The sequence below is a fragment of the Ruditapes philippinarum genome, unplaced genomic scaffold (genome assembly GCF_026571515.1).
Source record: "Ruditapes philippinarum isolate M1 unplaced genomic scaffold, ASM2657151v2 ctg11964_1_1_1_1, whole genome shotgun sequence".
NCBI lineage: Eukaryota > Metazoa > Mollusca > Bivalvia > Venerida > Veneridae > Ruditapes > Ruditapes philippinarum.
In genome coordinates this window covers 1-63,080 of record NW_026866799.1, presented here as the reverse complement: position 1 = coordinate 63,080, position 63,080 = coordinate 1, and the positions used below count along the sequence as shown (strand labels likewise).

General features: G+C 32.4%; 3 protein-coding genes across 3 annotated transcripts; 2 read left to right on the top strand and 1 right to left on the bottom strand.

Annotated features, from left to right (window-relative positions):
- Positions 1 to 6,542: 6,542 nt before the first annotated feature.
- LOC132733759 (transmembrane protein 106B-like) lies at positions 6,543 to 16,309 on the top strand. The gene is made up of 6 exons (XM_060720438.1): positions 6,543 to 6,797; positions 7,065 to 7,128; positions 12,766 to 12,934; positions 14,603 to 14,799; positions 15,078 to 15,131; positions 15,829 to 16,309. The coding sequence occupies exons 1-6, from the start codon at positions 6,605 to 6,607 to the stop codon at positions 15,998 to 16,000; spliced, it is 849 nt and encodes a 282-aa protein (XP_060576421.1). The 5' UTR covers positions 6,543 to 6,604; the 3' UTR covers positions 16,001 to 16,309.
- Positions 16,310 to 25,685: 9,376 nt separating this feature from the next.
- Positions 25,686 to 55,385, bottom strand: LOC132733758 (cilia- and flagella-associated protein 221-like). Its single transcript, XM_060720437.1, has 15 exons — positions 55,126 to 55,385; positions 53,989 to 54,176; positions 53,560 to 53,655; positions 52,791 to 52,891; positions 52,221 to 52,324; positions 51,506 to 51,662; positions 48,929 to 49,070; positions 45,686 to 45,797; positions 44,592 to 44,641; positions 29,551 to 29,694; positions 28,804 to 28,907; positions 27,328 to 27,420; positions 26,782 to 26,898; positions 26,164 to 26,235; positions 25,686 to 25,850 (listed from the first exon to the last, which is right to left on the bottom strand). Exons 1-15 carry the CDS (start codon positions 55,262 to 55,264, stop codon positions 25,724 to 25,726), a joined length of 1,746 nt encoding a protein of 581 aa, XP_060576420.1. The 5' UTR covers positions 55,265 to 55,385; the 3' UTR covers positions 25,686 to 25,723.
- A 239-nt stretch (positions 55,386 to 55,624) lies between these two features.
- LOC132733761 (DNA mismatch repair protein Mlh1-like) lies at positions 55,625 to 62,614 on the top strand (the record flags this gene model as incomplete). The annotated part of the gene is made up of 5 exons (XM_060720439.1): positions 55,625 to 55,702; positions 57,382 to 57,516; positions 58,444 to 58,534; positions 61,566 to 61,738; positions 62,542 to 62,614. Coding segments are annotated over exons 2-5 (447 nt in total), but the record flags the coding sequence as incomplete, so codon positions are not given.
- Positions 62,615 to 63,080: the final 466 nt, after the last annotated feature.

Sequence of the window (63,080 nt, the reverse complement as noted above, 5' to 3'; positions counted from 1 at the left end):
AAAAATGTCAATCTATATATATTAACTAAGAAGTTTCTAGAATAGTCTTCCATTTACTACAGTAATCATAATCTAGCAACTTCACCAATAAAGATCATTCCAGAAGTTTCTATCTAAATATAATGCATGAGTTTTCTACAATAGTTAAGAACCTTCTAGTACATACATGTAGTTTATGTTCTAAAAATAGAACAATGATAATATTGGAAAAACCAACTGGTCAGATACAAACTATATACATGTAATATGTTGCATACATAACATTACTTACTTACTTACTTAGTTTCAAAGTACATGTAATAAGACACTCATAGGAAGTTTGTATCCGTCACTTATTGTCACCAGTATTTTTTTAAAATAAATCCATAACATATAAACAAGAAATTTGGTTGATTCTGACCAAATCGAAGATTATGTAAATTGTTTGTTTCATCATACACAATAAGAAGGCTCAGCTAATGAAAGAATAATTATAAAAATAGATATAAAGATGAAGATAAAGAATGGATAAAATCTTAAATTTATAATAGTTATAAATCGGTTTGTCTGAAATCATAAGATACCCTCTGATAATTGTGTGTACTGTTCACTTTTCAATCAGTATTTATTTTGAGAATTTCCAAAAAAATAATAAATGGTTTCGTCTAGATTGAAAGATGGATTATCCCATTTCAAATATTTTGCGTGGTAAATGGTAATGAGTATTTTCAGTACTATTTCAGTATTAATTATTTTCAATATTAACATTGGAGGTGTAGTTTCTATATAATATGTAGCCTAAGTTGCAAATAAATATCATGTTATTGCATTAACACAACAGGAATGTAAAAACAACAAAAGAATATTATTTCGAATTGAAGAATAAATTTCTGACCAAATGAAATATAACGATATTTTTGCGTGAAAATGTGTTTTTCTGTACTCATGGGTGGTTTAATGTCAAAAATATAGATACAGTGAAAACAGTATTTGTTTTCGTCAGTCTAAATAAGTTAACTTCGAAGTTAAAATCAGTGAAATGAATCTTTGCAAATCAACGAAAACTTTTATACATCGAAAACAACAACAACAAACATACCTAAACAGGCTGATGCGAAAATTGTTATTAAAAGTCCAGCACAAATTTTGACGTCCATTTTAAAATATTAAAAAATATGTCCCACTTTGTTTTTAATGTTAAATTTTTGTGAGCTTGTGTCTGTAAATAAAATTTCTCTCCTTTTTTAAAACCATATAATTGATCGTTTAAATGGAATGTTTATAAATGCCCAAATGATTAATCTGTCTTTTATTAATCGGTTTTAGGGATTATAGTATTATCAGAGGGGGTGGACCTATAAATCTACAGTCGGAATTATTTCCGATTAATCGTAATCCGAAATTTGCCGAAAAAGTCCGGAGATGCGGTTGAAATAAACGCTTGCAACATACAAGTGAGCCGTGTCACGACAAAACCAACATAATGGGTTTGCGACCAGCATTGATCCAGACCAGCCTGCGCGTCCGCGCAGTCTGATCAGGATACATGCTGTTCGCTATCAGTTTCTTTACTTGTTATATGGTTTATAAGCGAACAGCATGGATCCTGATCAGACTGCGCGGATGCGCAGGCTGGTCTGGATCCATGATTGTCGCAAACCCACTATGTTGGTTTTGTCGTGACGCGGCTCAAATGCAATGTATACGATTACCAAGTGGTTGAAAAAAACCCTGAAATAAGACCAACGCGGGCGTCATTGATAAATTTTACCACGGAAATGTCCGAATGATTATAAAGGCCTGTTATACCGACTCATTAATCGTCTTATTTTTTTATAATAATATTAAACGACGAGATTTATAGAACCATGTACATGTTTTATTGCACCTATTGATCGCTAACAAATAACAGTTTACCTGTACTTAGACCACGGTTTTAATTAAAGCAACTGAAATTGCTTCATTCAATGGGTGTACATATAGATATATTCAATGGTGCAGTATAAAAGATGATCATTATCACTGATTTAATTAAAACATACATGTACATGAAAATAAGATATTTACTAAAAGATAAATACAAAATGTATATTAAAATAAATTAAATGCACTTAATCAGGTAACATGTTCTCAAGATATGATTGAAATATTATTTTGTGACTCCATTCAATCACTGAACACTACATTAACAATGTGAGCATTATTCACTTATCACTTTTATAAGTAGCCTTGGTTCCATGAGTCTGTCGTTATTTTTATGTGCCTCTGTCTTGCAAATCGATTCTATCAAAAATAAGCGAATACGAATCAGCGAGTATGATGAATAAGCAAAATCTGTGTTATGAACAAGCAAAATCATCGCCAGAATCCAAGGCTATCTATGTTGTAAGTACTGTGAACTTTATTCACTCATCACTATTGTACATTTGACATCTATGTACTTAAATCATATATTACCCAGTTTCTCAATGAATACTACAAAAGGACATCGCTCATTATATAACCATGGCATATAATCTGTTGAAATACAGCATTATTTTATATCTCTCTACTTTTGAACGATTATTGTACGCAAAAATAATGTACAATTCAAAATTGTCTACTGAACTGGGAGTTTTTATTTGTCCAACAACTATCAGAATAGGTCCACCTAATAAAAGAATAGTAAAAAGATTTTCAAAATGTTTAATTAAATTGTTTTAGAAAAGAACATAACTTATTTGTTGAAGAATTGAGTGTGACGTGTCACACAATTATATCCCATGACAGTTTATATGTTTTACAGCCATAACTCTCTTGTCTGTCTTTTCTTCACTATCATTCGTTTAAAGAAATAACAAAAACATAAATGCAATACCAGACGTGCGATTTATTTTGCAGAGAGGAACAAATTCAACTGCAGTTAATGAAGCTAAGCAGCTTTGATATTGCAAAAAATAATATAACCAAATATCCACGAGATCTCAAGTGAATGTATACGTTTCTTTTCTTAAAAGAGAAAAACACAAAGACTAGTCTGTGTATTACTGTTTTGAAAATTAATTACGCCGGAAAGGAAAGACAAAAATATTAAGTATGCGAACCGACTCGCCCAGGAAAACAACAGAGATCAAAAACATTTAAAATAAATGAAATTTCTCTGAAAAACCTGTGCCCGTTTGTCAAATGTCAGATCGCTTGAATGTCGGGCCTCATTCCTTGTGGATATAAAGTTATGGACATCGCTTATTCAATATTCATTATGACAAATCTTGCCATTGAAAACCATAAATAGATTTATCTAATTATTATTGTAAACATCTTTACGTATGAATAATATAAAACAGTTAAATTCAACAACCTTATAGCATCATATAAGCGCTTATAGCCAATACACATATAAAAGAAAAATTATACTCATATTTATTTCGTCTTCAAAAAACCTCATAATTTTCTAATATATTATCAAAACCCTATTACCAATTTTCAAAAAAGAAAAAAAGATGTTTCTTAATGATTATATAATAACAATTGATACATGCATAAAATCTGATTTTAACTTATACAATAACGATTGATGTACATGTATGTATAAAGTCTGATTTTTACTTTTACATTTTCAGCTAATGTTTTACGACAATTAAAAAACATTATGTGCATATGCATATATTTCCACCCTATCATCTTTACTATAAAATGTTGCTTGTACTGAATCGTCTGGTAGAATGAATATTTCATGCACATAAACCTTTAAATACTTCACTATCAAGCACGTAAAACCCGTGCACAAGTACTGACCAATACTTTACATTATAAACTATACACGTTACGAATAGACAAATATTTCACGCTTTACTAACGAAACGCGTGAAATAGATAATATTGAGGGGAGTGGTGAACTATTGACTATGAACCCTGGGCTCGAGCCCTCTGCCTATTTTAGGCCACAAACATAATTCGATATATTTATGGTACAAAATAGCTGCATCTACAAACAATGTACAAGAATGATCTGGTCTACATGTACACTAAACATGTTATACTTATATCATATAACTCATAAGAGCTTTCCACGCCAAAGGTAGCACCTAATTTCATATTATATAAGTTACAAGACCTTATTTCATTATCGAGCTTCATATGTTAAATGTTAGATATTCTAAAGGTGATCGAATTGCATTACTATTTTAAATTTACATTATTGTCAATGATTTCCAATGGTGGGAAGTTTGAAACTCACTTTACGTGTGACAATCAGGGGCCTATTCACTATATAAAAATCGTTAAGTTAACACATCTATCAGTTTAATACTATAAGAACGATTTATACTGCCCTCACACATACCTCGCGACCTTACTGCGTCTTTACTGCGACCTTGCTACGACCTAGGACGCAGCACAGTCGCCATGGACGCAGCAGGGACGCAGCGATGTCGTAGCGAGGAACCCAAGGACGCACAAGGTCGCAGACCGTCGGCGACTATTTTGAACATGCACAAAACAGTCGCAGAAACTCTGCGTTCTTGGCTGAGTCCTGGTTAGGTCGCAAGAACGTAGTAGGGTAGTCGTACAGTCGCAGGACAGTCGCCGGACAAACGCAATAGTCGTCGTAGAGTCGCCGTAAGGACGCAGAGAACATAGCACAGTCGCAGCTGGGTCGCCGATGATCGCCGTGGGGTCGCCTTGGGGACGCAATACAGTCGCAGTGGAAACGCCATGGACGTAGAAGGGTCGTATTGAGGACATAGAGAAAACGTACTGAACACAAGACTGCAGAGCCCCGGACCGTCTGCGAGAGAAATTTTCTGCGAGAGAAATTTGGAAATTTGAAAGAAAACCAACGATTTTCGAAAGAAAAATGCTATTTTACTAGTTTTCAGGTCGCAGTAAGGTCGTGGTTTATGTGTGAGGGCAGCATTTAAATTGCAACTTCTACTGGCAAAGTATTATCTAACCCATGACACTTGGGTGTGGAGCTCAAAACGCCTTTAAAATCCAAATAAAATGTATATTTGTCAATCCCAGCACATGAACTAATCATATGTATATAAAACTTACTTTAACCCATTACTTCATGAGCATTTTGTGAAAAATGGCTGTTTTCATTGAAAAGTCTCCCGTTACAAGTTCAAATTGCTATAATACTATAAAAACTGCTTCAACACTAATCAAACTTGGCACAAATGTTGACTGGACCATTGCACTTGCAACAACATGCTCAGGCTTAAATTTTCTGTTACCATGGCAACGAGGGGACATCTCAAAATTGCCAAAAATCACTATTTTGCGTTGATTTTTTCCATCAAAATTGATTTCAAAGTGCTGCACTTTCTCAATGGATTGAGATAGAGTCAAATGCTTTTCAGCGTTGGTTACACGTTACCTTATGATCAATCTGGGGTCATTTACAGCCTCTCACAAGTCCAAAATTTTTCTTGGCGATGAGGGGGACTCCGCCCCCCTTCAAACCCCCCAAACAGAAGGGGGCACATCCCCCTTCTGGCAACCCCCTGATGTATCTTTTGGTTGGGGGGCCGCGCCGAAAAAGAGGTCACTTTTTTTAACAACATTTCTCAAACAAAAACAAGTGTTTGGGGCCTAAATAAGGCATTTTTTCATCATTTGAGACAACAAAAAAGGGGGGGGGGTGAAAAAGGCGTTAAAAGGCGTGTATATGAAGTAATGGGTTAACTGAAAATGATGAAAATACTTGAAATTACCCTAAATCGCGTTTTTTCATGTTTAAACATGGCCTGTCATATAAATTTGAAGAAAAATTGTTGTTTTGTAGATTTTTTGATTTTTTTTCATTAACCCATTACTTCATGAGCATTTTGTGAAAAATGGCTGTTTTCATTGAAAAGTCTCCCGTTACAAGTTCAAATTGCTATAATACTATAAAAACTGCTTCAACACTAATCAAACTTGGCACAAATGTTGACTGGACCATTGCACTTGCAACAACATGCTCAGGCTTAAATTTTCTGTTACCATGGCAACGAGGGGACATCTCAAAATTGCCAAAAATCACTATTTTGCGTTGATTTTTTCCATCAAAATTGATTTCAAAGTGCTGCACTTTCTCAATGGATTGAGATAGAGTCAAATGCTTTTCAGCGTTGGTTACACGTTACCTTATGATCAATCTGGGGTCATTTACAGCCTCTCACAAGTCCAAAATTTTTCTTGGCGATGAGGGGGACTCCGCCCCCCTTCAAACCCCCCAAACAGAAGGGGGCACATCCCCTTTCTGGCAACCCCCTGATGTATCTTTTGGTTGGGGGGCCGCGCCGAAAAAGAGGTCACTTTTTTTAACAACATTTCTCAAACAAAAACAAGTGTTTGGGGCCTAAATAAGGCATTTTTTCATCATTTGAGACAACAAAAAGGGGGGGTGAAAAAGGCGTTAAAAGGCGTGTATATGAAGTAATGGGTTAAGCCGTTTTGAAAAAAAATCATATTTCAATGTGAATTTTAAATGCGTTTTTTGGCCACGTAAAAACTTTGCGATTCGGGCCGTTTCATTCCGAATATACCGACTTCTTGATTTTAGGAAGGACGACTTAATCTCGGTTAATCACAGGTCTGAAACTCAAAGCGTTTTTGAGAGCGAAAAATTGATGAACTTAAAAAGATGAAATAAATTATGAGGACCACTGTATCAACCGGGCAAAATGGTATGTTAAGAGGACAGCAAAGTAGTGAGGGTTATGGTTCATTTGAATCTGTTGTGGTGAATCATGAAGACTCGGACGATGATGCTGGGTCTGTTTACACGGAGTTACTACAAGGAAGCGTTCCCTGCCCATCGTGTAAGGGTATGGGAAAAATTCCAAAGGGTAAGGAATAGCTCAATATGTAGTTCAAAACTAGTATAATCCATTCATACATAGATTGGTTCCTCTCCCCGCCCCTACTCAATTTACAACCCTCGTACGTCTCCAAATCCTCGTAAACTGCAGTATTTTTCTTTTGAAATAAGTTTCAGTATTTGATGTAATTTAGAAGTGTAATTTAGGATAGAAGAGTCGATTGATTGATTTTCAGACTATGCTGGATAATGAGAATTAGCTGTCTTAATATAGTTGAATGTTTTATTATTGCAGAGCAAGAGGGTCAGCTTGTGGCATTAATTCCTATGAAGGATAAAAGATTACGGCCAAGAAGAACGTAAGAATTTTAAGATTATTTGGATAATTTCCACTGCGGTCCCAGCCTTTGACTTCCCCCAATTAAAGATTATGTACATGTAACGATGTAGAGGTAATCTGTTTATGTAAGGAGGAAATGAAGTTGCGGCACAGGCTAAAACGCAGACGCTTATGCAGACAATATAGAATATATAGTAAAACGCAGACAATATAGGTATATAGTGTTTTCACAAAACGCAGACAATATAGATATATAATAGAAATGGTTGTAATGGGAATTAAAGGTAAAGGAGGATGCTAGCCCTATATAATGAAATAAATATATGTATATTTATTAAAATAGATAAATTTATTAGAATAAAACAAAATATATATTAATTAGAATTATTTTTTTAAATGCATTTATGGATGGAAGGTATTTAAATAATTTAACAATGATCAAAGGGTATCAGCGTTTTTTTCTCTACTTTGGGAATGGTGCCGGAACCAGACTGATTGGGAAAAAATGCGTTATTTTGACTAAAATTGGGAATTTTTTTAATGCATTTTTTCAGCTACAAATGAGATAAGAAATCATGAATAAAGATAGCTAACAGCTACTACTGTCTAGATAGAACTATTGAGTGGTGATTTATATGAATATGTTGGATTTAAATGATTTTAGAAAAATCTCTTTGCCTTGTGGGCATTTTGAACAGTCATTTTGAGAATTTAACATTGGAAATTGGGAATTTTAATGTCTATTTTCTATTGGGAATGGTACCGTTTTAGGGTAGTAGTTATATAAAGAAAAAAAACACTGGGTATATATTATTAAGAATTACATACAGGCATTTTATTTTCAATTTTAATTGTATTTTGATAATCTACCCCTTTTATGTATAATTTGCACTTAAAAAAGATATTTTATTAGATGCTATTCTGATATTATTCTAAAGTAAATTGAATAATTGCAACCAATTAAAGGATGAAAGATCAAAGATAAAATTAGTTTCCTATATATGTATATCATATACAAATCGAAATGATATGGTTTGTTTGATATTGATAATAATTGTTTGAATAAAAAGAGAAAACAAGAAATGTTACATGGGAGATGAACATTTATATGTTTTTGCCGAATAAAATATTGAAATTTTTAACATTTATAAATGACAATATTATAGTTCAAAAGAATAATAATGAAAGTGATGAACGAAAGAATTAGTCCAATAATATAATGTCCTTATAAAATTTGGACAAATAATTATATAATTTTAATCCTAATATCCAATCATATCATTATCTAGACATGTGTTAATGATAATTATTATTGAGCTACTATTTTTATAGTATAAAAATACATTGCTTGAATATCCCTTTCTCATACATCTTATAGTATTAATAATAAAAGAGTGATACATATTGTGGATAATTTCTGTTGCTGGATTTATCATTTGGAGATAATAAAATTATTACTGATATGTTTTATATTTGTTTAAGATTAAATTCATTTTGTAAAATGCAGACACTATAGATATATAGTACAACTTTTGATAAATGCAGACAATATGAAACATATTGTAAAACACAGACAATATAGGTATATAGTAAAATGCAGACACTATAGATATATAGTACAACTTTTGATAAATGCAGACAATATGTAGCATATAGTAAAACGCAGACAATATAGATATATAGTAAATGCAGACAATATGAAACATATAGTAAAATGCAGACACTATAGATATAATAGAAAACATATTTGTTTAAGATTAAATTCATTTTGTAAAATGCAGACACTATAGATATATAGTACAACTTTTCATAAATGCAGACAATATGAAACATATAGTAAAACGCAGACAATATAGATGTATAGTAAAATGCAGACACTATAGATATATAGTACAACTTTTGATAAATGCAGACAATATGTAGCATATAGTAAAACACAGACAATATAGATATATAGTAAATGCAGACAAAATGAAACATATAGTAAAATGCAGACACTATAGATATAATAGAGAACATATTTGTTTAAGATTAAATTCATTTTTAGCTCGACTATTCGATAAGAATAAGTAGAGCTATTGCAGTCACCCAAGCGTCGGCGTCGGCGTAACCACTTATGTTAAAGTTTTTGTAATAGTTCAAATATTTTCAAAGTCCATTGACATATGGCTTTGAAACTTTGCACACTTGTTCACCATCATGACCCCAACCTGTAGACAGGAGAAGGTAACTCTATCAAGCATTTTGACAGAATTATGCCCCTTTTTCGACTTAGAATTTACGTTAAAGTTTTTGTAATAGTTCAAATATTTTCAAAGTCCATTGACATATGGCTTTGAAACTTTGCACACTTGTTCACCATCATGACCCCAACCTGTAGACAGGAGGAGGTAACTCTATCAAGCATTTTGACAGAATTATGCCCCTTTTTCGAGTTAGAATTTATGTTAAAGTTTTTGTAATAGTTCAAATATTTTCAAAGTCCATTGACATATGGCTTTGAAACTTTGCACACTTGTTCACCATCATAACCCCAACCTGTAGACAGGAGGAGGTAACTCTATCAAGCATTTTGACAGAATTATGCCCCTTTTTCGACTTAGAATTTACGTTAAAGTTTTTGTAATAGTTCAAATATTTTCAAAGTCCATTGACATATGGCTTTGAAACTTTGCACACTTGTTCACCATCATGACCCCAACCTTTAGACAGGAGGAGGTAACTCTATCAAGCATTTTGACAGAATTATGCCCCTTTTTCGAGTTAGAATTTACGTTAAAGTTTTTGTAATAGTTCAAATATTTTCAAAGTCCATTGACATATGGCTTTGAAACTTTGCACACTTGTTCACCATCATGACCCCAACCTGTAGACAGGAGAAGGTAACTCTATCAAGCATTTTGACAGAATTATGCCCCTTTTTCGACTTAGAATTTACGTTAAAGTTTTTGTAATAGTTCAAATATTTTCAAAGTCCATTGACATATGGCTTTGAAACTTTGCACACTTGTTCACCATCATGACGCCAACCTGTAGACAGGAGGAGGTAACTCTATCAAGCATTTTGACAGAATTATGCCCCTTTTTCGAGTTAGAATTTACGTTAAAGTTTTTGTAATAGTTCAAATATTTTCAAAGTCCATTGACATATGGCTTTGAAACTTTGCACACTTGTTCACCATCATAACCCCAACCTGTAGACAGGAGGAGGTAACTCTATCAAGCATTTTGACAGAATTATGCCCCTTTTTCGACTTAGAATTTACGTTAAAGTTTTTGTAATAGTTCAAATATTTTCAAAGTCCATTGACATATGGCTTTGAAACTTTGCACACTTGTTCACCATCATGACCCCAACCTTTAGACAGGAGGAGGTAACTCTATCAAGCATTTTGACAGAATTATGCCCCTTTTTCGAGTTAGAATTTACCTTAAAGTTTTTGTAATAGTTCAAATATTTTCAAAGTCCATTGACATATGGCTTTGAAACTTTGCACACTTGTTCACCATCATGACCCCAACCTGTAGACAGGAGGAGGTAACTCTATCAAGCATTTTGACAGAATTATGCCCCTTTTTCGACTTAGAATTTACGTTAAAGTTTTTGTAATAGTTCAAATATTTTCAAAGTCCATAGACATATGGCTTTGAAACTTTGCACACTTGTTCACCACCATGACCCCAACCTGTAAACAGGAGGAGGTAACTGTATCAAGCATTTTTTTTACTATCAAGCACTAAGAATAGTCGAGCGTTGCTGTCCTACCGACAGCTCTTGTGTAAAATACAGACACTATAGATATATAGTACAACTTTTGATAAATGCAGACAATATGAAACATATAGTAAAACGCAGACAATATAGGTATATAGTAAAATGCAGACAATATAGATATATAGTACAACTTTTGATAAATGCAGACAATATGAAACATATAGTAAAACGCAGACAATATAGATATATAGTAAAATGCAGACACTATAGATATATAGTACAACTTTTGATAAATGCAGACAATATGTAGCATATAGTAAAACGCAGACAATATAGATATATAGTAAATGCAGACAATATGAAACATATAGTAAAATGCAGACACTATAGATATAATAGAAAACATATTTGTTTAAGATTAAATTCATTTTGTAAAATGCAGACACTATAGATATGTAGTACAACTTTTGATAAATGCAGACAATATGAAACATATAGTAAAACGCAGACAATATAGATGTATAGTAAAATGCAGACACTATAGATATATAGTACAACTTTTGATAAATGCAGACAATATGTAGCATATAGTAAAACGCAGACAATATAGATATATAGTAAATGAAGACAATATGAAACATATAGTAAAATGCAGACACTATAGATATAATAGAGAACATATTTGTTTAAGATTAAATTTGTTTTGTAAAATGCAGACACTATAGATATACAGTACAACTTTTGATAAATGCAGACAATATGAAACATATAGTAAAACGCAGACAATATAGATATATAGTAAAATGCAGACACTATAGATATATAGTACAACTTTTGATAAATGCAGACAATATGTAGCATATAGTAAAACGCAGACAATATAGATATATAGTAAATGCAGACAATATGAAACATATAGTAAAATGCAGACACTATAGATATAATAGAGAACATATTTGTTTAAGATTAAATTCATTTTGTAAAATGCAGACACTATAGATATATAGTACAACTTTTGATAAATGCAGACAATATGAAACATATAGTAAAACGCAGACAATATAGATATATAGTAAAATGCAGACACTATAGATATATAGTACAACTTTTGATAAATGCAGACAATATGTAGCATATAGTAAAACGCAGACAATATAGATATATAGTAAATGCAGACAATATGAAACATATAGTAAAATGCAGACACTATAGATATAATAGAGAACATATTTGTTTAAGATTTAATTCATTTTGTAAAATGCAGACACTATAGATATATAGTACAACTTTTTATAAATGCAGACAATATGAAACATATTGTAAAACACAGACAATATAGATATATAGTAAAATGCACACACTATAGATATATAGTACAACTTTTGATAAATGCAGACAATATGTAGCATATAGTAAAACGCAGACAATATAGGTATATAGTAAAGCAGCAACAGCATGTAGATTCATTAATGATACATATATTATGTTTTTGCTGGATTTGGATATGTTAAATACCATTCATTCATTAAGTCTATCTTATCCTTAACCATGGTTGATATCTTAAATGGACTTGTCCATCTTTGAATATGGACTAAAATGATTTAGTCACTAAATCATTCCTTATATTTAGGGAAAGTTTCACAATAACTAATGATTGAATAACAATTAGAACAGACCATCTGCATGGGTATATTCAGTTGCTGCCAGCTGGCAGAGGATTCATTGATGTATATAATTGATGTATATAACAGTAGTTAACTTCTAAAGTATAGGTATTAGTACAGAATACATAGATATTGATAAAGTAACAATATGTTTGGTATAAAACATGTACATGACATAATTTATAAATGCTCTAGATCCAAGTTAACAAAGATTTCATATACAGTATACGGTATACCTGTGGATGTTTATATATATTCCTATTTACGTTTATTTCAGTTACCTGTGGGTATGTTTAGCTGTTGTTGTATGTCTTACTGCAGCTGGTCTTCTGATGTTCTTCATGTTTCCTCGAGGTGTAGATATGACAAGTAAAAAACCGTACCTCAGTCCAGTTGGTGCTGTGTATATTAATGTTACTCAGCAATATGTTAATTTTACTATACAGGTAAGAGTTCTATGATAATAATGTTATTCCAAAACAAACTGCCAGGATGAAGTTGGGGGGGCAATAGATTTTGCTATAACAGTGGAGTTTTTAATTTTGATTTATCCGACAATGTACAGTGTATATTTGCCACGTTATGTGATATATCGTCACCTTAGTGCAATATATGGCTAACTCCTATTAAATTTAGATGGACTAACTCATTACTGCACTAAGGTGACAATATGTCTGATACAGTTATCTTAATAAATGATAAGGTACTTTCATTGTCGAATGTTTAAGGTAGATTTGCCCCCTGTAACTGTGGGTTGGAATTCTGACAAGTTCTTTGATTTCTTTTATGTGACTTAGCAAACTATCGCATAAAAAACTGGTATGCAAGCTCGTGCCCTGAAATATGTATAAACCAGTTCAGCTGGAAAAATATCATATGACTTTTGTATTTTCAGTATGACTTAAATCTAACAAAAAGATATGATAAATAATTGAAATATTTAGTTCTTCCCTTTATAGATGTTTCAAAATTGACAGGCTGCTGGTAGGTTTTAAAATGGTTTAGTATAGTGAATATTAAATATGCAAACTTTATATTCATGATTTTGATGCAATGAGATAATGAAATGTAACTATTCATTTTAATGTCATTTTTACTCAATTCACTCAAAAATGCCAGATACTCCACATAACAAACAAGAGAAAACCAATCAGACAACCATATAACATCCATGGACACATCTTAGAAGAAGTAGATACAGCAAAATATTTAGGCCTCAAATTCCAAAAGTCACTAAACTGGAACCATCACATTGATCTAACTACAAAGAAAGCCAACAATGCCACATCCTTTCTACAGAGAAACATCCATCAATGCCCAAGAAGGACCAAAGAGCTCTGCTATATGACCCTCGTGAGACCTCTGGTGGAATACTCCTCTATCATCTGGGACCCTTTCACTGAGGCAAATATCTGGAAACTGGAGATGGTGCAGCGCCGAGCAGCAAGAGTGGTCTTCTCAGACTACAGAAGAACCAGCAGTGTGACATCGATGCTGCAACACCTACAGTGGCCTACCCTCCGAGAACGCAGAGCCCATGCCAAGGTGACCATGATGTACCGCATAGTAAATGGCCTAGTTGAAGTCCCTACATCCAACCTCACCCCAGTCATCTCTGTTCGAGGACATGGACTTCACTACCTGGTACCATTTGCAAGGACCCAGTGCTACCAGCGATCCTTCTTCCCAGACACCATCCGCCTCTGGAACAGTCTTCCCCAGACAGTTGTAAGCTGTACAACCATAGACAGCTTCAAGAGCGAAGTACTACCACTCACTCTCCGATAGACAGTCCGGTGTTTTTACCTTTTTACCAGCACTATACATAGTACTTTTTTAAATCACTCTTGTACATACATAGACACTTCTCACACCGCGCTGCGCTAGTACGAGTATACGCCGGAAAGTGTCTGTACATATTGGAAGAAGAAGAAGAAGAAGAAGATTTGAAAGATTTCTTTGTAAAGGTTTTCAACATTTCAGCTTGCTATATATTTGTTACAAGTATATTACCAACTTACTGATGTAAACAATATTTATCTTGTGTGAGTACATACATATGATTAATGTGAAAGGTAAAAAACTCTGCAAATACTGTATTCTTTTTTTTTCAGAACCGATTTAACATCAGCAATCAGAATTTTCTGCCTATAAAGATAACAAGTGTGGCAATGACAGTGTTGTATGATACTCAGGTGCTTGCAGAAAGTAAAAACATGTCCAAACTTGATGTGCCTATGAGATCCAGTGGCCAGTATTATGTCACAGCTAATGTCACATTGGATCAAGAAAATCAAATGGGATACATGGCGTGAGTTTAGTATTATTTGTGCTTATTTGTTTTTGTAGTTTTTTATAACCTGTAAATCATGTCTCATTGTGTTCAAAAATAAGCATCCCAGTGACTAAATGAGAGTAAATGAACATTTTGTTCCTCTTTTTATGCCACTGCAGCATCTGTATCTACTATTAAGTAATGTATTAATGTGGTGGCATAGCTTTTTTTCACAAATACAATCTTGTTTCAATTTTTTCAAGAAAATGGAATAAATTGTAAATTTTATAACTTGTGAATTTTGTTTGTTTCAGTCAGAGCTGTGACAGTCCAATAAGATGGGCTCATGAGTTAGTCATGTTGTTTGAGTAAGTTCCTTTTTCATTGTTGTAACTACATGTTTATTATACTAGCTACATGTTTATTATACTATGTTTTGCTTTGTTTTAGTTATTATAAAAATGTCAAGGGATATTAAAAACTTTCGAGTTGTCAACTTGTAACTCCATGTAAATTATCTTTCTCATGTGTGAAAAGGGTCACATGTTATACAGAGAAAACCCCTTTCATCAATAGCCTCCATAATATGAAATCGAACCGGATGATTATAGTTCCTATTTGGCCTGTTTTTTCTTGAATGAACATACATGGGTTCCATTTTTGGGACTGTCTATTTTCAAATATCCGGATATCAGGAATGTTAGTCTGCCATCAGCATAGAGCCTGGTTAGACTGTACATTCTGGCTCTATTACTGGTGGCAAATACTTGATACTTAAAGTTTCAGTGGGTCAAAGCTTAAAGGTTGTGAAATGAATAGCAATTCAGACTACATTACGTTAGATATCATACAGTTTTTTGAGAACCAGCAGTTGATAAAACACTGAAAAGGATATACCAATACGGGGTATTTACTTCACAGATTTTCTACAGCACCAATATAGGAAAAAGAAGGAAAAAACCAACAACAAATGCCTGTAAAGTTGAATAATTGCAATCTCAAATTTACAGAAATTATTTATTCTTCAAATTATTAAATTATTTCTATGGTTATGATATATTTCAGATTTAACTGTAACTATGAGGTACTGGGACGAACAGAGCAGACAACATTACAGACATTTCAGTTTGTTAGTTGTTACAGTCCGATCAGACCATCACCTATCGGCCCCACTGTGAAACCATCCACTACAACAACTACAAAAACAACAACAACAAATGCAACAACAACTTCATAGAAGAAATGTCTTACAGGAAAGGAGAGTCATTTGTTATCTGTTTTGAGCTTAAAAATAACAGATATTTGTTTTCTATGTCTGGAAATGCTGTGTTGTATTTCCCCTTTTATAGGCTTGTTGGTTAAATGGACCTGTGCAGATTGGTAAAAATACTTTTTTTTTTGTTCGAAAATTCCTAGTTACCAAGCTGATTCATTATGTTGTAACAAATCTATTTTTTTCAAATTCCTTATTTCACATTAGTTTTGATGGGCACTGATATTTCAGGAATCAGAGTTGTAAAAATCCTTGTTTTTTTAAAAAAAAGATATAAAGACAGTTTTTGAAAGATGCCTACTGGGCAGGAACCAGTTTCCGGACAATACCAGATTCCGGACAAGTATTATAACGGCTTAAGTTTGGCTTTATTGATGACGATCGGTATTATATATCATGAAGAAGCTTGGTTTGATTGTTTGTGAAAATGAACTTCCTTCTAAGTTGATACATCATTAAAATTTCGTGAGGATATCTTACCTGTGTTTTAAAAACAGCCTTATATCCCTTTGGGGCATGTAATTTGTACTGCGCATGCGCAATATTTTGTTTCTTTCGGGGTTTAATTTGGGGTAGCAATTAATGCACAATGTACTTCAATCGAAGTTCATTGGGTGTAACCCAGAGCTAAATCTGTAACGTATCGGAAAACGGTGTTTGGCTAGGTTTACTCCACGTTCGCACTTCTTTGCTGTCGTACACACAAAAATATCCATTTCACTTTTCCGTCATTCCGAGACCCATCACATGATCATTATTTTTTACTATCATAGACATTTTTCAGTAAATCAGCTTAATTATATAAGAAAGCTAATATGTGAGAAGAAATTTTTTGTTATATTAGAATAATTATCAGTTAAAAAAAGAAATGAATAGCAGCTCAATATATGTCCGGAAACTGGTTCTGCAAGAGTGAACAATTTACACTTTTAATGACCTAATTTAACCGTTCAGTTTGTACATTGCTTACGTCACCAGGCAGTATTAATTGTGCTATCGGATGTAGTTAGAGCTCTGGTTTTTGGTATGTTAGTTTTATTAATGCATGTTTATTATAAAAAAAATATACAATTAAAAAAACTCGAATTCTGTCCGGAAACTGGTTCCTGTCCAGTACAGCTTTTAACCCTGTTCAATTTTTAGCTCGACTTTTCTGAAGGAAAATTTTGAACTATTGCTACAGTCATGTTGTCATTACTTACTTATTTCTCTATGGATTTGATTCATTCTTGGACAAAAGAGCACTTATTAAAAAATTGACATGATGATTAATTCAAATGTGACCTGGACTTTTGAATGACCTTGACTGTCAAGGTCAAATATGAAATTTTTTTGAATTGCATTTGTCATAAGAAAAATATGTTTTGTTGACTATAGAAGTCTTTACAATAATATTCTTCCACTGATGTGTTTGACTTTAGAAATAAGGAAAAGTTGAGTGTCCCCCCCCCCCTTACACACACACTAGGTGGTGGTTCTTGTTCTATATGCAAGTATTTTTTTCATCATATTAACATTTACTTTTTTTTGTGTGTTATTTAATGATCATAAAAAAACACTTTTCACATTGAGTGATGTAACAGGAATATAAAGGAATATGAATTTTATTCCATTGTCAAAATTTAAACAAGTCAAACAAGGAATGAATGCATTCATTTAAAGTTAAATAATGGTTTATTTGTTTTCATTAATATCAACACACATTGCACAAAAGATTTAAAATGTTTTTTTTTTAGCTCACCAGAGCCGAAGGCTCAGGATGAGCTATAAGTATCAAAGGGGGATGCTCCGTCGTCATGCGTCGACAATCGTCTTCTTCTCTGAAACTACTGGGCAGATTTACTTCAAATTTGGTCTGTAGCATCCTTGTGACAGTCACAATTGAATTTGCTCATGTCATTCCAATTGGCCCCTTTTAGGGTTCAGCAGAGCAAAAAATAGAAAAACCTTTAAACATCTTCTTCTACAGAACTAATTGATGGATGATCACCAAACTTTGTCTGTAGCATTCTTAGATAGTCTTTTATCAAGTTTGCTAATGTTATTTTGATTGGCCCCTTTTAGGGGTCTCTAGGGCTAAAATAGAAAAACCTTTAAACATCTTCTCCTACAGAACTAATTGATGGATGATCACCAAACTTTGTCTGTAGCATTCTTGGGTAGTGTTTTATCAAGTTTGCTCATATTAATTCGATTGGCCCCTTTTAGGGGCCTCTAAAGCTAAAAATAGAAATACTGTTAAATGTCTATTTCTAGAGAACTAATTGATGGATGATCACCAAACTTTGTCTGTATCATTCTTAGGTAGTCTTTTATCAAGTTTGCTACTATTATTTTGATTGGCCCATTTTAGGGGTCTCTAGGGCTAAAAATAGAAAAACCTTTAAACATCTTCTCCTACAGAACTAATTGATGGATGATCTCCAAACTTTGTCAGTAGCATTCTCGGGTAGTGTTTTATCAAGTTTGCTCATATTAATTTGATTGGCCCCTTTTAGGGGCCGCAAAAGCTAAAAATAGAAATACTTCTAAATGTCTATTTCTAGAGAACTAATTAATGGATGATCACCAAACTTTGTCTGTAGCATTCTTAGGTAGTCTTATCAAGTTTGCTACTATTATTTTGATTGGCCCCTTTTAGGGGCCGCAAAAGCTAAAAATAGAAAAACCTTTAAATGTCTATTTCTAGAAAACTAATTGATGGATGATCACCAATCTTTGTCTGTAGCATTCTTGGGTAGTCTTTTATCAAGTTTGCTCATATTATTTTGATTGGCCCCTTTTAGGGGCCGCTAAAATAAAAAATTGATATACATTTAAACGTCTATTGCTACAGAACTAATTGATTGATGATCTGTATCATTATTGGGTAGTCTTTTATTAAGTTTGCTCATATTAATTTGATAAGCCCCTTTTAGGGGCTGCTAAAATTAAAAATAGAAATACGTTTAAACATCTTTTCCTACAGAACTAATTAAAAGATGATCACCAAACTTTTTCTGTAGCATTTTTGGGTAATTTTTTATCAAGTTTGCTCATATTAATTTGATTCGCCCCTTTTAGAGGCCGCTAAAGCTAAAAAATGAAAAACCTTTAAACATCTTCTACTTCAGAACCAATTGATGGATGATCACCAAACTTTGTCTGTAGCATTCTTGGGTACTCTTTTATCAAGTTTGCTCATATTAATTTGATTTGCCCCTTTCAGAGGCCGCTAAAGCTAAAAAAAGAAAAACCTTAAAACATCTTCTACTTCAGAACCAATTGATGGATGATCACCAAACTTTGTCTGTAGCATTCTTGGGTAATCTTTTATCAAGTTTGCTCATATTAATTTGATTAGCCCTCTTTAGGGGCCAATAAAGCTAAAAATAGAAAAAACCTTAGAACATCATTTCCTACTGAAATAATTGATAGATGATCACCAAACTTTGTAGCATTCTTAAGTAGTCTTTTATCAAGTTTGCTCATATTAATTTGATTAGCCCCGTTTAAGCTAAAGCTTAAATACCCCAGATCATGGCATTTCTTCAAATTATTGTTTAAACATATTCTATGCTCAAATTTAATATTAGAATATATTGACATTCCAACACTGAAAAGCAGTTGTGTCTGGTGAGCGACTCAGGGCCATCATGGCCCTCCTGTTTTTCTTAGTTTTTCAGACTGCCATTGGCAATTGTCAGCCAAAAAAGTCTGATCTCTAAAAATATATACTGGAATCTGTTTGTCAGCATTAAAGACACATATGTTTAGAGTGCAGGTCATGATGTCCATGTAAAAATTGTTTGAAAAATTGTTTTTCTTGGACAAAAAAATAGAAAAAAGTTGTGTAAAATACTCATATTATGATATAATTGATTGTGAAGTTAATTGTATAATATAATGTCTAAATTTTTTTTTTTTTTTTTTGTTGTAAAATATTTTCTCATGAAGTTATGTATTGATCATTTGTTATTAATTTTATGTATTGTTGTAAATTGTTTTTGAGATATTACATTTTGATGTAGTGACCTCAGCTTGAAACTTCAATTTATTACTTATACAGTAATGATAAAGTTCATCTAAATATGAGCCGCGTCATGACAAAACCAACATAATGGGTTTGCGACCAGCATGGATCCAGACCAGCCTGCGCATCTGCGCAGTCTTGTCTGGATCCATGCTGTTCGCTTACCAATTCTATTACAAGTAGAGAAACTGATAGCGAACAGCATGGATCCTGATCAGACTGCGCGGATGCGCAGGCTGGTCTGGATCCATGCTGGTCGCAAACGCATTATGTTGGTTTGTCATGACACGGCTCATATATAAAAGGATCTCTACTGAGGTCTTAAGCCTACCAGGGTACGAACATAAAATTTAAAATTCTTATATAGAACAACTGGGGCATTTAAAATGGAAAAAAAAAATGTAAAAGATATAAATAAAAGATATCTTAAAGATAAAAAAAATACTCTCAGAATTCAATTGAAAGTCAGTAAATCAGTTTTAGCGTGTCTCTTATCCTGAATTGAGTTAAAAACATTTAAACATTATTTGTGTTTAAGTAATTTTGTACAATAAAAATGATTATTCTGGAGTGAATGATTTAATAGTTTGGTCTAGACCCATATCAAATGGTACACAAATGTCAAAAAAATTATTTCCAGTCAAATCACCTTAGTGAAATTTTCTTTGTGTGCATGCTTTTTCTTTTTAAAAACAAAAAATGAGAGTTGTTACTTACCCTAAGTTAAATTTAAAGTTGCCATAATCCAAAGCTGAGAAGTGAAAATATGGTATATTCATAGATATATCCTTGTTAGAACTGTTTATGTATGCTTGTACAATAAATCCTTTTTTTTTGTATTTTTTAACGCAATGTTTGCAGTTAAATAAGAGCTGTAATAACACACGGGATAACAAATACTAGTCCTTATACATGGTGACCAATTTGAATAGTAATTTTATTTATGAAAAAAAACAAAACAACATTATCTGCTCTCAGAAAATAATCAAATACTTCATTTTCAAATATTATACATGTTTTGCTTATTTACAAATCACAAATTCTTGAATGTAATTAATCACTGAAATTAAGAAATGGTCATTTCTTGAAATGCAAGTCTGCGGGGAAATTCAATGATTTCTGCTGGTCATTGGGTAAATGTCAACTGCTGCAGTTAATGATTTTAGCTTATATGCTTGATATGCAGATTGTGATATTTTTTATTTACAGCTTATGTTTTACCTTATATTCTTTAAAAACAAAAATATTTTCATTCATATGACATGTATTTTGCTGATTCATCGATTGACATTTGGTAGCGGGAATTTTTTTGCAGGACTATTTTGAGAAAAGCTGCCAAAACGAAAATCTAATGTTTAAAACTGATCTCACATCAAAGTTTCTTTAGAATAACCACAGTGGCAACCAATCGGCATTAAATATTTGTTGTTTTTTTAATTTTTTACATTTCTCTTCTGTTGTTTACCTTTGTATTATACTGCATAGAATAGACTGTAAATTGGGATGGGGAAAAATATTGAATGGACCAATGGAAATTAAGTGGAAATAAAAGTTTAAAATGTTTTTCTTGCTATGGAAATTTAAATGTAATCAAATTACTATATTTAAATACCTATATTCATAAATATATGGTTCTTTACATCGTTCACTGAATACAGGAGTGTATTGTAACTATCCTAATTTATATGCTTTTTTTGTTTCAATTTGAAGATTTTTTTTTTAGTTTTATCTTTCAAGTTCTTGCAAATTTGCTGGTTCCAAACAAAAGTAATGGCATTGCACAATTTTTGCAGGGTTAAGTTGGAATTTTTATGTTTTTCTGCTATGTTGATAATTTATTATCTAAAACCTCAAATGATGAGATTAATTATTATCATTTTGAGTAAAGGGTTAAATGCTGTTAAGAAAGTTGTATGCTTCGGAGTTCCAGATAGGAAAATTATGCCTTATTTTGGTCTATTTTAAAAACTAGTCTTTTTATAAATCATAATTTCAATGTTATTTACTGGGAACGATTTATTGTTTATGAAGTCTATATTTTTCCTGCCTTTGAAAATATTTATGATTGCAAAATTCATACTGATACTAACAAAAAGCGGTTTGTCTCTGTGTCATAATTGTTGTGCATAGTGCTAAACTTTAATGATTTTACTGCTTTATTTTGTTATACAGGGTCACCTTAGTGCAGTAACAGGTTAACTCCTTGTATAATTCATTAGGAGCTAACCCATTACTACACTTAGGTGTTAACATGTTCTTTTTCACATGGTTTACATGAAGTACCCTCCAGAAAGAAATACTCCACAGTTTATTTATAGATATGCATTTATTCAGGATTAGAGTAGTGTTAAAGTGTTTATTGTGAATTTTATTTGTTACAATCGTCATGAATATTAAATATATGATATACTTCAATGATTCATTTACATATTTTGTATAGCACAGATTTGTAAATATGTTATAAAATGCTATATATACATGTATATTGATGTAGTCAAAGTGAAGTGCTAGCAAATAACTGTGATATATTGAATTGAACACTTTATGCTGTAACTTTCAAACAAGAGAAATTGATGCTTGATTTGATTGTGTTTGTTGATCATTTGTAAGTTAGCCAGTAGAACTTTCATCTCTCTTATTAATTGTAAATCACTAAAACTGAGGTTATGTTTTTTTCATTAGTCAGATAGTCTCCCCAATGTCGAATATATAAATCCTGCACTTCAACAATATCATTCAAACTTAATTCAAATGTTCACTGTGCAAAAGCCACACTGCCTCCTTGCCGGTTCAAGATCACCTTTTAAAGTTAAAATTCAGACAATTATTTGAGAATTATTTCATTAGCATTATCAGCACTGTTATCCGCCTCCGTGGTCGAGGGGTTAGAGTAGATGACTTCTAATCCAGTTACCTCTCTGGTGTGGGTTCGATCCCCGGGAGATGCTTTGGTAGTTTAGTGCGGAGGAAGGTAGTCAAGTACTGGTGTAACTCTCCATGGACTATGGTTAGGAAACTACCCGCCTATATGACTGAAATACTGTTGGAAAAGGCGTAAAATGAAACAAACAAACAAACAAACAAACAATTAGCACTGTTCTCTTTTAAAGACTTTCTTAACTCTCAGCTCAAATAAAAAATGATTAATGAAAGTCTTACAGAAGAAAATAGTAGAATCCAATAAAAATGCTCAAAAGGGCAAAATTGTAAATGCTGCAGGCTCAGTTTGATTGAGCCTTTTCATAGATGGAAGTGTTAAGTGTAAGCTACCATCCATGGCCCATAGCACTGGCTTTAGCAGAATTCAACATGATTAAATTTTAAAACGTCCACAAATGTGTACAAATGGCAGTGATATTTGTCTTGCATTCCCTCCTTTAAAAATAAATTTACCTAAGATGTGATAAGTACAGTTAACTATTGATAACACCTGATTAGCTTAAATTAAGTGTTTTTGTTTGCGTCTGATGATTGAATAGTAGTATGTGTCATGTATGAATGTAGTTTGACTGGAATGTTTGAATAACATGTTATGTACATACATTTATTGTACAGGTATGCCAAATAAATAAAACTTTTATGATTCACAAGTTTAAATTATATAAAATTTGCTATGAATTTATTATAATAATAAAATGCTAAACAGAAATGAAATATTTGTCTTTTCATTAATTATTTACAGCTAAATATCAAGTTGAGATGTTATGCATAGATCCCTAACTGTCAAATAGATGTTATCCAGGACTCGACAAATGTGGGTTTTTCCAAGCTTATCCCCCAGTACAAACAAACTTTTACTGTTATAGCTTCACGGTGCACTTTTGTTATAAAGACTGTCCATCATTATCTTACATAAACGATGCTCATCTCCTGTGAAATCTTTGGTCGGGTTTTTGGTGTAACTTTAATGTGACTTTCTAATGGGTGACCATAGTTAAAAATTGAGTATCTCCTTTGCTGCTTGTGACTTGCTAACTTGAATTTGTTCATATCACTACAGCCACTTTTACAAGGCAGTCAAATTTAATCTACCTTTCTAATTTCTTTGTCAAGAATGAGGTCAAAACAAAATACATGTATCAGTGGATTGCCAGAAACAAAATTTAATAAAAAATATAAATTAGAAAGTATTTTCTTTACATACAAACTAGTGTAATTAGTGTCTTTGTATTTCGAATAACATTCTATACATTTCAAGCAGTTTTATTTTTTATCTGAATTATTGTTGGATATTTTATCATGCAGGATTCATAGCTACTCCACATACATTATTGAGAGGGCATGATAAACATACAACCCAGTCTTGAGTGTTATCATTAGAGTATTGGTGATTTCCTTCACCTCGTGTTTACCACAAAAATTGGTAATTTGAATGATGGTTATATCATAATATTCAAACACGGAGGGGTGTCATATTTTCATTATGTTGTTCATCTTACTTTTGTTGATTATCTTTCATTATTGTCGGTTTCTAAGACACATGGACACCATGAAAGTCATGAGGACTTTCCAGCCATTTAGCCTAGACGGATAGTGTCATCCAAAGTATCTGGTGAGAAACCCCCTGTGGTGGTGGGGCCCAATGTCAGATAACCTTAATCACTTAGTCATGGAGTAAATTCAATTATTTCAAAATGTACATGTAGCTTAACAGCTTCCTAAGTTCAGCTTCCTAAGTAGAAGAAAGTAAGGTCATTATTCATGACATAATTAAAAAACCACCATGCAGTTTTATTATGTATATCATTTAATACAAATGTAACACTCACAAAAAATAGACAACAGCAGTTTGTTTTTTTTACATTCAAATAAATATTTATATATCACAGTTTATGAAATATTCTGTAAACAAAAATATAAATCACTATAGATGTAAAGTATTTGCAAACTTCACTTTCAGCAGTACATTACATATTACAGTAATAGTTTTCAGTTATCTAATCTTAATTTTTCAATCATGCAGAAACATTTATTTGATTAGTCATATTGTTCAAAATAACTTACCAAAAGGAAATAAAAAAATATGAAGGTTTTCACATAAAAAAAAAAAACTTACATTCAGAATTGGTTCATAAAATATTGAACAAGGTAAAGGGTTGGAAATTAACATTGGCTCAAGTAAGAATCATTTTGCCTAGTACCCCTTAAAGTGCTAAAAATTTAACAAGTTGCTATGAATTTTAGTGCATTTACACCATCTTAAAACTGTAGTTACATTTATGATTTAACAAAAACATTGACCTTTCAGTTATACATAAAACTCTAGTTCTCAAGACCAGACCATATAAACACATAGTTGTTAGTTTTTGCCTTTTAACTAATTGATTCACAAAGTCAAATTTAAAACCAGTTTACTAACTAAAGTCTACAATTGGGCAATTTGAAATAACAATTTTGAATCAGCCATTCAAATACTAGGAGTTTTAGACTGGTTTTATTTGGCTTAATTTTTTAAAATCTTTTTTGTACAATAAACTTAAAGCCTAACTTTTGAAAGGGAAGGATAAATGCACAAGAAGAACAGAATTGTCGTTAACAAGAAATATTTCAACAAATCTTTTCAGTAACATAATTCTATAGTAAATTCTTTATTATTTTTTCCATTAACATTTTAACAACAGCACAATTTCACTTCTGCTCTAAAGTCAATGATAACAAACTTAACAAATGTTTATTTATTTAAGCACAAGTTTAGAATCAGTGGACAGTGTGTTAAGGGTGTTGATTCTAGACTGTATCTTGGCTCCTAGACGATTGTATTTCTTTGTCATAAAATATTCTAGCTCTTCTTCCCTTTTCTCCCTGAAAATTTAAAACATCAATATTATGATATCATCTCAACTATGATAATTTAACAAGAACTGTACTGCTAAAGTATGTGTTTTAAAAATGAAATATTAACAAAATTAGTATTAAAAGGTTTATAAGCAACAGTATCCACCTAAAGCATAGTGATTGGTATTTACTAATTAAATATAAGTATGTGTAAAATTTTAGTAATATTAATATATCTGATGAAAATGCAATAAGTTTCTTGGATTATTCAATGAAGTTTGGAAACAAAACAATGTCCTTCAATAATCTAGTGGTAACTATACGTATAAGATATAAATACCTAGGTACTGGACCATATGATGATACTGGAATGTTTGAAGCTGGCATTTTGTTTCCATGTGGGAAAGCATCCCTGAAATGACAAATATTACATAAATCTGCCTGCATAGCTTAACAAAGAGAGCATTAAATTTGTAATCCAGGGTCGCTGGTTTGAACCATGGCCAAGGCAAAATTTGACCATGATATTTGATCTCAAATATTGAGTCTCAATGGTTATTTGTTTCTCTCCACTCATTCATGTGGGATAATTTAATTTGCAGAGAACAGCTGGAAATCAGGTTATGAGTGGACCAACCACCCAATCATGACAAGAAATGTTTAAAAAGTGTAAAAAACCATAAAAAAAATTGCAAAAAAATACTCCTTATCAATGACTTTTATAAATTTATTCTATTATCTGTAATTAACAGAACTCTTTGCAGTTTATTCAGCTTAACTAAATGCAAACCTGTATGGTGTATGTGATTAACATAATTGTACAGCAAGTAAATAGAATCATTATAATTACCCATATCATTCATATAGACGTCAATTTTGTACATATTTGTAAATATTCCAACGATAGGACATACACAAGACCTGGTATATTAAATCAGGATAAGAATGTTGTACTTACACCTGGACCTTCTCGTCTGCTGGTGTTGAGGGGTCAATCATCTGAAATTGAGCATTGACCATGTCAGGGGTCAAGGCCACAGACATACGTGATGTGCTTCTACCATCCTCCTCCTCACTGTAATAAATGAAATTAATATCACATTTTACAGCATTTCTTGTGACTAGTGGTAAATGCATCATAATATTATAACAGAGTATGTACGGTAATGAAAATGAATAAAAATATATCACATCCAAAGTTTGTAAAAGAGCTGTGTCCCTTGCAAAGAGACAGTTTTGCCTTCAATTTTTATGCAGTCTGACTACACTTAAATTCCATTATCGTACAGCTCAACAGATATGCATGTTTGTCATGTTAACTTTCATAATTTCATAACTTTAACATTAATATGATTGATGCCATTTCATCTCATCTTATCATGTTCATAGAAGATTTCAAAATCATCCATTCAAATTAATTTGTCAAAATAACATATTTCATTAAAGTATGGGCATTTTATATCTTTAAAAAAAAAGTATTCAAGGCCCAGTATAAAACACTTACTCGTCAACAATATTGTCACCATCATCTTCTGGGAGGCTATCAAGAAGTGCAGGAACATCTTGAGGTAACAACTCCTCACCAAAGGGATCATCCCTGTATATAAAACAGACAACTTAAGACTAGAAATTCCATATACATTTTATATAGCCTGGTCATCTTAGAAAGAGCAAATATTTCTTACTAGTACTTATATTTCCAATTCATGAAAAAATCTAAATAAAACACTGAAATTAAAAAAAATAACAAAATCAAATTCTCTGAACAAGAAACATGGCAATGCCATGAAACCAGGTTTTCAATTATCACCATTGTAGATAAATATGTTGTATTTGAAATACAAATACAAGCAACAAACAATGTAACTATGTGCAATGTAAAACATGAATAATGTAGGAGGAATTGCCACTGAAGAAGTGTTCACTATAATATTATGTATAAGGAAAAAAACAAAGGGCCATAATTAGGTCAAAAACTATCCAATCACAAAACCCCGACAATAATGAGCCAGGGTGCTTGATGACAAAGCTTCTGTGAAAGTTTGAACAAAATCCGTTGAGAAATGTAGGACGAGTTCAGCACAGAAAGAATTTGTTCACTATAATTATATTGATAATTCTGTATAATGAAAAACAAGTTACAAAGTAGACATGAAATAATATTATCATATCTTTTTTAAATTACCTCCAAAGATGATATGACCTTTGACTGCCAAATCAAGTTAAAATCATGTAAACAGGATTTTCAATGTTAATGTCACTGTGACCTTGACCTTGGAGCCAGCCATGCGGAACATGCGTTCTGCACGTCATCTTTTGATGTGGTAAACATTTGTCTGAAGTTTCATCAAAATTCTTCAAAGGTTGAAGAGTTACAGAGGGCGGACAGGATTTTCAATGTTAATGTCACTGTGACCTTGACCTTGGAGCCAGCCATGCGGAACATGCGTTCTGCACGTCATCTTGATGTGGTAAACATTTGTCTGAAGTTTCATCAAAATTCTTCAAAGGGTTGAAGAGTTACAGAGCGGACACAATTTCGTTTGACGCCCGAAGTTAAAATCATGTAAACAGGATTTTCAATGTTAATGTCACTGTGACCTTGACCTTGGAGCCAGCCATGCGGAACATGCGTTCTGCACGTCATCTTGATGTGGTAAACATTTGTCTGAAGTTTCATCAAAATTCTTCAAAGGGTTGAAGAGTTACAGAGCAGACAGGATTTTTCAATGTTAATGTCACTGTGACCTTGACCTTGGAGCCAGCCATGCGGAACATGCGTTCTGCACGTCATCTTGATATGGTAAACATTTGTCTGAAGTTTCATCAAAATTCTTCAAAGGTTGAAGAGTTACAGAGCGGACACAATTTCGTTTGACGCCCGCCCATCCGCCCGCCATACCCCAATCTAATAACCAGGATTTTCAAAAATTGAAACCTGGTTAAAAATGAGAAACAAATGCAAGTTATATGTACATACCATCTTGGGACCCCAGACATTTTGTCTAGTGTAGGTGTGTTACTAAGGGAGGTAAGACCCTGTGATGGAATTTCTTTCCATGTCATTATTCCCCTTACAACATCCTGTAATAAAAATAAGACATACATGTTAAAACAATAATGCACAACAGATGATCTTTAAGAATGAGTGTCCTATAGTTGGGTGTCTGAAATGCATATCATACAATGAGACTAACATTTGACTAAGTATCATGGACATCTTTCATACGGTTCACAAGTTAGATATTGAAAAATGGTTTAAACACTCACTGTTAGATAAACGACAATAAAACAACCCTGCACAGAAGATTTTGCAAGTTGACTTTAAAGAGATCAACATTTAAACCAAAATTTTATGAATACACCTCAAACCCTTCAAAAGTAAGAGAGTAGATGAGAAATAGTTGGCTCGCACCATATAGACCTTGATTTACACCTTTAAACGCGGCATCTGAAGACAATTTTTCCCCGTGTATCACTGATATCCTTCAATAGGATTAAAAAGATATAGATATAAAACCAATTATCTTTAACTTCATATTCAAATCTATAAACGATAAACCTTTAACAATTTCAGGATAAAAAATGTGACATAAAACAAATAAAAGAGGTACAACTAATGTGAACTGCATGTGAAAACACAAAAGATGATAACCAAAGGTAAGACCCTAAAAGATGTTATACAGAAGAACGGTAAAGGAAAATCATGCAAGGAAAAAGACATTACACCCCCTATCCATATACTCCTCTTGTGCCAGCGGCAATTTGAACTGTGGCCTCCTGTAATACCGTGGTAGAAGGACAACAAGTTAAAATCGGCACTCGTCCCAGCAAAGGTACGGAGCTGAAACACTTGTAAACCATGTCGGATCTATAATAAATAAATATTAGCTGTAAAAAAAAAAATGCAATTATTATCTACTACAAAATGTACCATTTGTATTGTCCTTGTACTCTTGAAGAAAGATAAAAATAACTTCTATCATAGCAGCAGAACAAATTAACTGCATTAATACAATACTAGGCCAAGAATCGCTGTAAGTAAAGAGACAAGTACATGTGAAAAGTTGAACAAGTTTCAATTAAATACCCTGAATACCACACCAGACAACAGTGAACAGGTAAAACAGAACAATAAACAGCACACACCTATTACTATGGTGGCACAGTGATGTGTGTGTGTTTTTATTTATCTCGTGCGCATAAGATACTATGTTGTGGCCAAGAGTTTCTAAGTCATACTATAACAAAGTAATCCCATATAGTATCTTATACAACATAGTAGCTCATGGCCACAACATAGTATCCCATACAACTCCTTAACTTGTAAGCACAAGATAAATAAAAATGCACAAAATGTCACTTTTGTGCCACCATAAGTAACAGCCCTTACACAGCAATTAAAATAAAATTCTGGAACAAAAAGTTCAAACAATAACACATAATTTTATGCAAATCTTTATCACTTAAGACAATTATAAATAATTCTATCATAACTTACAAATACATGAAGTGGTGGATATTCCATTGCTAAAGAGTGCCTGGAGGGTACAGGAGAAAATACGGGCTGGCTTCTTGGTGCTACAGTCTAAGTACTCCCCACTGTACCAGCAATGCCTAGACCTGTTCCTAGTAACATTAAAAGAAGATTCTCCTCCATGGGAACCTGGTGGTGTAAAGTAATAACTCATCCTGTTACAATTAATAAAATGTTTATAGTCAATAAATAAATAACTAATATATAATTCATCTCAATAAAAACAGCAACATTCCTCACAAAAAATTTTAAATATTCATGGCATAAATATACTTCGTCATAGTAAAATCACTGAGAAAAAAGAGACACAATATGAAATGAAAAAATCATTTAACTAAAATCATACTTACTTGGATGGCTTTGTAAATAATAAGAACGCCAGCTGTCAATGAAAATTTACAGCTTTCTTGTGACAAAATGCCTTCAACATATTAAATCATAGAGAGTCTCAAGTAGAATTTGAAGCAATGTATCTGAATTTAAGCTTTTATAAAAAAAATGCAAAAAAGGGAGACAAATGTTAATATATGAGATCTAGACAGGGGAGACAAACCTCTGCTCCAGTTCTCAGTGGTTTTGACCTGATGACTGGCACATAACCGCTACAGGCTTCCTGGGTATTATAAGCTGTGTATCCATTTTAATTGCGTACTGCTGAGGAACCATGAAATAAAGATGGAATACATTTGAACTCTTTTGACTTAAGTAATACCTATGCTACAAAGTATAAAGAGAAATCCTATCTAGGCAATATCAGCATTGGCATAATATCTGTACTGTCTGACAAAACATCAAAAATGAGTAGTTAATAGATTTTAATATTTCTTCTAACAAACATCCTGACCAGTGATCATACAATTGTAGATCTCAGACAAAGTTTTTTGATAATATAAATAATTTAAAGATACAACAATTTTTAATAATCAATAAAAACAGAAAGATACGGCAATAACAAGAAGACAAAGGACAAAAGTTGATTCTTACTTTTAAACCGAAATAAGGCACTTTCCTTTTCAAACAACAACCTCTGTAGGCTTTGAATGAACAGACCCCGAGAGCGTCTGGGCCCCCCCCCAATTTGGGGGGGTTTTTTTTCCCCCCCCAAATCTTTGCATTTGAGGGCATAGTGGGGAACTGATTTGTTTATTCATCAGCACGTATCACATTCTTGGTAATCCTAAATCCTTCCTATCTCCTCTTCTGCATTTCTCTTTTTCTCAGCTTTAGAAAAATAATAAAATATAACACATTGATATACATTCATAAAAAGATTTAGCCTAGTTTTATGGAAAATCTTTTGGTTTAAGTCATTAAAGCGCATAATAGAAGTATGAATTGGAGACAGCCCGTGTCTATACTTAAATATAAGTATATTGAAACTAAATAGATGTTTAGAAAAAGTCATCGAAGTAAGCCCAAAGATCTACTTAATCACTATTAGATTGAACAATTTGAATTGTACAGCACACGTAAAGTTCTAGTTACCATATTATACCAATCATTAAAAAATATGAAAATTCTTCTTACTATAAAATTCTTAGTCTTGTTCACTTTAAATTGATTTACTGATTTATATCCTTACTTCACTGTATGGACTGTGAGTTTCACAAAAAAACTGTTGGGTAGACGCGACAATCCAAGGTTGTCAAAAAAACAACAACATTTAGTGGTCCTACAATCGTAATTGTCCTTTGTACAAAGAACGTAAAATCAACAAAATAATGTAATAAAATAACAGAACAAGCAGAAGAATATACATTAATTTTGGAACCTTCATGGAAAAAAGCCTACTTAAGTATATTGCCCACGTGTTTTCAGGAATATAAGTAAATATTATCTATTAAAATATAAAAATATTACTAAAGCTATTTGGAAAAGCAATATTAAAGAAATAAATCACAATTTAAGTTCCTAATCAATTAGAAATATAGCAATTGCATATTAACAATATCTTTAGCATTTTATTGAAGTAAATTATGTATAGTAATTGTTATGAAACTGTTTTTCATGCAAGAAAACCAAAACAGCTTTGTCAATATTAAGGTTAATATCAGCCATGAAGAAAGTTAACTGTATAGTGTTAGCAAATGCGAATCAATCATTTGTTCTGAGGTAAAAGCCATCTCCGTTAGTTAAAAATGACACAGTAGAATTGAAAAAGAGACATGTACAACCCTTCAAATACTATCGAAAAAGACAACATAAGCGAACAACAGAGCAAAAACACCAATCCATCAAGCTTTAACTATGCTGCATAATCTAAACCAATGGTAAAGTGATGTTATTTTCATAAACTGATATAAGTGATGGTCTAATAAATACTAAATCTATATATTCCCCTAGTTTTTGAGAGAATCAAATATAGAAAAACAAAAAATAGTATTATAAAACAATATAGCTAAAGAAAAAATCTTTATGTCAGCAATGTCTATACAAACTCATTGACAAGTGTAAATAAGACTATAAAAACAAAAAAGAAATATAAAGTCTTCACAACAAAAAGCTTTAAATTCAGAATTAAGAACACATCGAGAATGAACGAGTGTAGTATAATACTAATTATAGAACGGATGAATATAATAAAAGTAATATTAATAAGACCTGACGCGACATCAAATTGCGTTTATTCAACAAGTAACACATAAATTTCAGATATCATGAATATCTACACAAAATATAATTCAAATTTACACATACTAAAAAAAAGAATGGTAAACTGTTAAAAATAGACATCTTTTCAATTGACAGAACTATAGCCCGAAACGCCTAAACATAACGCCGCTTTAACACTGTTAATACGCAATGATATTCACGATCAAAGAATGAAATTACACTACCCGAAATATCATCATCACTAATCACTACAAATAGTCTTCTCATCACACCCTTACCCTCACATGCACGGTGAAGGATAGGAAGTACTTTAGAATGACTAATCCCCTACAGTATTTGCAATAAAAATCTATAAAAATTCATACATAAAGGTTGTATGATTATGGTAACAACAGGGAAGATCATAAAGAAAAGTCTTTTCACATATATATAAGCATGACTGCACACTTTGTGGCCATATACTAGACAGGAGAGATTCAACTCTAAATTAAACAAATAGTCACAAAAAAATCACAAAACATTGAAAGCAATAATCTAGTTCGAACTAGTTACAATGACTAACAAGAAGTCCATTACACTCGTACTTAGTCCTTCTGATCTATGCCAAATGGCATATTAATTAGAACACTCATCCACGCTCAAGTTTTATACATTCAAAATATATCGAGTAACTTATCACGGGAAATTCAATATAATAACACCATTAGGGCAAAATATAAAGAGAATATTCCACAAATATAGTATATCATAGATATATATAACTATAAACAATTAAATTACAGAAAGACCAACAAAAAGAACAGAGTGCTCTTCCTAAAAGGCACATACCAGCCTTTCTAAATAATACGTCCACCACTTACTTGAAAGGTCACTTCCAACTGCACATGAAGATAAAGCTCTGCTTTTAAAAGCTCTAGACTTATCTGTCAATGTCTACTAACTACTATTAAAAGTTACATAGCGTGATATATAATAAACAGAAGGATTATTTTCTAAGTAAATTTCGTGAATTATTTACGATAGATTATATACTATAATTTTATATAGTAAAGCAGAAAAATTGGGAATATTTTGACTATAAACTATGGAAACAATACAGTTCATAACATCCAATCAGACAAATACTGGAGGTTCCCAAACCCCAATGCATATAACAGAGAGCTCCTGCCAAGATATATAAAGCATATTGTACGTCAACTATAAAAGATAACAATATAGGGTCCATCAAGGAACCACAACAACATCAAAACGTAATTTATATCTACATAAATTAAATTGAGGTCGAAGGAGAATGGAAATAAAAAATATTGAGCTCTTTGAAAGCAACATCTAACAATAATAGATGCAAAAGCTCTGCAATCAATCCCCCTCGCTCTATCAAATAAACAAGAAGAGTGGCGCCAAAACACAACTTGAAACAAAAAAAAATCTCTCATAAACAGCAATAATAACAAATAAAACATACGGTGCAATACATGAACACACTCAACGCATATGTGAGTACCTGTATAAAAAAATAGATTATATAATACCCATGGGAATGAGTATGAAACTTTCAAACGCTCAAGATCCTTATCATACAAGACACAATCGAATATCGAATAAAAAAAATATAACTAACACACACCTGACAATACAGGATTCATAACCATAAAAACAGTATTCCTTATATTTAATCATAATAGGCATTTATGTGTAGGTAGAACTTAAGATATTATATCCACAAGAATCGCTAGTATATAAAACTAAGAAAAATGAATCCAAACATAGAAACCAGAAATCAACATCTTTGAACCAGAAACGACAAAATCTAGCGAGATTGAATTTACTTATCAGATATCATGAATAATCCCATGAGAGTTCCTTCTCTTTCATTTTACTTACATGATTCTTATATATGTAAAATCCTGTTTGCACACAATTAGAATGGAAAAAATAAAAATAAAATACTTTAAAAAATCAGAATTCGCAAGTAATTATAATTGCTTAAGACATCATTAAAGAATTGAGCAACCAATACGTCACATACATCTGACCTCATAATAACTCGCAGTATTTACAGCTAATTTAATTCATATCTTGACAGTTACATTGATATTCTTATACCTATCGGTATACCACTCATCGATATGTATACCGCTTAATTAATATTTTTCTAATCAAGAGCAAATTATCTATTATACATGTATTTCATCATAGAAAGTAGGTTTATGTAATTAATACTATTCTTTAGCTCAATATGTTATATTACCACATCACATTAAATGGCTTTGCTATAGTATTTGATTAATTTCCTTTTTTGTCTTGAGACATGTATACTTATCTAACGATAATGTCTATCCTATTTGTCACGTGGCCAAGATAAAACTCCTCTAGAAAATAAAAATCTTATTAACTTGATAATAAACTTTAATATATATCTTATAAATTCTTATACATCATACTGCAAACATTGAACAAGACCAAACTCAAATGGACCACTGTATTGCAACAAATCTATTTGTATTGATTTGGGTTTTACGTTCATCATCGATCATCAGTGTTATTATTTGTTCATTTTTTCTTGCAATTTTTTACTCAGCTTTTTCTGTGTTGGATTGAAAACCTCATGTTGCCCCCTGGCATTTTTTTCTTAGACACTATATATCACTCTTAAGTTATAATTTCAATCATTAAACCTATTTTTTTAATAAATTCAAAGTCAGATACCAAGCCTAAATATAATCACTCTTAAAGAACTTCCCGTGACAAGACTTACGAGCCTTATTCTCTAGTAGCATATAACACCGAGATGATCAATTGTCAAATTGACCTACACTTTGGTCTGAAACAATCTAACTATCATAAATTAATAAGTTATCCAGTTATTATACATCTTAATTGTATGTAATATTTTATATAGATATTCAATTTATAATACGATAATTATAGTCTATTTCACAGCGCCATTATGTTTTATATATTATTTTCAGTATTATACGATAAGACAGACAGTAGGAGTATTATTAACAGGATCATAAATTCACCTTCTTTGTTATATGTAATGCTACCTAACATTACCATATCTTTCATAATCACTCATAATATCTACCTATAATACCTTTCAAATAAATTCTAGTCAGATTACTATAACTACATTTTTTTTAACACACTCACAAACTCAAATATATTCTGAAGGCTAATAATAAACCAGCACTCTCTGAAATAATCCTGTAGTATAATAAATCAGATAATTCCAATCATTCTTTCCGCTAATATGCCATAAATACATAATTAACTCGATACATATATACTAAACGTTATAATGATACAAGCAACTCTCATACAGATTCAATATACTTTGATGATCCTTAAAATGTCATTACATAACTACCAGGTAATCACTTTTTTCCGTTAATTACTAATTCAGATTATATAAAAAGCAATAAACCCGATAACCTAAAGATAGTCAAATATTTTAACGAAAATATTCCAAATGTTAAAGAACCAAATTTGTTTAGACCATACCTTGTTCTTAATACGGATGTATCAAAAGATGCAGAGTTTTAATATCTAATTGAATATATAAAATTAGCAGATCTAATTGCCTCTTTACTGGCATCTTTGTGTCAAATATAAATACTCTATATTTTAGTCATCATCTGATAAAAAAATTATATGTACTGCAAAAAACAGTATAACTAATGAATCAATCTACCTTTCAAACTAATAAAGATAAATCTGAGTTGTACTGTGAATCTAGTAAGATACAAAATGGTCACACTGGTTTTTAGTTGCTTGTTTTAAAACAATTGAATATCTTTTGCTTACCCTCTGACACCCCAGAACAAAACAAACTAAACACCTAAAAATAAATCTTTAATCATTAACAAATGTTCACATAATCAATGGAGTAAGTAAACTTACCTTCCGAAGCACCTTGCAAATAATCTATCATCTGATGACTAGTGTCTAACATCACATACTCATCCCTGGATAGTTTCGACATTCAAACCGTGACAAGCTCTGATGAAGATTTATCCTATGTCCTTCATCACTTGAATACGTTTAATAAATAAACATTAATATATCAATACATTCGGTATATCCTCACTTCAACCGGCCCTTGCTGGAATCTCGCCCGCATTTACACTATATCTGTCTGTCCGATGTTGTTGTTTATGTTGTTTTGTTATTTTTTTTTTTTTTGCCTTTGACTGGAATCAAATATTACAAGTAAAAAAAATCTCCTTTAGTCACAACATCACGTTAGGGCATATTGCAACTTCAGTTACCTCACGGACATTAATAGAACAATGTATAAGGGCCTCCCTAATCCAACATTGTTACCTCCAGTACAGAGTTTGTTATTATATAAGGGATACCTCTAATCCAAAAGAAATCGCCAAAAAACAAAAGTAAATCAAAATATTATTTGAAACACTGCAAAAAAAAATTCTGAATTGAAACCAGTCTTAAGTTTCTGCAATAGCTTCCTCACACAAAAACATATGACCTTTCTTATTCAAGGAAAAAAATTGAAACAAATTGATAAATATAACCATATGAATAGTCATAACTGATATCATATTCATAAATAAACTGCTATTAATGTCATCAAAATGAACAAAATTGAATTTTTTAATATATTCATAATAACCTTCTCGGAAGTTGGAGTATTTTAACTCGTCAACTCCCAATTGCAGCGTTGTTAATTTCACTATCGTGCCAGCAATCAATGGGTATAATGAAGGTTTCAGTACATTATGCACACAAAATTTCCAGCGAGGAGAGTATCAACATCACATTTCGCAAAAGACCTAAATAAAAAATGAAAACCATATGGTAAAATCATTCTTCATTTTCCCGTTAACACAACATAAACTAAAACACAAATCAGTATATAAATCATCCAGCTTAAATTTCCCAAGAGTATATTTACGCTCACTAAACCCCAATTATTAATCCAGTAATAAGACGACCAATCTGTAACTGATCTGACGTTCCTCATAAACATCTGTCTAACCTGATGCTCAACTTGCTCCTTAACACACGGAAAAGTATTTACATATTTCTATATAACATAAGACCTATGTCTATATAAACTATAACACAATTATAACCATTGCTTTCCCATGAGAACCACCATAAACAAGCATTTGAAGATGCGGGCATATACAGTAATCCCCTAGTCGGTCCCTCAAAAATAGTTACTTAATTCATAAACACTCCTTTATTAATGACATTCTAATACAATGAACTTGATAGGTATGAAGTCTCAAATTTGATAAATCATATCCACAAAACTAATAATACATTATGGACTTTGTAACTATATCACAGTAATGTTTAATTCCATACTTATAAGAAATTATTATAAAACAAACCCCTGTCACCTGACTACTTCAACGATGTGATTAAAAGTAAATACACAACACATCAGGAAGCAAAAGTTTGAATAAGAAAATACCATTTCCCGACAAAAAATCATATAGTTCAGGGACTAACGGAAAAGTCTGCTAGACGTATTAACCTTCCAATAAATGTCGAAGTGATAAAGAAAACATACAAAATGAAGTTACGAAGTAATACCTCTAGGCAAAACCAAAGAACTATCTACAAAGACACACATTTTCCCCTAAAAAATCTATATCCAAGGGGTAATACGCATATTTCATGTGCAGAGAGCATAAAAGCCTTTGCCACGTATACTGTTGAATCGACCAAAGCAACTTATATTATAAAAAGTGAAGTAACACACCGTAAGAATAAGAACAAAGATGAAAAGCTGAAAAAATTAATCAGAAAATAACTTACGAAATCAGCCGCATTGTGATTTGCCATAGCAACAGAATTTCACATAGGCAATAAAAGAAAAAAGATGTGCATAACCCAGAACGGAAGCAGCTACCCATATTCAATCAAAAATATTTTCAGACTTTTGGAGAGATAATCACTGGATCCAGTTCATGTGTAAATTTGCCAATATTTATCAGACATGTTGCCATAGGCAACCATAAATTTCAACAGGAAGAAAAAAAAACCTATCCATATATCAATTCATAAAAATTTAATACTTTGCTTTCGTCGAATCATTTTTGTGGACGGCAGCCCAATCGCAACCCCAACCCCCGCCAACACATATGTTTCCACCGACTTACCAACAGGGATTAAGTCTGTCATAGTCCATGTGTTTATTTTCTAATCACATAACCAGTAGCTTAATTCTCATTGTAATTTATCTTGAGGCAAAAATTCCGCGCTAAAAAAACACTATCATTTTTAAATGGGATTAAACAAAGTTTCATATCACAAGTGTTGGGAATAATGATTTCCTAGTGAAATAATATTCTTTTTATAATCTTACACCAGGATTCTATGGGCAGAATTTTTAATATTATAAATCCTTTAATTCATAATAAGTTAATTTGTATCTTATAAGTTTATTAGTTAACTACACAAGCACATTTTAGTATGAAAAATATGTCAATATCAAGACATACACAATCCCGATGACACTGAAAGGACTACAACGAACAGACAACAGGACAGACAGCAACCGACAGACGACGGAGGTAAACCAAATCCCCTCCGGTAAACCGGTTAAATTTGCCATAAGTTTTCAGTAACGCATTTGTTGCAAGCAACCAGAATTTTAACATAGGTATGATTGATATTATTAAATATATTAAGACGTTTCATAATTCTTCTTCATTGCCCAGCTTATCCAAATTCAAGTTTCATAAAAAAGTTAGTCTTTTGCGTATCTTGCGGGATCAGTTTGCCGGAACGGACGCCACTGAACACTGACACTAACAGAATAATATACAGACCAGTACGACAGTGACAGACACAACAGACAGACGTACGAGGTAATGATCACCTAAGCCCCTCCGGTATACTGTAGGGACTAATCAATAAATTACATTATAAAAATATATCATTTCTCACAGAATTTAATTTTATCAGAAAATATGTCTATAAAAAAAAAATAGTTAATTATCCCAAATAAGAAACACATGTAATCAAGAATGAGTCTAACAGACACTTTGACCGCTGCTCCTTCATAAATATTAAGGCCTTATGTTAACACACTAATTTCTTAAGCTCAACAAAGATAACAACCAACATATGAACAGACTAACCAAAAACAATACATTAATCCTAATATTTGTATCCTGTAAAACATCATTTTTCCTCATCATGTTATAATTTTTCATAGAACTGTATACTGATATAGTCTCAACAATAAATGAGTCATAATTGTTCCATATCAATAAATTATTCAATAGATACAATTTTTATAAGATATTATCACTTCAGGAATCGTACACATTATTATTAAATAAAAAGAGCCACAATAGAAATATTCAATAACAGACCAAATTCCAAAATATGAAATGAAATACATATAATTATTATTAAATCATTAATTGCACAAGATATTGCAGTACACATTTACGATATTCTTCGTGTTTGAAAATGATTTATTTGCATAATAATTATTACATATTATTGTATTTTTTTGAAAGTGTGGTAACAAACACACATTAAAAAGTATCAATCACAAAACATACAGGATCTTTAATTAGTGGGCGGGAAATTGAGAAAAAATAGTGCAAATTGTGATACAAGCATGAAACTTTCAGAAAATCATCTTTAGCCATGTAGATTTCAAAAGTGAAGTGGGCCCAGAAAATATCTCTGCTCATTCAAGATGGCCGCCATTTCAAAAATGGCCGCCATATAAATTTTGACGTACATTCTAGCTCATTCATCCAATTTTTGTACAGACCTTTAACTAAACACCTAAAGCATGCATATAGTTTCTCCTTTCAAAAATTTTAATCTCACAAAATTCTCTTTCATACTTCTTCCAAATCCAAGATGGCGTCCAATATGGCCGTCGATTTTGTGCAAAACTGTTATATCATTTTTAAGTAAGTATATTTGTTGCACAAATTATGTTTATTATGAATAAAAAAAATGTTTAAACATATCAGAGATAATCAAATTATACCTGTTATTCTCAATAAAAGTAAACATTTAAAAAGTTTTTGTCCAATAAAAATATAAACTTTTAAAAAGATCAAGAAAAAATTCCAAATTTTTTCATATTTTTACAAATTTGATTTTCTAAAGTAATGTACAAACGTTAAAAAAGTTACTTAATATCTTAAACTGTATTTTGACATTCCATTTAATATCATTGTTATATTATACTAACAGAATGTAAAGAAAAGCATTAAATATGTAGGTTTTATATTTTGTAAAGTGGTGGGGTAATTTTATATGATTATTGTAAAAGAAAAAACACAGAAAAATCTACATAGCTAAGTTCATTTCTATTTTCTTTGCCTTTTTACTTTTCTAATGAATTCTTATGCAAAAGTTCCAACTTTAAAAAGTACTTTTTTTGGATGAAAGTAATTTTTTTCTTCCTTTGGGCCATTTGTGGCGGTGAGCACTAAGAATGCACATACAAACTTGTGTATACATTCAGTTATTAAATTTGGTTGCAAGATAATTCTTGTTTCAAATATATTTGATATCATATATTTATTGTTAATGTAAAGACATATAAAGAACAATAAATCAACTAAACGTGCTTAAAATAGCAAACATGTACATGAATGTAAGGTATAAAGAGAGTCCATAAACGCATATTTTGACTTCTCCACAATTTTATATTTATAATATAAACATGGCTTAAAAGCCAACAGAATGTATGTAACTGTGAAACATATATACAATGATATGGCCTGGCCTGAATGCAAAATTTTGAATAAAGTAAGATACACCCAACAAGTGTATCTTCCTAAATAATCAATATTCTTTATTTTTTCTTCTAAATAAGAGGGTAAGAGAACCTGGCTCACTCACAAGATCATTGTTGGACAAATAGCTACAAATCATTTGAGTGTCAATTATAGCATATACATAAACATCGATTTGTCATAATGATATCGGATTTGAGACTATTTAAAATAAACATGCCATTAACAGTTTTCAATATTTTTATTCCACACGAGAGGACTTAATACACATAATTATATACGGATCCATAAATAACTTAGTGACGGTTCTGTTAAGATGTGAATTTGGACCCATGTGTCCATGATATATCTTAATACATTTAGGAAGCGAAGAACCTAATGAAAAAGTATACAACACGGATACATTAAGAAGAAAACAACTATAAAGAGTACTAGTATAATCAAAGTGATACCAGCAAAACATTTAGACGAGCAGTATGCAAACATAATTAATTAATCACACAGTTAGATACATTACATTATCCAAATCTTATTCAAAGTATAATTTTACACACATAAGATTTTTAATGTTTCCTAATAAACTAGTGAACCCAGGTGGTCTATCTCTAAAAGCATATGATCATAATCGTGTATTAATAAAGACCAAAGTGCGCTCCAAAATAACCAGCTAGATCCATTGTGCACCAGCATTGATTGGAAAATTTATTTAGCATGTACATAATGATCCAAAAGTGTTTTAATTAACTTTTAAAGAGGTCTTCTTTACTTGCAAGTTATTATCTTTTTTTTGCTGGAAACCAATTCGAGACCCCTCTGATGATATTAAAAAGCCCGATGTTCATATTTTTACATTTGCTTAAGATACTTGTAGATCACTATTGTTCTTGTATATAATAATAATGACAACACACCATATAGCAATCAAATACGTATTTTCCCAAGCTAACACTCTACATATAACACTGATTTCTCCTGTAAGTGAAAGCCGAATTGCCTTTATATAAATCAGTTCCCTGCGTCCAAGCCTTCCATCCAACTATATACCAAATAAGGACTATAATATAAAAATAATTCTCCGAAACCTAGCACAGAGGAAACCCCAACCAAAAATTCGTTAAATAATTCATAACAGGGAGCTATAGTAACATCCGAAGATATCCACCTAATTTGGCCATAAAGGGTCAAAATCACAATTATTTTACATGACTATATATGGAATAAAATTAGGAATTACTAGTAACTTAACTTTAATTGCTGAAAGAGCCTAAGTAATGGACATGATTTCCGATCTAAAATAGTTTAAATAAACGATGGACTAGTAAAAAGATACCTCCCTTAATATTTTAGCATCGTCAGTATAACAATAGAATTATAGACCTAATTACCAGCATTGGTCTGAGACAGCTTGACTAGAGCCGTCAACATCCTCTAGCAATGGAAAAAAAGGTAGCTACAATTATTTATATCCAAGTAATAACTATTAATTGTGTATTATAGTGACTACATAGTGGTTATTGATACCAATTTATTTAAATCACAGAACCTTAAAGTAAGGTAATTGACTAATTGTAATTGTAACTTCCGCACTAGTCATTTAAAAGTATAAATAAAGTATTCATCGCCTTAATTTTGTTTCTTTGAAAAGATACCATATCTACAATTTATATTAATAAATGACGTACTTAATCAAAATTAAATAGTAATACCAATATGTGCAAGAAAAAAAACTTTAGATCATGACCCCTTACAATACACTATAGAAAAACTAAAAAATTCGATCAGTAAATAGTAGGAACATCATAAATATGATACACATTCACTAAGGTCCAGGCATGATTTTATCTAACATATGGTTCGTTGATGAATATTCATTCTTCTTTCTGTACAATTATTAAATTATATTAAGAATATTGAAACAACTTATATCATGCAAACATTTAATAACTGAATGTATACATATGATTGTATCTGCATTTATTGATATTTTAGTACACCCTCTATACCTGAAGGAAAACAAAATACCTTGATACAATAAAAATACTTTTACAGTGAATATTTGCATAAGAATTCTTAAAAAACGTTATTTTGTACTACAATTGTCTGATAAATTTACCCCACCCACTTTTAATAAGTATAAAACCTTCACATTTTTGTTTGTTTTTGTTTACAATTATACAATAAAACATAGTGTTGATTGAATATCAAATACACTTTAATAAACTATGTAACTTTTTGGAATTTTGTACATAGACCTAGAAAACCATGATTGAGAAAAATGCAAAAAATGGCACTTTTTCTTTGATTTTGTTAAAGATTTTTTTTTGTACAAAAAACTAAAAACATGACCAACAATGTAGTTAACCTAAAATTTGATTTTTTTCTAATATATTTCACAATTTTATATGGAAATACGCATACCTTGTGCAAAAAAATTATACTACAAAATAGATATATCAGTTTTCATTAAAATTGGCAGCCATATTGGACGCCATCTTGGATTCTGAAAAACTATGCAAGAGAAATTGCCTGAAGATTTAAATTTTTGAAAAAGGGGAAATTATATGCAAGCTTTGGTGTAAGTTTCAGGTCTGTACAAAAAATTGGAATGAATGAGCTATTATGTACATCAAATTTATATGGCGGCCATCTTGAAAATGGGCGGCCATGACTCTTGAATGAGCAGAGATATTTTTGGGCCCACTTCACTTTCGAAATCTACATGGTGTAAAGATAATTTCCTGAAAGTTTCATGCTTGTATCACAATTTGCACTATTTTGACAGCAGAGACCTTATTTCCCGCCCCACTAAATAGAACATTTGGAAATCTATTTAAGGAAAAGCTACATTATTTTTATATATACCTTCATTTGTCGTGTTGCAGCTTTTGGCTTAGAATCTTTAGTGACAACAACTGGAATAAAGAATAAATAAACATATCAAATTAAGAATGAGCAGTAAACATATTTTCAACTTGGTGTTATATAAATATGAAGCTATATAAAAAGTTACTGGAATACTTATTATTATTGGTTAGTTCTAGGAACAGACTCAAGAGTGTGTCTTTAAGTTTATAGCTTACTATCCAAAAGAACAATTCAAGTTTTTAAGAAATATAGATACAGCTAGATGATAAATATGTACATGATGAATTTTGGCATCAAACTTTTGCATGCAATGTATGAAAAAAATCTGGCTTTAGTCTAATCCGCTTAATGAAAAAATTTTCCTTGTATTACAGCAATTTCTTACATTCTTTTCAAAATGTAAATCATTATTACAGCAACTTCTTACATTCTTTTCAAAATGTAAATCATTATTAAAGCAACTTCTTACATTCTTTTCAAAATGTAAATCATTATTACAGCAACTTCTTACATTCTTTTCAAAATGTAAATCATTATTACAGCAACTTCTTACATTCTTTTCAAAATGTAAATCATTATTACAGCAACTTCTTACATTCTTTTCAAAATGTAAATCATTATTACAGCAACTTCTTACATTCTTTTCCAAAATGTAAATCAGAATAGGTAGTCTCCAATATTTACATGTACATACAATATTTGTTATCACCTACATAAGGCAGAGTTTATGTCACCAGTATAAAGCAAAGTTATCCCTGACTACATTCATACAGTCAAACCAGGCTCTATACTTTGATAAAGAAATCCCATCAAACTTAACAGATTAACCAAACCTGGAATGGATTCAAGACTGTTTCAATAAGCTTATAGCTTCCAACACTATCAAACTAAAATAAATATGTATAAACTAAGTCCATTTGAGTACTCTGGGTTGTCATCTGGAGGCCATTGTAGGCCAAAATGACTGTCTGAAATGCATTTTGGGCCACCTCAACTAAACCAAAAATGACCCCCAAAATTAAAACAAACAGTCTTGGAAAAAGTTTAATGACAACCCTGAATACTTCAAGGGTTTACACTATAATATGTACCATCTCTGAGATCCTTTGCCCTTAGTTTGCCTGGCTCCTGATTCAGTACTTGAGACACAGCATATGGATTATTTAGATCAACTGGAAATTTTACACCTTGATATTCAACTTCCTGTAATATAAGTTACAAACATTTTATCAGTGTATATGCTGCCAATATCTAAACAAGAAATTCAATTGATTTAACTTCTTGTTATACAGTTTATATCAATCTCATTACACACAAACCCTGAAACCTGCATCAAAACATCCACAACACAGTAATTGTGCAATGTTTTATCTTACCAACTCAAAACTGATACATGATTTTTTTACCTATTATTGCTGAATTTAAGGTATAACTGACACTAAAAAGGTCATAATTATCGAAACTGTCTAACTTTACAGGTGGAGGAAGATGTCAGGTGCTCCTCAGACCTCATGTGCTCCTCATTGCATTATTTCAGGTATGAGCAGGCACCTAAGTAGAACCACTGACCTTTTGTTATCTAGAATATTAGAAAGCATTTCTAGACAAGATTTGTTCTATGACACTGTGTGTGATATTCATTCACACTGGGTAATTAACAAGAGCTGTCCGTAAGACAGCGCGCTCGACTTTTTTAGTGCTTGCCTATAATACAAAACATTGACAGTTAAGGGCCATAATTCAAATAAAATCTTTGACAGAATTACCTTCTCCTGGACATGTTTGGGAATCATGATTGTAAACAAGTATTCCAACTTTCAAATTAATATCTCAAACAGTTCAGTCAAAAAGTGGACTGGTACTAAAAACTTAACCAAGATTCTAAGTCGATAAAAGGCCTTAATTTTTAAAACAAATCCTTGACAGAGTTACCTTCTCTTGCGTACAGATGGGGGTAATGATGTGAAATAGCATTAAAAGTTTCAAAGCAATATCTCAAAGGGTTAAGGCAATAAGTGGATTTTACCCATATTCAATGTATTTTCTAAGTCAAAAAGGGGCATAATTCTGTCAAAAACCTTGACAGAGTTATGTCCTCTTGTCTGTTGATGAAGGTCGTGATGGTAAACAAGTATGGTCAGTTTCAAAGCAATACCTCCAATGGTTTTGAAATAAAGTGAGGTGGTACAAAAAACTTAACCAAGCTCAATACACTTTCTAAGTCAAAAAAGGGCCATAATTCTGTCAAAAACCTTGACAGAGTTATGTACTCTTGTCTGTAGATGGAGGTTATGATGGTGAACAAGTATGGTAAGTTTCAAAGCCATACTTGTAATACTTCTGAAATAAAGTGGGGTGGTACGAAAAACTTAACCAAGGTGTGACGCCGACGCCGACGCCGGGGCGAGTAGGATAGCTCCCCTTTTCATAGAAAAGTCGAGCTAAAAATTAAGTAAAAAACATCTTAACAAATGATAATAATTTTTTTCATTCATTTATATTCAAGTAGTTCAATTGACTACAGTGAATATAAAAAGTTTGTCTGAAAATGGCAGACTCACCAGATTTTCTAAAGGCACAACTGAAATATTTAGATCAATAAGAACAAAACATACAAAACAAGAGCTGTCCGTAAGACAGCGCGCTCGACTTTTTTATTGCTTGCCAATAAAAAAAGTTTTTGCAGTAAAAGGCAATACAAGAATCTCTGTATTTTTAAAGTGAACAATGGCCATGAGCATTAAGATATTTAGTGAAGAATTATTTTATTATGACATAATTTATGGTAAAGTGAACAAGTGGATAGGAATGAATTTTTTTAGATTTTTTAAGTTTTTTAGTGCTTGCCTATAATACAAAACATTGACAGTTAAGGGCCATAATTCAAATAAAATCTTTGACAGAATTACCTTCTCCTGGACATGTTTGGGAATCATGATTGTAAACAAGTATTCCAACTTTCAAATTAATATCTCAAACAGTTCAGTCAAAAAGTGGACTGGTACTAAAAACTTAACCAAGATTCTAAGTCGATAAAAGGCCTTAATTTTTTAAAACAAATCCTTGACAGAGTTACCTTCTCTTGCGTACAGATGGGGGTAATGATGTGAAATAGCATTAAAAGTTTCAAAGCAATATCTCAAAGGGTTAAGGCAATAAGTGGATTTTACCCATATTCAATGTATTTTCTAAGTCAAAAAGGGGCATAATTCTGTCAAAAACCTTGACAGAGTTATGTCCTCTTGTCTGTTGATGAAGGTCGTGATGGTAAACAAGTATGGTCAGTTTCAAAGCGATACCTCCAATGGTTTTGAAATAAAGTGAGGTGGTACAAAAAACTTAACCAAGCTCAATACACTTTCTAAGTCAAAAAAAGGCCATAATTCTGTCAAAAACCTTGACAGAGTTATGTACTCTTGTCTGTAGATGGAGGTTATGATGGTGAACAAGTATGGTAAGTTTCAAAGCCATACTTGTAATACTTCTGAAATAAAGTGGGGTGGTACGAAAAACTTAACCAAGGTGTGACGCCAACGCCGACGCCGGGGCGAGTAGGATAGCTCCCCTTTTCATAGAAAAGTCGAGCTAAAAATAATATTATATTTTCACAAAAAAAATATATTTACACAATGGAACCATGATTGAATCTAAAAGATTTCTTGTCAAAATAAACTTTAAAGCATTAAATTATCAATTTACAATTATGTGTACAGGCTTCGCAAAACTGCTGAAAAATTTGCCTGACAATCGGTCAGACAATTTTTCAAGTCTTGTCAGACCGAAAGAATATTTGTCTGACCAAATTTTTTTCCATATATATGTATATGGTAATACCTTTGTGTTTTTTTTAAAGACATAGCAACTTTTTAAGATTTGCAACACAATTTTATTCTCTTAAATAAAACATCAGTTTAATCCAGATTGATGGACTCTGTCAAATTTTCTCGGCGGGCGCCTGGACTCGTATTCCTTTTGTTTCGCTTTTTTTCTTCGTTAGATAATTTACGTTTTTTGCCTGGCGTAGCGCCATATCGTAATAATACAGTAACACCAACATTTTCTTCCGAGTACAAGGTCATTGAAAGTCGTATGTATCTAGAATTTGATTGGACACTTATAATGAAACGGCGAATCAAAACTCGTTTTACATTTTTTTATTCAAGGGAGAAAACTCGGTCTTGATCGGTCTTGGATATATCCCGGTATTCGTACCGGACATAAGGTCCGGAACTCGGAAAAACAATATCGGACCGGTCTGATTTTTGCCGGACATGTCCGACGGTCCGGCAACTTTCGCGAAGCCTGTGTGTATTATTTACAAGGTTACAAAGTACCTGTTTGACATTTGTGGGAGGGGGAAGGGAGAGCTTTTTCTTTTTTCTTCGAGCTCGTTCTACAGGTGTCAAGCTACGTGGATCTAATAGGGACTCCTCAGATCCTTCGCCATACTGGAAGGAATACTTTAATGTTTCATCCCTGGAAAGTTAAAAATGAAATACCATATTAGGATCATAGAAATTAATGTTTCATCCCAGCAAAATTGAAATACCATATTAGGATCATAGAAATTAATGTTTCATCCCAGCAAAATTGAAATACCATATAAGGATCATAGAAATTTATGTTCCATCCCAGCAAAATTGAAATACCATATTAGGATCATAGAAATTAATGTTTCATCCCAGCAAAATTGAAATACCATATAAGGATCATAGAAATTAATGTTTCATCCCAGCAAAATTGAAATACCATATTAGGATCATAGAAATTAATGTTTCATCCCAGCAAAATTGAAATACCATATTAGGATCATAGAAATTTATGTTCCATCCCAGCAAAATTGAAATACCATATTAGGATCATAGAAATTAATGTTTCATCCCAGCAAAATTGAAAAACCATATTAGGAACATAGAAATTTAACAGTGCAATGTTTTGTCTTCTACCAAAAGTAACATTAACAATTCAAAATGAGATTTCGTTTTAATAGTTACCAAACAAAAGTATTGACAACAAATAAAACAAGAGGGCCATGATGGCCCTAGATCGCTCACCTGAATTATCAAACTCATCCAAACAATTACCTAGACAAGCATTCTGACCAAGTCTCATGACAGGTGAGTCAAAAATGTGACCACTACAGTGTTAACAAGGATTATTCATATTTGAGCAGTGCGACCTAGTTTTTTACCCAGGTGACACATATTCAAACTTGACCTAGAAATCATCAAAACAAACTTTCAGACCAATTTCCAGGATACTTGGATCAAAACAGTAGCAACTAGAGTGTTAACAAGATTTTTCTATTTTTAGCTCCGGTGACCTAGTTTCACATGCGATTTCGAACTCATCCAAGCAATTACCTAGACAAGCATTCTGACCAAGTTTGATGATAATGGAGTCGAAAATGTGACCACTAGAATGTTAACAAGGTTTTTCCATATTTGGGCGGTGTGACCTAGTTTTTCATCCAAGATGACCCATGTTCGATCTTGACTTAGAAATCATCAAAACAAACTTTCAGACCAATTAACAGAATATTTGGATCACAACAGTAGCCACTAGAGTGTTAACAAGATTTTTCTATTTTTAGCTCCTGTGACCTAGTTTTTCATCCGAGATGTCCCATGTTCGATTTATTCCCAGCAATGACCTAGACAAGTTTCCTGACCAAGTTTGATGACAATTGAGTCAAAATTGTGACCACTAGAGTGTTAACAAGGTTTTTCTATTTTTAGCTCCGGTGACCTAGTTTTTCATCCGAGATGACCCATGTTCGAACTCATCCGAGTTATTACCTAGACAAGCATCTTGATCAAGTTTGATGATGATTGATGCAAAAATGTGACCGCTAAAGTGTTAACAAGGTTTTTCTATTTTTAGCTCCGGTGACCTACTTTTTCATCCGAGATGACCCATGTTCGAACTTATCCAAGCTATCAACTAGATAAGCATCCTGACCAAGTTTGATGATGATTGATGCAAAAATGTGACCGCTAGAGTGTTAACAAGGTTTTTCTATTTATAGCTCCGGTGACCTAGTTTTTCATCCGAGATGACCCATATTCGAACTCATCCGAGCTATTATCTAAACAAGCATCCTGACAAAGTTTGATGATGATTGGGTCAAAAATGTGACCACTAGAGTGGTCACAAGGTTTTTCTATTTTTTAGCTCCTGTGACCTAGTTTTTCATCAGAGATGACCCATGTTCGAACTCATCCAAGCAATTGACTAGACAAGCATTCTGACCAAGTTTGATGATGATTGGTTCAAAAATGTGACCACTAGAGTGTTCACAATGTTTTTCTATTTATAGCTCCTGTGACCTACTTTTTCATCCGAGATGACCCATGTTCGAACTCATCCGAGCTATCACCTAGACAAACATCCTGACCAAGTTTGATGAAGATTGGGTCAAAAATGTGACCTCTAGAGTGTTCACAAGGTTTTTCTATTTTTAGCTCTTGTGACCTAGTTTTTCATCTGAGATGACCCATGTTCGAACTCATCCGAGCTTTCAACTAGATAAGCATCCTGACCAAGTTTGATGATGATTGAGGCAAAAATGCGACCCCTAGAGTGTTCACAAGCAATTGTGGACGGCCGGACAGACGACGGACGACGGACATTCATCGATCCTAAAAGCTCATCCTGAGCAAGCTCAGGTGAGCTAAAAAAATATTAATAAAATATAAGGAAAATCCATTTGTTTAATCAAGTCTATTGTGTAAAGAAACTATAAAACCACCTTAATGAGAGATAAATTAAGGCCTTGGTTTAAAATAAATTGTGGGTTTAAGCCATAAATTGGTCGCAACCATATTTTTTCCATAAATGATACCAGTGCTTGATAGTGCCACAAAGAACAATTGTAAACTAGTTTACAAGAATGTATCTGAAAATCATACTTGAGCAATCCAGGTACAGAAGTTCCAGTAAAAGTACACACAATCGGGTTAGAGTTGAACTGTGAAATAACCAACTGTATTCTCATATATGCTGTGTGAAATTCAATTGGACAAAAAGTGACAGCAACCTCTGTCTCCCCATTAGCAGGAATAATACCTGTAAAATAACCATCATCATAGCAAAATACAACATGTAGTCAAACAATCTGTAATATAATCATCATCATAGCAAAATAGTCAAACAATCTGTATTATTTTCCAAAGATTTAGAAGAATTTTAATGAAACTAATTAAGCTTGTTACAAAAAAGGAGCTTTTTACACAGAAATCACAAGATGAATGAAATTAAAATAATTATAAAAGAAATCAAAGACAAAGATTCTATCAAGACTAAATATAAGTTTTTGTTTTGACTTTTAACTAATATTTTTTACTAATAATTATGTTGAATTTTCTCACTGCAATAAATGAGCTGTGTCATGACAAAACCAACATAGTGGGTTTGCGACCAGCATGGATCCAGACCAGCCTGCGCATCCGGCAGTCTGATCAGGATCCATGCTGTTAGCTATCAGTTTCTCTACTTGTAATAGGGTTTGTAAGCGAACAGCATGGATCCTGATCAGACTGCGTGGATGCGCAGGCTGGTCTGGATCTATGCTGGTCGCAAACGCACTATGTTGGTTTTGTTGTGACGCGGCTCATATATACAAACCTGACATTGGATTAACAGTGAATGCTTGATGAGGCTGTAGGTATGTCAACTGAAACTCAAAATCTATTGGTGCTTCACATCGCAATGGGAACACCTTGGTCATTCTGAAATTATCATTTTTAAATATTTTCATTTTGTTTTTACACAAAAACAACAATATTCCTATCTGTATTTCAATATGTATACATCTTACTATCATATATTGAAAGTTTCTAGGACTTAGGTATTAACTATTTGAGTCAAAGTTAACAAAATATGTATTTTCATTGTAAAAACAAACAAATAAAAAGTGCATCATACTAGGTCTAAATGTAAAATTACAGAAATTTGTTACAGAAGAAGAAATTCCAGTTTTATGTCAATGATAATTAATGATAACATTTCATTAAATGAAAGGTTGTTTTTACTAAACAAGTATTCATCTAAATCTTGACAAATTATCAATGTTTACTAGATGGCAAATGTGTATTAGAAAATTTCAGAATACACAGACTAATTCTCACTATCAATTCATGTTTTTGTCAGTATACAGAACCAGTATATGTACTTTCATGAATGAATGGTACTCACTTATGACCAACAGGGACTGGTGGAAAATTGAACAGCTGTGGGAAATCTTTGGTACTCATCACAGGGTAAGCATGTATAGGAATGACAAGATTTTCTTCCCCCTGAAATACAACAAAATTGCAATCAAGTTACATCAACTTAACACCAAGATTCCATTTTCCAGTCAGCCAGTAATGATTTAAGCATAAAATACCACAAACATGCCCAAATAAACTTCATTATGATAATTATATGAATATGTAGATAAATTACTAAAAAAAAACATAGAAGTATGTGTACACTTATATATCTATTACAAATGAAGAAGGTCACAAAGTAACTTAACTATGTGAAAACTGACATTCATAATCACGAAACATTCTCTGCACAAGGTCATTGCACATGCTTATGGGTGTATTAAAATTATTCTTGCTTTTAACTTAAGATTTACACTGATGTCAAAAAATTAGCTGCAACAGGCAATTGGTTGAAAATAATATGTACTAAACAATCAACTTTAGGAGATCTGTTTATAAATGATGATCACAACTTCATACGAAACTTACATTTGTAGCTTTTAACATCCATGCAGTCTTACAAGACTCTATACTGTTTGAAACTAAATACATGTATTTATGTATAGACTGTTCGAAGAAAGGCTAATCCATTGCACAAATTCAGCAGGTTAATGCAGAAAAGTCTGTTGGTTACTAAATTTATATATTATGAAATTGAAATCACTTTAAATGGACTGTTTAAAGTTTTGTAAGGACTAAAAAGCATTACTTACAGGGCAGTTAATTCTAATACAGTCATAATAATATCTCCATTCATCAGGTGTAAACTCAATGGTACAGTCTAATGTCAGTCCTGGAACCAATCTTTCCTGAAGCAAAAATATGGAAAATCAATTAAAACAGTGGCAGTATGATCAAGTGGTTATGGCATGTGGGTTTGAGTCTTAATGGGGACACATATAGCACAGACACTGGTTAATACACAAGTCGTAAAAAAACAATCTGAGGTTTCATGCTGATGATGCCTCAACTGAGCTTTTAAATCAAGCATGTCTTAATCTTTTAACTAAATTAAAAATTGAAAATTGTCAGTGTTATTTACAGTTTCTTTGAAATGGTCTTTACTCAAATGTAGTTTTATAGCACTTAAATGATAAAATGATAAAAGTAAATACTCAAAAAGTCTACATGCATGTACTTACATTTTTGGTATATTTGATATAGAAGTATTTTGTCTGCGGAGGTATGACATGCATTCTAATAACTTCTGTTGAAACATTTACTATGCTCAAGGACAAAGTATGTTTCTTGTCAACCTCAAAACCTCCAAAATGTATCACTGATGGCTTGGCAAGCACCATTGAGTTCTGGGCAATTTTTGTGTATATTTCTGAAAAGTAATTAAAGATAATCATAATTATAAATTGGCACTATTATAAGTAACTGTGTAAAAATTCTATTTTTGAAATACATACATGTAGCTATTGTTACTTGGTCTTTTACAAAATCAATGTTGAAACAAATTCTATTTTCAACTTTTGTATTGTAAAACAGCCAAATAAATTAGATGATATTGTTATTCATAAATATCTTAAAGTCTAATAGTCCGAAAAATGACTCAATCTAATAGAATGTCGGTAAAAAGTAAAAAAATGATTTTATCATTTATGGCATTTAGTTATATGAATCAAGCTGACTGCTATACACTGGGCATGTAAAAGAACCAAGTGGCCTATTCAATAAGAGCTAGGGACTGGTTCCCGGATTCACTTGTATCTCATAGCTGTCTCTGAAGTGTAGAGTCATGTCTACGTCCCTGTGAGGGGTTTGACATTAATGGAAGGTAGATAGTGTAATAGAATAGAAGATATATAGATCTATAATCTACATCATACTGCTTCAAAATCGTTTACGATTAATCTAAGCAGATATACATTGTATACATTAAAGAGACAGCTATGAGATACAAAGAAATCCAAGGAACCACTCCCTAGCTCTTATTGAATAGACCCGTTGGTTCTTTTACATGCCCAGTGTATAACACTGATCGATACATGTGAGGATTACCTGGATTTCTTACCAGTACACCTCTAGGTAGGTGGGAAACACTGACAATGTCTCTGAAAAAATCCAAGGGTGTAACCAAGGATCGAACCCAGGACCTGATAATCAGTGAGTGGTCTAACCATCTGAGTTATCACGCCACCACACAGATCTAGATAGATATTCTAAACTTATGTCAACACTAGATTGACAAACATGATAAACATGTATGTCATAAATTATGGGTTTAATTTACAAATGTTAATGATTAAATATATGACAAAATAAATAATTACTCGTTTCCAGAACATGGTTGGGTACATGCTGAGATTTCCTGGGTTCTTCTATTTGCATGGTTTCTATGAGCAATCCCGAGGTATCTGTAGGGCCATGTTGGCCCATCAGGCCTCTATTCATTGTCTCTACGGCTGGCATGTTGCAGCTAGGTAAAGATTATTATGTTTGATTATAATGCATCTGAAAAAATGGGTCAAATTGAGTAAATCTAGTCAAATTCTTTTTTTTTACGAAACAATTATTTTCACTGACTACATGTCCGCCATATTGTTTACAAGTAATTAGGCTATGACTGTGTAGGAAAATAGTTCTAAATATTTCTAGGCAACTGTCATATTTATGGATGTGTAAGCTTAAATATTCATATAGAATTATGAAAATATATAAATTGCAAAGAATTTTGCATCATATTATTACAGTTACCCTGCAATGAATTGTTTGTTTCATAAATATTCTTTCCTTGGGACTACTTTTTGTTTCTATGGGAATAATGGGTTATGCCCCCGTATGTATTCTTCTAAAAGAAGGAAGTGCGGGATTTTTTTCTCGTCATTCATGCTTTTTCAGCATTTTAGTGTAAGTTTGTTATTCAACCTGTTTCACCCGATTTTGTTATTATTAATTATTTATGACAAGTTTAGTAACAATGCTCACTTGTTGTCAATATTATAGACAGTCAATGTCCTTGTCATTGATGACATTTTAGGCTACTGGTTTCACAACACCTGCAGTATCAATATATAGGCCTAGATCTTTTTAATCATTAATAGTATCTAGCCCAATGACTGTCACTCCTGAGGTCCCGGGTTCGATCCTGGGTAACACCCTTGGGATTTTTCAGAGACACTCAGTGTTTCCCACCTACCTAAAGGTGTACTGGTAAGATATCCACGTAATCCTCGCATGTATCAGCGCTGTACACTGGGCATGTAATAGAAACAAGGGGTCTATTCAATAAGAGCTAGGGACTGGTTCCTGCATTCCCTTGTATCTCATAGCTGTCTCTCAATTCAATGTATACAATGTATCCCTGCTTAGTGTAATTGTAAACGATTTTGAAGCAGTATTATAGAGAAAAAAAACCTATGTATACCTTCTTTATATATCATTATACTAGGACAACTGTTGTTTACATTACATGTCAAAAGGATTTCATCAATGTACATGCACATCAATATCAAGGTGAGAAATTGCTTCCAGAGACGGACAGACAAAAACTTAGGTGTCTGTTAATTAATCAATATGTTTATTAGGGCTGGGGCGAGCATCCAAGTACTCGATAATCACGAATCAAAATGAAAAATCTGTATGAATATTTGTCAGTCCAGAGATCGTGGATTGTGATCTTATTTGTTTATTATACATTCACTGTTTGTCACACCTTAAAAATTACAATTTGCTGATTGAAGACAGGAAGTAAACCAACATGTACTATGATGCTGCGCAAGGAAGTATTTAGTTTTGAAAAAGGAATCACTTTATCACTATTGAGCACTATGTTTTTACATGAAAATAAAATAAATATTTTGAGTCGCTATGTATAGATTTATAATAACGTGACGTGTATCAAAGACGGTTTTATTTTCAATAATCCAAAATTTGCAGAACTCGAGTTAATACATCAGTGTGACTTCACACATCCTTTCTGCAGCAATGGCTGAAAAGGAGTCGCGCTGATATAAAATTCCACCAGCAAAATTTACTTCCAATGTTTGGAAATACTTGTCTTTTCATGTGATAAGACAAGTTTGTTGTACCACCGGTATAAATAAGTTCAATGGTATAAGTCAGTTTGCCGTGGCATGTTTACAAACTGCTTTTTTTCTCATTTTCAATTGAAATACTATTTAGAAAATGTATTTCCAAACATTGGAAGTAAATTTTGCTGGTGGAATTTTATATTGGCGTAACTTGTTTTCAACCTTTAAATCTTGTTTTTATTTGTTTAGTATTGTTTAAAGAAAATAAACATGTTTTCATAATGTTCGTGTTTTTAACGGTGTCTTAATAACAAAAGATTCATGGTTCGATTTGTGAAGTGCTGAATCATGGATCAGATGGGATCGTCACTTATCCAACAATCCACCACCCCTAATGTTTATGAAATTTTGAGATTCATCAAAGATTTCTTTTTTTCTGTTATTTAGTGTGTAGTAGCGTCACTGTTGACATTTTGTGTGTACAAGTTTTTGTATGATAGTGTAACTTTCACATTTAACATAGCTATTATTGTATATTTTTATTATTTTTTATAGTAATGAATGTCAGAAAATCCTTGCAATGTCTGCTGGGGTGATCAGAAGGTTAGATGAAGTTGTGGTCAATCGTATAGCTGCAGGGGAAGTAATTCAAAGGCCAGCAAATGCTCTCAAAGAAATGATAGAAAACAGGTTAGTTCCCTTGTTATCATTTGGTACTTAGTTTTATGAAATCTGTAGTGTATGAATATTATAAGTTATTTTACACCTCTAGCCCTTACAGCCAGGAGTTTGAATCCTGCGGGGTACTTTAGATTATTTTATGTGAGGAAGCTGTATCCATCTACTTGTAGCTTATGGAATGATTGCAGTTCTACTTAGGTGCCTGCTTGTGCCTGAAATAATGCATGGAGGGATACCTGAAGTTCCTCCATCTGTAAAGCTGGAAATTTGCCATATGACCTTTAATGTGTTGGTGCAATTTAAATTAAAGTGTTGGTGCTTGCAAATCTCCCCCCCCCCCCCCCCAAAAAAAAAAGGAAGTTGATATCTTTATAATAGAATTATCAAATGGAGGAATTCAAAGAAATACAAATAAATACTAACAACATAGTAAGACAGCTGTCTTTGGACCTCACACACTATTTCAGATGTGATTTAAGCTTTAAGTATAATATGAAAATAAGGGAAAAAGAAATGTTGAGTACATGCAACTTCCAATGTGTCTTTTTCTTCATTAACTGTAACATGTTTATTTCTACCTGTATTGGGACAAAGTACCAACAAATGTATAAAAATGGTGATGAAATGGTAAATTATACACATATATTTCAATGCCCTGTAAGAAATTATTTTGTGTATTATTTCCTAACAATGTGTGTACCCAAATATAGCCATTTTATAATTCAATTATCATATCTTGATGACAAGGCTTATTGGTATAAAACTAGTAGGTTCTAGATTAATTATAGTTATTCCTATTCTAATCCTAATGTGTAGTTCCTTATTTTCTTATTTTATTGGAAGTTATTTTAAGTTTTAATATTGTCATTTTATGATTTGAATCAATATAACAAAGGTTATGAATTCAACTGTAACCAATTGTTTGTATTAATTCAGCCTTGATGCTAAATCTACAAATATAACAGTGACTGTTAAACAAGGTGGTCTCAAACTGTTACAGATACAGGACAATGGTTCAGGAATCAAGGTATATCATCTTTATTTTGTTTCTGATTTTTAACACAACCCTTGAATGTATAAGCCATTATATATAGATCTTAAATATAATTATGCTTCTAGACAGTGAGATATAAAGTCAAAATGGCTGTTTCATCTGTCTATCCATCCATTTCTAGCTCACCTGTCACAAAGTGACAGGGTGAGCTTTTGTGATCGCTTTTCGTCCGGCATCCGTCCGTCCGGCGTCCGGCCGTAAACTTTTACTTTAAATGACATCTCCTCATAAACCACTAAGCCAATTTCATCCAAACTTCACAGGAATGTTCCTTTGGTGGTCACCTTTACAAATTGTTCAAAGAATTTAATTCCATGCAGAACTCTGGTTGCCATGGCAACCGAAAGAAAAAACTTTAAATATCTTCTTTTAAAAAACCCAAAGAGCTAGAGCTTAGATATTTGGCATGAAACATCTTCTAATGGGTGTCTACCAAGTTTGTTCAAATAAAAGCCCTGGGGTCAAAATTGGCCCCGCCCCAGGGGGTCATTGATTTTCCCTATATGCATATAGTAAAAAATTAAAAAATCTTCTTTTAAAGAACCCATAGAGCTAGAGCTAAGATATTTAGCATGAAACATCTTCTAATGGGTGTCTACCAAGTTTGTTCAAATAAAAGCCCTGGGGTCAAAATTGGCCCCGCCCCAGGGGGTCATTGATTTTCCCTATATGCATATAGTAAAAACTTAAAAAATCTTCTTTTAAAGAACTCAAAGAGCTAGAGTTAAGATATTTAGCATGAAACATGTTCTAATGGGTGTCTACAAAGTTTGTTCAAATAAAAGCCCTGGGGTCAAAATTGGCTTTGCCCCAGGGGGTCATTGATTTTCCTTATATGTGTATAGTAAAAACTTAAAAAATCTTCTTTGAAAAAAAACATATAGCTAGAGTTTAGATATTAAGCATGAAACATCTTCTAGTGAGTGTCTACCAAGTTTGTTCAAATAAAAGCCCTGGGGTCAAAATTGGCCCCGCCCCAGGGGGTCATTGATTTTCCCTATATGCATTTAGTAAAAACTTAAAAAATCTTCTTTTAAAGAACCCAAAGAGCTAGAGCTAAGATATTTAGCATGAAACATGTTCTAATGGGTGTCTACAAAGTTTGTTCAAATAAAAGCCCTGGGGTCAAAATTGGCTTTGCCCCAGGGGGTCATTGATTTTCCTTATATGTGTATAGCAAAAACTTAAAAAATCTTCTTTGAAAAAAGACCATATAGCTAGAGTTTAATTATTAAGCATGAAACATCTTCTAGTGAGTGTCTACAAAGTTTGTTCAAATAAAAGCCCTGGGGTCAAAATTGGCCCCGCCCCAGGGGGTCATTGATTTTCCCTATATGCATATAGTAAAAACTTAAAAAATCTTCTTTTAAAGAACCCAAAGAGCTAGAGCTAAGATATTTAGCATGAAACATTTTCTTATGGGTGTCTACAAAGTTTTTTCAAATAAAAGCTCTGGGGTCAAAATTGGCCCCGCCCCGGGGGTCATTGATTTTCCTTATATGTGTATAGCAAAAACTTAAAAAAACTTCTTTGTAAAAACCCAAACAGCTAGAGTTTAGATATTAAGCATGAAACATCTTCTAGTGAGTGTCTACCAAGTTTGTTCAAATAAAAGCCCTGGGGTCAAAATTGGCCCTGCCCCAGGGGGTCATTGATTTTCCCGTTATGCATATAGTAAAAACTTAAAAAATCTTCTTTTAAAGAACCCAAAGAGCTAGAGCTAAGATATTTAGCATGAAACATGTTCTAATGGGTGTCTACAAAGTTTGTTCAAATAAAAGCCCTGGGGTCAAAATTAGCCCCGCCCCGGGGGTCATTGATTTTCCTTATATGTGTATGGAAAAAACTTAAAAAAACTTCTTTGAAAAACCCAAATAGCTAGAGTTTAGATATTAAGAATGAAACAGCCTCTGGTAAGTGTCTACAAAGTTTGTTCAAATTAAAGCCCTGGGGTTAAAACTGGCCCCGCCCCAGAGGTGTCATTGTATTTAACTATATGTGTATAGTAAAAACTTAAAAAATCTTCTTTTAAAAAACCCAATGGGCTAGAGGTTAGATTTTAAGCAGGAAACATCTTTTTGTTGGTGTCTACCAAGTTTGTCCAAATAAAAGCCCTTGGGTTTAAATTGGCCCTGCCAAAGGGGGGGGGGAGGTCATTGTTTTTCATTATATGTGTGTACATAGTAAAAACTTAACATCATGAAACATCTTCTAATGGGTATCTTCCAAGTTTGCTCAAATAAAATCCCTGGGGTTTAAACTGGCCCCGCTCCGGGGGCCTATATACAGGTGAGCGACCTCAGGGCCATCATGGCCCTCTTGTTCACTTTTTGTCTACTTTTTTTCTCAGTAACCACTAACTTGAATATATCAGAACTTTATAGAAAGTTTCAATCACCATGAAGTTTATGTTATTATATTACTTCACGTAATCCTACCTGCAGGACTATGTATGTGCCTGAAAGCATGTTAATGCATGTGCAAGTTTGTTGAGATTTCAAAGTTTTATTGACCTTTAATACCCATTAAATTGCCATTGCTTTTAGGATTATATCCGTGAAACCTGGCATTGACTCCTTTTATGAACACTCAAAGGGTTTTTGTTACATTTTGTACTCAGATTGTTTTAATTAATTCATTTCCTAACATATCCTCACCAGTAAAAAATGGCATTAGGGTGTTAGCTGTATTATTCTGATAACAAGGTTTACTGTCTCTGAATAAACATCTTACCAGCTCTCCAGATACTAGCTTAACAAATGTCGGTGGTTCTATTCAGGTGCCAGTTTGTGCTTGAAATATCACAAGGAGGTGAACCTGTGGTACCCCTCCCAGTTAAGATGGAAGGTAGTTATGTCTTTACAGTCTTGGTACTGTGTGAAACCTTACAAAAAAAAGACAATAATAAAAAAAACAAAACGCTTAAGTGTTGTTATAAACACAAGTAAATAAATGTTGTTATAAAAACAGGTAAATTTAATACAAACATTGTTTGTCTTTACAGAAAGATGACATGAATATAGTATGTGAGAGATTCACTACCAGCAAATTATCAAAATTTGAAGACTTGAATTCCATAGCAACATATGGTTTCCGTGGTGAGGCATTGGCAAGTATCAGCCATGTTGCTCATGTTACCATAGTAACAAGAACTGCAGATTCTAAATGTGCTTACAGGTATATATTTTTAGTTTGTGATTTAGAGAAGAATATTGTGAGAATGGATATTTATGCCATATGCTGTATGTTTTTATTGCTAAACAGTTTAATTTTCCATATTTTGCGGGAAAATCAGTCAGTCCTTTGGTCTTTTGGTGTCTAGATATTCTAGCACATTGGTGACATTTGATCATTGTCTGCACTGTTTGCCATTCAATCAGTACATATTTCAGAATTGAACTTGAAAATGACCAACCCTTTTGTCAAGATCAAAAGATGGACAAGTCCATTAAGATATTAAGGGTAATTATGGTTAAATATGGCCTTTTATCAATTATAACAGAGAAAAACTTGCTCCTTTTATTAACGTAGTATTAAAACTTCTTCTAGCTGGATGTTATTATTTTGACTTGTATTAATAGTTATTTGTGTCTACTGTCAATGTATCATATTAGTGATACTAACAAATGTTAGATAGCAATCTCTTATTTTGGGGTATTTAGTCTTTTTGGAAATAGATATTTATTTCTGAGGTTAGCTCACTTTGAGTGTGATTTAGATTACATCTTCAATGTACTTTACATGAAAATTACAACATAATTTTCTAGGAATGAAATTGATATTTATTACAGAGGTAGCTGTATTGATATTTATTACAGAGGTAGCTGTATTGATATTTATTACAGAGGTAGCTGTATTGATATTTATTACAGAGGTAGCTGTATTGATATTTATTACAGAGGTAGCTGTATTGATATTTATTACAGAGGTAGCTATATTGATATTTATTACAGAGGTAGCTATATTGATATTTATTACAGAGGTAGCTATATTGATGGTAAGCTGAAGGAAGCAGTTAAACCATGTGCTGGTAATGTAGGAACTCAAATTACTGTAAGTACATTATTCATCCTCATTATTCATCAGAGATTTACAGATTTACAAAACAACCTGTGGCTTTTTGAAGGGGGAAATATAGCACGATAAATTATAAAATGGATAGTCTGAAAAAAAAAATCAAATACCATCGACTAAGAATGGAATTTACACACATATTTAAAAAATAATTCAAATTAACATGCATAGTACATAGCCGACGCTATCTACAGTGACAACTTTCTGACTGTCAATCAATGAAATTCATCAATTCATGGCTCTATTGAAGAAGTGCACAGGGTACAATATTAGTATTTTAAGGGGTCAATATACCAATATTGGGCTACTTTAATATTGGGCAAAATGAAATTTGTTTTAAAGTTAAATGAAACATTACCATCTTTAAGTTTTGTTTACATATATTTTCACTTATGCTTTGCCCTTTTGAAAGTATTTAGAAATTCTCACTTCAACTAGTTCCATT

What these genes read in the sequence shown, in the direction of transcription:
- LOC132733758 (XM_060720437.1), bottom strand. Translation starts at nt 55,264, where the DNA reads ATGCCAGCCGTAGAGACAATGAATAGAGGCCTGATGGGCCAACATGGC. An exon ending in GTATTAGAATTAACTGCCCT is followed by an intron (nt 52,892 to 53,559) that starts GTAAGTAATGCT and finishes GTTGTATTTCAG; the next exon opens with GGGGAAGAAAATCTTGTCAT. An exon ending in GGTGACAATATTGTTGACGA is followed by an intron (nt 26,899 to 27,327) that starts GTAAGTGTTTTA and finishes CATTTATTACAG; the next exon opens with TGAGGAGGAGGATGGTAGAA.
- LOC132733759 (XM_060720438.1), top strand. Translation starts at nt 6,605, where the DNA reads ATGAGGACCACTGTATCAACCGGGCAAAATGGTATGTTAAGAGGACAG. An exon ending in AATCAAATGGGATACATGGC is followed by an intron (nt 14,800 to 15,077) that starts GTGAGTTTAGTA and finishes TGTTTGTTTCAG; the next exon opens with TCAGAGCTGTGACAGTCCAA. An exon ending in GAGTTAGTCATGTTGTTTGA is followed by an intron (nt 15,132 to 15,828) that starts GTAAGTTCCTTT and finishes GATATATTTCAG; the next exon opens with ATTTAACTGTAACTATGAGG.